General features: G+C 39.2%; 3 long non-coding RNA genes across 3 annotated transcripts; all 3 read right to left on the minus strand.

The window, feature by feature from the left end:
• Positions 1-7,915: 7,915 nt before the first annotated feature.
• LOC139828229 (uncharacterized) lies at positions 7,916-32,400 on the minus strand. Its single transcript, XR_011739604.1, has 7 exons — positions 32,236-32,400; positions 27,398-27,548; positions 26,275-26,594; positions 25,799-25,948; positions 16,289-16,538; positions 8,912-9,182; positions 7,916-8,017 (listed from the first exon to the last, which is right to left on the minus strand). It is a non-coding gene; the product is annotated as an uncharacterized lncRNA (long non-coding RNA).
• A 1,821-nt stretch (positions 32,401-34,221) lies between these two features.
• On the minus strand, positions 34,222-44,316 carry LOC139828230 (uncharacterized). The gene is made up of 4 exons (XR_011739605.1): positions 44,083-44,316; positions 43,078-43,177; positions 42,470-42,569; positions 34,222-34,705 (listed from the first exon to the last, which is right to left on the minus strand). It is a non-coding gene; the product is annotated as an uncharacterized lncRNA (long non-coding RNA).
• An 839-nt stretch (positions 44,317-45,155) lies between these two features.
• LOC139828231 (uncharacterized) lies at positions 45,156-52,244 on the minus strand. The gene is made up of 3 exons (XR_011739606.1): positions 52,148-52,244; positions 45,718-45,917; positions 45,156-45,260 (listed from the first exon to the last, which is right to left on the minus strand). It is a non-coding gene; the product is annotated as an uncharacterized lncRNA (long non-coding RNA).
• Between the last annotated feature and the right edge of the window lie 19,845 nt (positions 52,245-72,089).

The raw sequence follows: 72,089 nt of genomic DNA on the forward strand, positions 1-72,089 counted from the left end.
TTCCTGTAATCTGCAGAATTATCTTAAATTGCCCATTGGAAAGGTTAATGTTTCAAATTTAAAATAACTATTAAATTCAAAAATCCACAAAAAAATCCTTCATCTTTCAGTGGATAATAATTTTAATAAGCAATTAAACCGCCATAATGCCACCAGTTATTCCATAAGACTTCTCTTGTATTATTCAGCCTACACTCATCTCTCAGTCCTTCTGTGTTGGTTAACTGTAATAAAGTCTATCATTCCCCTCCTTTTTTTTTTTTTTTTCCTTTGACATCTATCTTAACTTTCAAAATAAAGCACTATAAGAAAGAGCTATTTAGTCTACTAACACAAGCACAACCTTTTTTCCTTTGAAAATTGCACCATTTATATCTACAGTACCTTGCAGGAAACCTGAAGTATAACGTTCGGGAAAGCAGGTTTCCCAAGGTCACAACATACCATTGGTTAAAAAAAATAATATACACACCTATGAGTACACTAACAGCTGTGTCCACTTGCCAAAGTGTTTAAGGTTATACACAAAAAGAAATGCAACCACGCTCTTTCACTTTACCACAACCTTAAGAGTTTAGCTTTAAATCATTTCTGAGGAAAGGCTTCCCGTAGACTTTTCACTTAAGTAGTTGTAACTACAACTGCAAAACACTGTTGACTGGTGGACTCCAGAGACTTGTTCATTACCTGTCATTAAATGTTTTAAAGTTTGCATAATTGATCCAGCCAATAAGTCATCATTGATTTATAGGGGTCTGTGCTGAGGAGTTGCTCATTAAAAATTCATAACACTGGTATGTGTCTTTACAATCCATTAGCTGTTTACGTACCCACAGTCCTAAGATTGATCGACCTTGGACTGAGATTCTCATGGACTCTGCTTTTTTAAAAATCTTTTTTTTTTTTTTTTCCACAAGTCCACAGTATAGAAAAGCAATACTTCAGCCTTCTCCCTTGACGGCTATACTTTGATTTTTTTCCTCTCCATCAAAACCGAAACTTTACTTGAAATGATGAATAAATAAAGCATACTCCATAAACAGCTTTCCACTATTATTTAAGCTTGCGAGCTGTGCTCTGTTAGTCTCCTTTCCCCACCATCAGATTCAAGTGTGTAAATGTTCTAAAAGGCTTTGAATGTTTTATGATGATTTCAGGGAATGATGGAGTAATAGCTGAAGAGCGAAGCTATTAGTTTTAATATTTATATTGAGTGCTCTGAAACATTAATGTGACAGGATGTAAGATCAGAGCAGCGGGACATATTTACTTCACAACCATTGCCACGTGGCAAAAATATTTATTTTCTGAAGCTCTGAGGCCAAGTTTTTTTCACAAGATTTAAAGTTCAGATTGACATACATATTAGCTTTTCCTGAACTTTGTATTTATTTTTAGGAACTCAAGATTGGTTACTGTTTTGGATACAACTTATTTCATTTAGGTAGGACCCAAGCGTAACAATGCTGGCAGTGCATCATGGTCTCTTTACAGAAGTTTTCCAAAGCTGATAATAATTTGCCAATTCATCACTCCCTGTGTGCTGTGTCTGCTTCCCAAAGAGCACCTTAGTGAAAAGAAAAAGTCATTTGTTAATAAAAAAAATGGGATGGGCTCCAGAGCAGAGTCTTCACTAAAAGGTTTCATATTGTCTTCCAATATTTCATGCATGAAGTAAATCAACCCTGTAAACGTCCTAAGACATTGTGCTTGGTTCTTCTGTTCAAACTAGCAAACATATTAAGGTAAGTGATCTTAATTACCAAGGGTCAAACAGTGCTCACCCCACTTGTGTGGTTCTCAGGGTCTTCAGTGAACAACTAAAGGAAGCAAGATGAGGTCCCTAGGGAGAAATCTTCCTATCAGATTTGCAGAGTGGATCTGATATAAGTGGAACAAACGATGACTTATTGCTGCTACATTATGAAAATGTGATTCTCCAGATGCTTCCATGCTCTGTGTTAGGACTCCACCGGCTGACACCACCACTAGGAAGCCGTTCACAGATCTCCAACAGGAGAAACAGCTGGGTCTATTGGGTACATTTTAGCCAATGTAACAAACGTTATATTGAACTATGCCAAGCAGGCTTACAAGAACAATAGTGCTGGGCAGAAAATGGAGCAGACTCCTCAGTGAGGCAGAAATAGGTAGGTTTAATTGAAAAAGTGAGTTTACCAGTATATTATTATGTTATTTGCCAGACTCCTTTTTATACACCCTTCTATATGGTCACGGTACACAAGGGGCTTACAAGGGCTGGGGAAAAAAAATGTCTCATAGAAACATTCAATTGCAAAGCTGACTAGAATGGTTTCTCATGTGCCTTCCCAAGCTTACCTTTTCAGGCAGAGAAAGAAAGCTATCCAAAGGTCTTAGTTATCTCTCAAACATTTATTAGCCTAAATAACTTCTGACTTCATCCTTGGTCACCTCCCCAGCCACCTTCCCAACCATCCCCACAGCAGAAACAGCCAATAGAAATGTTCATCAGAACATTCTTTAGTCAGAACCAACAGGGCAGAACATGCAGCATTTTATTCTGGAAGTATATTTTACTGGCATGCACGTGTAATAACACATAAATATTGGTTTATCCTCCACTGTTATTTTGAATATTCCACTAATTGAATCAATCCTCTACATTTTACAGACATCTATAGCTACAAGTCATCATTCTTTGCCTTTCCCACATCTGCTTCCATCCTTAACTTGCTTATGTCGTTTAAGAGGCATTTCTAAATACGATTCTTCTCATTATTAGGTGAGTCATACAGTGCACAAATTAACAGACTAGATTTTTTAAACATACTTAAGGGGAAACACAAAGGACACTACCTGCACCTGCATGTACAGCTACTTTACAACTCCTTGGCCCTCCCTGTATCCATCAGAGAAAATAATTTCCAAGTGTTTGCTTCCACTTCTCTGCACAGGAACAATCTTCCAAGAGTGTTAGAGAAGATTTTCTATAAGGAAAGAAGAAATAGGTATAGCAAGCATAAGAAGAACAATTTACATCACTGAATACAAGGGAGTCACATTCTGACCCATGTCTGCTACAGCTTTTTTGAAAGGTGGAAGGCAAATGATGAAGTCAAGGTGTTTGCTGACTATCAGAACCTCCCCACTTGCAGAACTTCATTAAAACACATTGTCCACCAAGGCAATCCTTCACCTTGTAACAGAGCAGATATCACCGCCACAGTGTACAAAAGGATAAAAAAAAAGAGCAGGAGCTGCTATTCTATCTCTGAGACTAAAGCAGAGGCCAAGAGAACAGGCTGTGATGAAAATAGCACCCTGTCTTCTGCTAAGCATTGCTTTTTAGGACCAGAGTATGGCACTGCACGGTCTGTAGCAACAGCACCCGAAGACTCAGCCTTCTCCCAAAAGAAGATACTTCCAGCAGAAAAGGATCTGACTTTCAGTCTCCTTTGGCAGGGGGTTTTCACATGAGTGCTGGAATCACTAATGATACTGTTTTCTCAGCAGGACATTCACTGACAACTACTGACTCAAAAATGCCAATTTTAATTTACAAACTTTACATTGAGCAACATTTCACATTTGGGACATGGTGAAAAGTGCTCATCACCATATGAAGTCTCTGCCTGGGGTGTTGAGGGAAATGAGTGCAATTTTAGTTAAAACGGGTCAAATTCAGCCTTGCCATTACTCCACTGATATAGTTGGAGTTACACCAGGGATAAATTTTGTCCAGTGTGGTTAATGGGGTCATTATAAAATAATTTGCCTAAAAGAACTTGCTTATTTCACTCAAATCAGAAGTAATCTTTTGTTATTTACTATACAACTAGCTAGCGGTGATGTGCACAACGGAGTACGAGCATATCCCTAATTACCATGAATGTGACTTGGTATAGTCTGTATGATATACAAATTGTGACAAGTTTGCTTTCAGAGTGTAAACTTTTAAAAACCACCATAAAGACCGCCATAAAAATATGACTTTGACTAGAAAAAGATGTAAGCTGCATAATGGCTACATGGGTATTTTTCCTTAGAGATCTGGAGAAATGTGACAAGTATGACTGCTATTATAGTTATATAGCATATTCCATTTAGCAGCGATATAGCAGAACTGTGAAAGCATATCCTAAGGTATTTTCACTTCATGCATTTGACATTGATATTAGTTATTGCATTTAAGATACATTGGGCTGTTTATTGCTGGCTGTTTCTCCTCACTGAGGATGTTAACCACAGCAGAGGAATATTTGATGTTACAAATTATTTAGCTTGCTACTCTTCATTTTCCTTTTAGTATGCAATTATTTGTTTGGTTTCACTGAGCAAATGAAATTTCAAGGGTATTTCAAGGAAAATAAATAAAGTACAACCCAAAAGGGGTTTTTTTTTTGTTTGTATTCAGGAACAGCACTGAATCATGCATATGTATGAATCAACAAAATCAGGTTAGCTAAGAAATTGGAAATTGCACTCCACACTAGAGCATTTTTCTTGCTCTAGAGATCTTTGCTGTGAATTTGAAGGACTAATAAAAAATCAGCAGCATGACTGGAACAGATGTTTTTTATGGACTCTGCTTGTTAATAGTCTTTTTAGCTTCTCCTAAGGACTTAAACCAAGTTCCTCACTTGTCCTGAATATCTGAGATGATGTTAACATTGTCCAAAATGTACACTAACAAGCAGCAGTGAAAAGCTAAGGTCTTACACATGGTTATGAATAAAAATTCAAAACATTGTTGTGAATGTGATGAAACTCTGAAGTGGGCAAATGTTACAGAACAAAAGAGCAAACTTATTGATGACTTTATCAAACCCACATAGTGTTATTCTCTTAAAGGGAAGAAAGGTAGGTAAAATACTTCCATGTGCTATACTACACATACTGTAAAAACAAGGGCTCATTACAACTGGAGAAATTCCCTTTATATTTAAATCATGGTTCACTTCTGTATACAACGTGAACTGGAACAAAATGAGCCAGAACCTCAACCAGTGTAAAGCAGCAAGGTTTTATTGGCTCCAGTGGCACTGTGTCGATTTATATTTGTCATACAAGCTTTGTGTTCTCATTCTAGTTAGTGAATTCCTGCAGGTAGACAAGAGAAATGAGAATAACTGGGAATAACAGAAATCAGAGTCCATGTCACAGATTTTCCACTAGTCAAGTAATACGTTGTTGACTATTGCTGTTTTATTCACTCATTTTTCTGCAATTTCCTATGTTCCTCCACAAATTCCTATCTGACAGATACTATAGGAGTTGTTCATTATGCCAGGCTGAGAGGTAAGGAATCACCCTAGGACTTGCCATTTTATCACACCTTTTAGCTAAGACTCCAGAACAATGGTGCTAAACAATAATACACAGGCATAGGATTGGTCCCTCCAAATCCCAGTTGCTGGTTTAAGGAACTGGAGAGGTATATTTTATAACTCTGGCTTAGAGAAGGAGGAGAAATGGAGGCTTTGTATCACTTAGGGAGCACTTGGTTAAATCGTACTTGAAAGATTTCACAGGTTGCTGCTGCTCTTTTATTGTTGTTGTTGTTTATTTGTAATGCAGATGTACCAAACCATTACTAGCATTGAACACTGAGTACCCTAATGCCATTGCTCTTTCAGGCAAAGAGGTACACTCCAGCCAAGACATGCTTAAGTTCAAATATACAGGACTTCTTTCAGTAACGATGGATTGCTTTTTCTCTATGTGTAAAGCATTCTCTGAGAAACTTAAGAAAGTGAGAAAAATGGCTTTTTCCCTTGCAAGCGACTTAAACTCAGATGTGAAATAAGGACAAAAATGTCCAGTCTCTTCCCAAGTTTTACTGCGAATGCTGTTCATATTCTCTTGGCAGCGTTCTTGACACTCCTGGGAGTATTCCCACAGGAAGAACTGGAGATTGGCCTGGTTCTTTTCTCGTTGCATTATCCCAAAACCTGTGGTGGACAGGTGCCCTGGGGGCCTCTGGTGAGGCCTGGTTTTTAACCCATTTATATTTGTAGTTGAGGTGACTGGAAACTTTACTATTATGCATATCTATCTTCATATACCTTTGCTTGTTGCCACTGTCATTCATATGTTTTGAACATCCAGCTTTGGTTTGAAAATAGCTTGAATTTGGAATACTTGATGAAACACTTTCAACAATGGCTACATAAAAATCTGGAAGAATACCAATGACTGCCAAAATGTTCTAATCTGATTCACTAAACTCAAAGCAACCTCATGGACTATACTGAAATTCTCTCATGTTTATGCAATCTGACAAAAGAATTTGAGCTCACTCGTTGCAGGCTATGGACTGTTCCCATACAAAAAGCATTAAAAAAGGAGAAAATGCCCTCATTCAAATTCCACACATGAATTGCCTACTTTCAGGCTCTTTGATACAAGTTTTAAACACCATAACCTGCTGCCTCTTATCTCCTGACTTGTAACTGCTTAGATTCAACAACTTGAACGCTCTAGTATATAACTCATTTAAAAACAAACAAAAAAGCCAGGCAAGACAAAAAGCAATGGAGAAACATGTATGACAAATGCACATACATTTCCTCAGTCCCTCCACAAACTCAGATTCCTCAGGTCAGTGAAAACATTCGCAAGAAACAGTCAGAGCTGAGTTTTTCACAGGTGTCCCAGACAATGGTCAAACACTCACTGACGGGAACTACCAGCAAAAGGCAGAAGTTCTCAGAGAAGCTATCCTGTAACTCATCCCACAATCTAACTCTGTGCTGCCTTTGGACTCCTGACCCTTGGCTTTTGGGGAAGAAGTGAACATCCAAGTTCGGATTGTTTGTTAAAAAGAAACTATCCTACATAACAGAATCCCTCTTTGGATTCACATTTTAGTAACATTAAACTCAATGAAAACAAAATGTTTTCTAGTTAGCAGATCATAACACGGTTTTCTTAGCAGCATGTTCTGTATCCCACCACCACCCTGATCCTGCTTCACTTCTCAGATCACAGTTGCAAACAACAATTTTCGGCTTGTTTCTGCTCTACCCTGGTTATCTTCCTGACACTATAATAAATCTAGACAGCTGTTGCAGCTCCTTTCCGTTAATGTGGAACTTGAAAAAATAGCCTTGACCCCAGCTTGAATAACCCCTTTATAAAATTTTATACCAGACAAGACTGGTATTTTGCCTCATTTAAATAATGATATAAACCTTCATTTTCTTACAGCTGACCAGCAGAGACCCCAGCACATACTCTTCTTCTATAACATTGAAAGTAAGTGTTAGTGAGACCTGCTGATTATCTGATAAGAACACAATTAATTTGTGCCTAGACTCATTAATCTTTCTTAATGCATGTCAGCCCATTACATTTGATCCATGACCTCTGTCCCCAGTCTTGCATGAAAATCTCTCAGGATCAGAATCACATCATGATTTGGCATAGAGCCACCAGATCCGGCAGTTGACTGCAAAATGCTTCAAAGCCATCAGCAATGGCAGCTGCTGCATTTATGTGCACATGCCCGAATGATAAGTTCACAGCTCCTCTAAGGCAGACTGAAAGAAGTTGGCCGTTCGAAAGCCTGAATCCATTAGAAATACAGCTGTGTCCCTATTTAGATCAAATGATTACTCATCTTTACTCTCACTTCTGTTCCCACAGACACAAGTGTCATTTGGAGTGCTGGGACAGTCTATGCAAATACTTCCCCCGTGGCTTTTGTAAATAATATGTGATTTAACATGAATAAATGCGCAGCAGTGCTTTGGAACCAATTGCTCTTTCACATATGGACATTCATGGATGGAGGAACAGAGGATCTACTTAAAAATCACTCATTGCAATATACCTGGGTCCTTCCTGAGTTAGCAATTACCTCAAGACAAGGAGGTATCATTTTTTGTGGAATTTCAGCCAATGAGATTGATGAAATCACCTGGCTTGGCCATAGATATGGACACAGGCTTTTCAGTGCTTTTTGGCAGTCTTCTAGTTACTTTTGCATCCATAAATAGCAAGGAAAGTCCAAAGACTCACATTATTAGAACTCCTAGAAAATAATATGTGTGTAAGAACAAGCAGCAAATTTATGGTGGCACCTCCTCATCATACATGCAACATTTTTTAACTGAAGCAAGCATTTCTAAGCTGAACACTTTACAAATTTGCAGCCCAGACCCTTACTTGTCATCAGCCAGTGTTCACTGGTAGGAGATAGGTAAGCATCGAATCCGAGAATGACAGAGGCCAAACAATCACAAAAATAACTCTATGCAATTTTTTAAAACGCCATTTTGACGCTAAATGTCAAAGTTCTAGTTAACGAAAACTTAATTAAAGCATTATTTCCCAGCTACATCTAACTGATCTTTGTCACCAATACAGTCCATGAAAAAGATGTAATCATTTGCTATGTGATGGTAGTCTTAATTGCATCACTCAAAAGGAACAGTATACATTTTCCTGGTTAGTTGATGACGTTTCATTTGGTTCTTAACACGTGAGACAAAGCTGCCACAGCAGTAACATAGACAGCCAGTGCCTTTAGTGAGAGTTCCTCTGAGAGGCTTTCTGTGAATCTTAGCTCTGTGCATGGCTTTTTACCTTCTTGTCTTTCTTCAACTCATACAAAGAGATAGAAATTCTTGCAATTTAACTGCCAAAGACAGATAAAAGACAAAGTATGTAGTATTTCAAATATAAGTAACATTTTCTGAAGTTTCTAAAGAGTAACTTATATTATGTATTGATTTATATGCAACCACACTATTTCCTGATCATATCCTAGCAAGCAAATGTCTGTTTTATTCTTATTAAAATGTCAAACAGGATCTTAATCTCATCAAAGTGATTATACTGGAGCTTCGAATTACTTTGCAAAAAAGCCATTTGTTCATTAATTACTCATGCAATGAAGAAGAAGGTGAGATTGTCAGATACTTACCATGCCTGATGGGCTAATTGTGGAGGGACACAGCTCAGCTGCTTGCCAGCTGCCCAGACTGGTAACTCTCAAGGGGAAGGGAAGAAAAGTTTTCATCTCTGTTGTCCCCCAACAGCCACCTTTTCACATCTTCTGAAGCAATGTACTCTCTGAAGATGCAAACTAAGCTGATGCTTTCCCACCTCTCTAGCACGAGGATGATCAGAGCTATGTTTCCCCCTTTCTGTCCACAGACATCAGATTGTGGTCCATCATCTTTTGATGCTTGTTTCTAAGGAAAGAATAAACCATGAGGGAATTCATGTGGTTCTCTTGCCAAGCTTCACTGCAGGCACTGCCCACTCCTCTGCTGGGAGCTTTCTCCAGTTTTAAACAGACCCCCCCCACCATAGAGACCGCCAGGCTAGGAGCATGTGGAAATCTGTTTATTAAAAGAGCAGAACTCACACAGGGATTGTCACAAATGCCACAGAATAAGCAAATTTGGACTCAACTGTCAACCTTATTGCCAGATTGTCAGAAGATCTGAATGAAGAGAATAACATGACCTAACAGTAAAGAGAAGAGCTGGCCAAAATAAAGGCCTGTTTTTTCAGGTGGTTGTGGCGCTTTTCGTTGTAAATTCAAATAAATTGGAATGTGTAGGTTTTTTCTCAGGCAAAAGCTCAATGGTACTATGGCAGAGCTCTCCAAAGGGGCTTAGGTTCTTGTCCAGATATACTTGCCTTGACAGATATTTGCTCTTGTGAGTATTAATAAATTATCTTTTGGGAAGTGCTCTGAAATCCTTGGGAAGGCGAAGGTCAAAACGCCAACTATTGCTATTTTTAAATTAAATGTTTTACATGGAACTACAGATACATCATAATGCTGTTGGTATTAGTGTGGACTACAGCACCATTTTTTGATAAAGCTTGCACTGGAAACGTGGAGAATAAAAGACGAACATATATTCATAATGATAAGCCTTTCTCAATGGTTATCATTGTGTTGATATTCACAACGTCAGGGAGGATTTTGCCTGAATAAGGACTGCGGAATAATGCCCATTTTGAGAAAATTGTATGAACTGAAAAGAAAAAAAAAAAAACAGGTTAGGAGCTGTCATTCTGAAACTCATTTTCCCCACCATGAAGATGAACTCTTATTACCTGTGAATATGGAATTCAAATACTATTTTCAAGTTTTAAATGTAGGTAACACTTTACATTATGTGTCAGTGTGGTACCAATTACAGCATAACTCTGATATTGTAAATCTATTGAGAGAGAGGACTGAGCCAAGAAGTTTTGTAACAGCCCAAACTTCAGGCAAAGTTCAAAAATATTTCAATTTTCTCTTCTTATACAAGCCCATATTTAGCATCCTGGGACACTTAGTGCCTTGGAAATAAGCACATTATATTTCTAATGTAACAAACTTTAAAACCTTGCACTTCTTTTTGTCTTCCTCATCCACTTTATGGGTGAAAATGAGATACTCATCTACCCACTTTCACACCTCAGTAGCTATTGCATAATCTTCTCTACCCTTAATAAAGAAAGTCCACAGCCCCTGTTGAAATGTTCTGCAAAGAGTAAAGTCTGGGCAAAGGGAAGTCAAATGTTCTCCTGGTTCCACAACTGAACTGTCTTTTGCCGCTGTGTTTGAAGCCAGCTCTTTCTCTGTTAAGATATATTGCTAATTTAGAAGATTCTGGCATTAAGAGCCATACTTTTCATGAAAACAGGTGGATTTTTATAGTCTTCAGAGTAGCAATTAGGACATAAAGCCATTTTCAGTGCTCAGTGAGGGCAATGGAGAGATTCTGATGCTGGTCCATTGAGGGGCTGAACCTTCTCACTTACTGAAAGCCCAGGTATGAATGCCAGACCTTGCCTGTAGAGCAATAGGGAGCCATGTCTGACCTGCTGCTTTGCTGTGAAAATGTAACAACTAGGTCTAAGCTCTTGAACCACAAGCTATGCTGTTCTTAAATAAAGTAAATGAACAATCTACATTTAAACAATAAAGGCAATTTTCCCATGGAATATTTCAGGTAGATATACAATCTTGGACTCTTTGCTGGATTGTGCTTTTAAACAGAATACTAAACCCCAGCATACAGGAAATATTATCTATGCAAGTGACACAGTATTAGTTAATTAGGTGTGCTAGACTATTTTCTTCCCAGTGAATGGAGCTTGTATACTGATATCTGCCATTAACACTAAATGGGGCTTACACATGTAAAATCCCTCCAGCACTGAGGGGGGAAAAAAAGCCTTTCAGCTTCATAAATAATGGATCTGTAGCAAAATTAGCATTTCATGAAAAAATTTGAAAAACTAGAATGAAAATATAATACAATTTCTATTTTATGTGTCCCAGTTTGCCAGCGTATGATCCAATACACAGGTCATCTCCTGTACATCTACTACATAATCACATCAAAAATTCTCAGTTATCTGCTGACTCAACTCTTCACCTATGACCAAGGTTCTCTACAGCATTATCATAGTAAAAGTGCCCTTCTTCTACCAGTACACTGTGGCACTGGGTTATTTTTCTGATGGATGAATATTTCTGTGCTATTTTTTAATTGAATTGTAATAAATGGTGTGACTTTTCTACTGTGAAGTGTTTCTTTTTCTGTGTATGTTATGTAACATGCTTACACACAAATAAATAATGGTTTCTCTGCAGGTACAAATATAAGCAACTCTTGCCTATTCTATTCCAACAAGCATTCATATGGGAAAAGCTATAGGCCTAGGTTATTACGCATGCATGCTATGGACTGTGTACAGTATGCTAAGTAAATATACACCTACCCACAACATCAAACATTTTTACCTCCTGATCAGCTCATTTCATTCCAAATACTTTCCAGGGTGACCAAGATATGCAGCAATCTCCACCCAATTTACCTGTACTCCACACTAAACCTGGCTGCATTTGAACCACACAGAGTTCTGCCACGAACCTTGGTGGAACAAGGATTGCCATTGGTTTCCACTGTAACAAGATGCTGAGGATCTCATCTAAGCCAAGATTCTCTACGAATTTGCCCATTACGATTAGGAACGAAGCAAGGAGTAGCCCTGCTAACTCCCGTGAAAATCTCCAGACAAGGCCCGTGCACGGTAGTGTGATCAAAAAGGGCAAGAAATCATTCACATGCGAAGACAAGTGGGAAAATTATTTTAGCAGGCCCACCCACAAATGGTAAGACATTGCCTTTCCCTTCTTTTCAGGATTTTGTATCTCAATCCCATGGCTTTAAAATGTGAAGCGAAACCTATTAACATTGGCTTTGTGTTTCCAATGGAATAGAAGTTGGAATGCCAGCAGGAAATGAAATTCTCAGAGTCATGGGTTTGAGGTTGTTCCATATTATAAGTCTAAATTTTGCAATGGTTTTGAGTTTTGGTTTTTTTTTTTTCTTTCCCCCTCAGTGAGTAAATACACATTTAGAGCAGCTAGATGCAGACTGATTCTGCAGCCAGACATACTTATGAATCAGTATTTTCAGTCAGGAAGAAAACAATGACTTACTTAAAACTCATTGAACATACTGAGACAGGAGAAAGTTACAAGCACATTAGCGCATGCTCTTATTCTGTAACTCCTACCATTAAGAATTCTGCTCAAGAATTTAATTCTACCTTCTAAATTGTACTTTTTCCTATGTTTTTGGCATTTTGCTGCTATAAACCTAAATAACAAACAGGGGTCATGATTATATTTTTTTGATTCTTGATGTCATTATGTGGCTTATCTTTAAAATGAAAAAATGATTTCTGTTTTCCCAGTGGATCAAACAAACAACCTGGGAAGTCAAAGGAGAAAAATAACATCCTCCCTTAGGTTGAGCAATGTGGTTCATATTTCCTCCTTCCAGCTTTCTGCCTATGGGAGCATCTGTCAAGGCTGTGTCAGCACCTTCCCAGGAAAAACTCATAAACATGTTATAAGACATTTCATTTTGTCATCTACCTAGACACATTGGATTAGTATGCAAATAAGACAGCACAAGAACAGACCACAGCAGCAGTGCTAATGCTCTAAGTGATCTTTCAGTGTAATTAGAATTTGTTTCATCACACTAATTTGACATGGCAAATTAGTGAAGCTAAGATAAGGGGGTTTAGTAGAGCCAGGGCTCTGGTATATACACAGAAACTTGCTAGTAAGTCCATTTGCACATGGGAGTTGTGTAACATTGCAGAGAAGTGACAATTAGTAAAAGCTCTAGAAAATATTGGTTTGTTTTATTTTTAATCTGGTAACTTGATAGGTTATATTTTCTTCTGCTGCTACTTTATAATAGTGGTTTAGAGATCTTAGTCTCTCCACTGTTGAGAAATCTTTCAAGACTTAGAATAAGCTACATGGTACTACAATTATACAAGTTTAGTCAAGTCTGGCCCGGTGGTACATAGCAACACGCTGTGTTATCACATGGGAATTCAAGGGGCAACTTCATGATTTCTATTTCACAGAATGAGCCAGCTGAAAGCCATTCCGTGGTGACAGCAAAACTGAGGACAGTGCTTCTTTCCTGCACCCTCCTGCCCCAAATCACACAAGCTCAGGAGGGGTCCTGAACCACAAATGAAAACTGGTCCCTATGCTGCAAAGTAGTCCTGAATCTCAGAAGTTTTTAAGGATGGCTGGAGCAGGCAGAGGTCTGAGGGAAGGGCTGGTTAAGAAAGAGGACTTGTCCAACTTACAGGAAAAGAAAATCTTTAACTGTCTGATTAAAATGAAGATTTACGACTGTTCTTAGTTTTCTTAAGTAAATTATCCCTAATATTAGGGGAAAAATAAGTTATCTGGCATTTTATGCAACATACTGTTTGTTTGGATATGCTGAGATCATCAGCCAATTGAGAGTACCTGGCTAGAGATGAGATGACACATCTCTCAGCTGAATCAAACCCACACATCATATGCCAGAGATGCAGCTTCCTTTTGCATCTCATGCTCCCCAAGAGAAAAGGGCTGCATAAGCCAAAGAAGAGCTGCCCTGAAACGGGGTCTACAGATCTTATTCTGTGCTCTTTTGTGTTTTAATTGATTCAGAATAATGGCTATGGATATAATAATGTCAGTTGTTTACAAAATTTGCATCATATAATGAGATGCTAAGAGGGGCTTAAGAGTATTTGGAACATTTAAGAGTGATGGAGTAGAGAAAGATGTATCTAGATAGGCATATTTAATCTGATGATTCACTCACTGATAGGATAATGACTTCTTCTTTCAGTTATATATTTTGGACTGCTTCTATAATTTGACACAGTTCTGAGGATCAATCAGGTTTTCTTTAGGAAATGCTGAAGGAGCCAGCCTATTCGACAGTCAAAAGAAAAAAAAATATGGTGCTCAAAAATAAAGCAAGTTCCCAGGCAGTGTGGAAATCCTCACTATGGAGCCTGAACAGAATTCAGCAAGGAAGAAGCAGAATAGCCAGAAATGCAAGCTGCCCTTCAAACAAGGACACGTACTTTGGTATCTTTGAGTTTTGCACATCTCAAAGTGGTAACATCCAAAGCAACAAAACAGAACAGATGTTTGCCAAAGTCAACCAGGGCAACCCCAGAGACTCTCGATATGGACTTTTTTTTCCTCTTTCAGATCAGGATGTGGTATCCCTGGGAGGAACATCTAACAAAAACACCAAACCCTTCCAGACCCAGAAGCTGCTGAAAGAAGGCAAAGGAATTCACCTACAGAGAAAAAACTCACTTCTCCTCTCAGAATCACCTTTTGGAACTTTTTTTTCCCTGAGAATTGCATCTCATGCCCCATAAATCTGAAAATCATAGGACGTGGAATTCCCTAGGACCAGCACAGTAGAATGACAACCCTGAACTATAGCCAAGCAGCACTGAGAAAGAAAGGTGCTTTTGTGTTCATCCATACTCAGAGAACCTTCTTGATTTTAAATGTGAGCTACCTATTATAAGGATTTTCAAGGCCTGTTTTTAATTTATTTTGGTCTCTTCTCATTATAGGGATCACTTGCTAAGGGAAAAAGGATTAGCGTCTTGATTCTTTATTCCCAGAGAAGCTTGGCCAAACAGGTACTCACACACAGAGGCAGTCAGAATCTCTGTTATGTATGATAAAAATAAGGTAACATCATCTGCTTCTAAAGGTAATCAGATATTGTTCATATTTCAAAGCTGAAAATGTTAAGAGTAATGCCTGTTCTCAAGACATTTAAAAGAAATCTAATAACAATATACCTAGAAGTTGTGGAGAGATGATGGGAGAAAATATTATTCATCATAATATATGCCATAAAAATGTCTTTTTTAAAGAAGAGGAAGAGGCTATACTGCAGGGAATATTTCATGGCTAGTGGGAGGGTTAAATAAACAAATGATAACAACACCAATCAGACCTCTTTGCTTAAAGCCTGCAGAGTCAATCTGCTTCTGACTGTGGAGCTACCAACCAGCAAAGGCAAACTAATTAGACACAGTCAAACACTTAGGCAATCACACCTTGTGAATGTAAGCGTCTTCCTGTCATTTGGCAAGTCTCTCAGCTGCCTCTGAGCGTGAGACAACAAATCCCCTGCAAACAAGTTCCTCACTCTCCCTGTTAGTGAGATCTAACAGCGCACAATGGCTGGAGGTGAAAGGTGGCAGTCTAGTCAGGTAATGACATCGTCTTGAACAGCCCACATTAAAATAGTGGCACTTGTTTAGACTAGCCTATTTGCACCTACCTGCAGAGGGCCTTTTTAATGTAATTATTAGCCTCTGCAGCCCTGCTTAGGATTTGAAAATATCATTCATTTTCATCTTGCTTCAACTACCGCTGCTATCTCCTATTCAATCCCAGTCACCTCATCTCCCCACAAGTAAGTGTAGAAACAGAGGCAGATGAGAAGAGTTGAATTAACAAGAAACAAGTTGGCAGGTGAGCTGTGTGACACAACAATAAAAAAAAAAAAGCTAAAAGATTTGACAATATATTCTAATTACTACCTGACTGTAGCAGAGCTGCAGGCATTGAAATAGCTTTCTAGGGAAAAGAAAAGACAGCAGGAGAATGGCCTAAAACCTCTTGTGCAAAACCCAAGGGCAGAAACCAATCCTTATGAGCCTTAGAACAAATATGTAATTACTGTCTTTCAAAACTGTCTTATTTTCTCAGGATTTAACTGTTCACTATTGACAAAATATGACAAGAAGTGCAGTCATAAGGAATGAGATAAGTAACCACCACCCAATTCTAGCCTGAGAGACCCAGACACACAGACAACTGAAGAAGACACAAGCCCATACAAAGGAAACGTGCAGCCACAGACGAAAGCTTCCATCCAGTTCCCTAATGAGAATCCATGCTGCACAGGAGAGACGAAGTGAGTTATCTCACCCCCCTGTATCCTCATTCACAAAAGGTCCTGCGGAAGCTGTCTCAGGGTATATTGGAGCGTAAGCACAGCATTTGCCAAACGAGTGGGGCAGGATACATTTGAAGAGCACTCCAGCAGTATGTGGCCAGTGACTGTCAAAAGAGGTGGGAAGGAGAGGGGCTGGTCCAAGCGGAGAAGCTGTAACATCCATTTCCTCTTGCCAGTGCAGCACAGACCTGTTCAGCATTAGTCCACTGCTCTGGGGAAGTTCTACAAAAAACAAAAATTGGATGAAAGATATATGGAGGAAGAAAAATATTTTTTATTTCTTTTGTTGAGAGAGTAATTTCAAACTATCTTAGGGTGACGTTAACAAGGAACAAATGACTTAGTTCTTGCCTTGTCTAGCACCACGCTCCTCACAGAAAGGACATCTTGTTTATAAGATCAGCATTAATTCTTGATAAAGAGAAGGCTCTCAGCCTGTATGGAAGGTTTGCTCAGTGTGATGTTTTGCCTTTCAGTACAGTTACTTTGGGTTCTGTTATTAATCTTGCAAATATACAGCAAATTGTATCAGTGAAGATTATTTCTCTTTGTGCTGACAAGGTATTCAGATTAATTTCTCCAGCACACCGCATTTTCACAGATGACTGTTGTAGTGTAGGTTACTGCCTTAATCAGTGCCATTGCGCAGCTGCCTGTGTTGAAGGAGCACCAGAGAGTTGCAGTATGTCCCAAGCATTGCTGATACTTTGTTTGTTTGTTTGTAGTTTTTTTTCCTCCATCTGTCTATGATGGATGAGGGTCCTTTAACTACACTTGTTCTGTAAACTGATATTATGCATCTGACCTAAAATGACAGCTGGAATCAGGGCCACACTTAGAGATGATCATGCCCAACACAAAAATATAAGCGAGTTCTGGAGGGTGCCAGCCCTGGGTCAGTCTCAGCTTATTTGTCAATCTGCCAGTTCACTGCTCCTCAGTGCTCTCCCTCCCCGACTAGCAGAAGGCACTGCTTTCAGGGGCAGTAAATGCAGCATGTTGAGAGACAAGCAGTTGGCAGGAGTCCTTATGACAGGGGTGGCAAAAGCAAGACAGGTAGCCAGATGGATCTGGTGCGGCCCAAGGCAAGCACTGAAGCAAAGGGGTGAATCAAAATCAAAGGGTTACTATACCCTGATGGGAATCACTGATTATAGTGGCACTGCACAGGCAAACTACGTATACTGCAACCATTTAACTGTGCTCTGGTGCTACTGCAGTGTTTTGGGCAAATCTTGCTGTGCAGTGACATTCTGAGTCATTTTATATTGCTGTGGTTCTCATGTCAGTTTGTCTCTGGTCAGTCCATCCTGCATTTTGACTTGGCCTCTGAGACTCGGGGGGTTTATTAGTATTCACCAATCTTCCATGCTCTGTATTAGTTTGTTCTTAAACATTTGTACCACTTCCATCCGAAATTAAGACCTACACAAACCCAATTTACTAGAAAAGAAGCATATTTCGCAGGCAGAAGTTTGATCTTTCATTAGCTAACCTAAGTGGGGGAAATGGGCAAGGTCTTCAGCCATTTTATCCTTGAGCTGTCTATGATACCCTGACACACCAGAGCTACTACTACTGCAATATGCCTATTAAAAAAGGATATTGTAAATGAACTCGAGAAATTCAGTTTGAATTTTTCAAGACTAAGACGCTGAAAATAATTTATTTGGTCTGGATAAATTATTCAGTGCTATTGCACCACTAATACTTGTTTATTTATACTTATTTATACCCACACATACACAAACACACCCACTCCAACACACTGTTACTTAGCTAAATATTTTAATTGTATAAAACATTAAGTGATGAATACATATTATCTTGCATATAATATGACCTTATTTTTCAAGCAAAGGTGACAGGGTATTGAAGCATCAGTCTGTGTGTGTGAATCTCTAATGACATGCCACACCATGAGAAGCAGCTGCCTCACGATACTGAAACAGCCTTTGCTCACACAAGGCTGTCAAAATTAGGATGTGACTGATCCCTACACCTGTAACTATTTTCCTATTGATATTGCATCTCATTTTATAGTACATGTTATACTTGTACCCCGAGGGTCTTCACATACAGGTTTAACTAGGATTTAGAGGACAGGCTAAAGGACACCTGCCTTTTTGGCAGGCCAGTAACAAAAGCATTAAAAGCACAATTATCTGCAAAATGGAAGAGACATCATCCATCCCTTTGCCCATAGGGCTGAAGTAGGGCTACTGGAGAAAATGAAGGAACCAGGATTTTGCCACAGTTGTTCTCTCAGACTCTTCCTATGTTTCCCTTTATCCATCAGACCTGAATACAGCCAGAAGGGACATTCCTGGATAAAACTAACTTCCTCAGAAGACATATCTCCTGGACCTGGCACCAGCTGTCAGGATGCCCAAACAACGACATTTGTTCCCTTTCATTTGCTTGCAAATAGTGTTTTAAAGAAAATCACGTTCAAAGAGGGAACCATTTCCACAATAAGGAGCAACCAAGGAGATGGCTCAAAAGAGACCTGAGGCAAATTAAAGCCCAATTTAACTTTTGCTCAATAACTTCACTTTATTTGGATGAATCATTTATGTGGTGAAAAACTTCAGCTTAGTACACTAGAAAACTCAATTAATAGCCAAAGTGCTTAGAGAATAGGGAAGGCAAAGCATGGAGGTAAAACTGCAGTTACTGAGTTAAGAAGCAGAAGTAAAAGCCTTTTGACACACAGCATTAGAAATATTGAAGAGCAAGTGGGAAGGGTTTGCCCCCCATTCTGCAGCAGGAAGAATGGTTGCACAGCGGGGCTGGTAAATGATAAGGGACAATAAATCTAGGTGCAGGACTTGGGAATGACTTATGCGACATTGTGCTATTGCAGGTGGGCCCCACACAACCAAAGGCCACACATGAAGCCTGAAGCGGAGCAGGTACAAGGCCAGTGTCCCAGCTGCCCCACTGGCACAGCCTCTCTGCCTCCCTAGGCAGATCACAAGAGGGTTTGCCTGCCTGCACCTTGGGGTATGGAGAGCACACTTGAGTTGGGCTTGCAGACACCTTCCCCACTGCTCTGTCTCTGCTCTCAGGCAGAAGTACCAACAGTATTCAGAAGCATAGTGTAAGAAATCACAGCCTTGCCTTTATCATCAACAAATAAGAAAAAACCTCCAGTACTTTCTACATCACCCGTTGCTTTTTGGGAGGTGGTCTGTGGATAACTACACTAATACCTCTTAAATACACAGCAAAATAAAAGTCACAGGATCAGATATCACTTTTCCTCAGTCATGAAGAATGCAGTCCACCAATGAGTGAGAAGCAAGCTATGGTGCCCGAGCAGTTTATGAATTTTCTAAAAGGGAACAGAGGGAGTGAGCACTTTTGTTTTCCAGCAAACTTAAACTTAGCAGCAGAAACCAAGTCCATAACTAAATTTTTCTGCTGGCTCCCTTGTTTGCTTCTTAAATACAGAGGAAGGAATATTAGGTTCAAGTAGTAGCCACAGGAATGGGGAAAGTGAGTAGCTGAGACTGAATGATCGGTTGATTGCTGCGGTCCCTCAGGTTTTATCACATTAGAATAGGTTTAACCCTTCAAAATCTGGTTACTTCTCATCTGTGGTAGGAAAACTGCTTTGTTAGAAAGAGAATGAGGAAAATGCCCTGATGCATATGGTACACCATTAATAAGTCTCACACCCCATAATAGGAACATTTGTACACAAATGTGGTTTTTTGGGATCTAGCCAAAAAGCAGAGCACCCTAGTGAATCATAATGCACAGATAATGAGTTATTTTTGGTAAATTGGGCACTCAGAGTTAATAGAACCAATTTGCCCCAAGAAACCCTAAATCACTTATCACTTCTTTGGACGTGCTAAGTGGATCTAGAACTTCAGGATGCTGTCAATAAAAATGAAAGAAATTCATCAAAGCTGCCTAGTAATCTGTGCTCCTCTCTACTTGTGTTAAGAACAAAGGTGAGATGTACAAGATGCTGTGACAGGCTGGCAATAGTTCATTACAGGAAGCAATAGTGCAATTTAACTGTGCTCCAGGGCTGATACTTGTTGTCTGAGGCGAGCGACTACTATTTTTGGGAAACAATGAATTCCATTAAGACAACCAGACCCAAAGTGCAAAGCTCTGAAAAGATGTTGAATTGCCCATGTCTTCAGCATTTGGAGATGCGGAGTTTTGGTTCAGCCTGTTGCAGACTGCTTATAAATTCAGATCTGGAATTAAATTTCACATCCTTCTGAAACAGAAAAGTATTCAATTCAAACTGAAATTGAAGGGGACACTGGGACATTAATCTGAGGTTTTGGTTTGGGAATGTCTCTGGTGGCAGAAAAAAAATCAAGTTATTTTCTATTTAGACAGTATTTCTCCAAATAAGAAAGTCATTGCAACAGACACCAGCTGTATTTCCTGTGGGAAATTCCCCTTAACTCCTCCCTTTCAGGTGTAAGTTGTCATTAATGCCCTTCCTATGTTGAGCAAAGGAGCTGCATATGGATGTGCAAAAGATATCCACTGAAGTTTCCACTTTAATGTCCAATGAAAAATGTATTTGGGTAGGGAACTCTAGTTTTGAGTGTATAGCAATTGTCTGCATTAAGCAACCAGTCTAAGTGGAGTGCACTGAATAGGAAATGAGAGTAAAGCAAAAGTTAGAGCTATGCCAAACTACCTGAGTGTAATGTGGATAGCAGTGAACTGTGACTCATGTCATGTTGTGTTATGTAGCATCAAATCACTGTACAGTGTGACACAACGTAAGCAACATGAGTGGCGTGAATGTGACACAGCACAGCCTTTTTTCCTCTCTCTTTTTCTTTTCTATTTTTTTTAAAGAGCATTTTAGTTTTAATCAGATAGCTGCTGTCAATTCAGATAACAGCTGCCTGACCCAAATTTTCAGCTGACTGAAGTGGACGAATACTGAAGTATGGACTTTCTATTACGAAAAGTTAACACTCCAGACTAGCATCTCTGCGCTAAAAATACTCCTGTCTCATTCTCTTCCCCCCACCCGCTTCTTCCTCCCCTAACACTAGTTATCTTTTCTCACCGATACTGAATCAATAATTTCATTTCTATATTACAAATCTTAAAACAATACTGGCAAAAAAGTATACTGGAATTTTACTTACTGATGTTTAATTATTGATGTGGGCTTCTTTAAACATATTTGGCTCTCTGAAACAGCTCTTTAGAACTGTGTTCCATTTCTTATTGCTTACCTATTCTGTTTGTTCTCTGCCTCCCTGATCCTTTTCGATTTTCTGCAGGTTAGCAAGTGCTGCATTGTCTGCTTTTGAAATGTGTCTTTAGGCATGCTTTTGTTTGACAAGGAATGCCAAGGCTGAGCTGACAAAGTCTGTTTGAAAATCTTTTTCCAGGTATACAAGATCAGTAAGTCTGTTCAATGTATTCTGTGATTAGTATTTTTCTTCAGATATTTATATCAACATTTCAGGTTTAGTGAAAGATGTTTTCTGAGCATACCTGTCAGTGGGAAACCTACTAAAGGTAAGTAACAGTATCATTTATATATTCAAATGTATAAATATATTTATGGTAAATAGTTGACATCTCTCTCCATATAACTTAAAAGAAAATATACCTTTAACAAGCACTCAGCCACTGTTCTTTTCACAGGTTGAAATAAATATCAACTTACAAAAGCTGTCTATTAGGTATTTTGGCTCTAGCTCTTTACAACCAGGATCACTTTAAACATAATATTTAGATTTCTGCACCCTTTCCCCTGCAGGGGCGGGGGCACTGGGGATAATGTTTGTCCTATAAGGCAAACTCTCAGGTGAAGAAAGCATTTATATATTCAGACACCACACATTCATGAATTCCAAATAAGATTTTTTTTTTTTGACTAAAGACACATCTTTTGCCTTTTACCTTCCTGATTGCAACACAGAGAGCATGTCCTTGACAAAAAAAAAATGGTGAAAGCTCTACCCAAAGCCTGCCTAAAAGATGCAAACTGGACAAAGGTGGCACAATTAAAACATGCAGATCCCTGTTTCACCAACTCATCTCCTTTTTACATGGGACACAATGACCTCAAAAGGTAGCCTGCCCCACTACTGACCACAGAGAATTTTCTGAACCCTTGGAAAAAGAAATGTAACAGCTCTTAAACCTCCACCTTTTATTCCTACCCTCCACAGAGCTGCCACCACAAAATTCTGTTGTCACTGACTGTCTCCCTGTTAGGGCTGGAGCCTGACATACTATTTGTCTTTGCATGGGGACACCTGAGCACAACTCCCACATACCAGGTGGTGCTCAGATCCCAGGCAGTTCCCTCTGATCTGGAAATGGAAGTCTGTACAGAAGATTTGACACTAAATGTCGATGAGTTAGCGTGGGTATGCACCGGTGGCAGAACACAGACCTAGCTGAAGGATAGAAATTCTAATGTAGAACTGAATTTTCCTTCTGATGACCACAACAAACGCTTGTTGGAAAGGGGAAGGTAAATAAGGGATTTGTGAATCTCTCCTATGGCAAGATGACGTCTGCTCTCCTACAGTGATATTAGGTCTGTTCTCATCTAAAAGGCTGAAGAAACTCTTCAACAGGAAATAAATCACATTTTCTTGTGACTAGAAGTCTGGCTAATACAAGCGTCAAACTCTTACTTATGAAATAAGACACTTTTTGGTGGTTTTGGTTTTGTTTTTTAGGGTGGGTCTTTTGTTTTGCTTTGTGTCTTTGTTTTTCATAGAGGACTAAACCGAACATCTACATTTGAACATGACAGAATCAAAATCCACCACAAGCTAAAACTGCTTTACTGCAATTACATCTTATGATTCTCTTCTCCATTAATAAAGTTCACACTTAAATGTCCTGTCTCTCCATTAAGCATTATCTTTTATTAAGCAACATGGAGCCACCTCCAGTCAGCAATAAGCAAAGAGATTCCTGCATCTATTAGGTAAAATTCCTCTGTCCTCTCTCTTTTCTTCCATATACCACTAAATTTTGAAGTAACATCAAGATAATAATAGGCAGCCCAATGCTACGAAGGCATGACCTTGTCAAACCATGATCAGAAGAGATGAGCATGCACACTCCATGTTTTTTTCCCCAAAGGGCAAGGCATGGAGCTGAGAAAGACCATCAGAGCCACAAACAGAAACTTTTAAAATATGTGTCACTTTAAAAATATATTTAACTTTGACTTAATTTTAATTATATTAACACTAATAGCAAAAAAAAAAAAAAAAACAAAAACAAAACAACAACAACAAACCAAACAACTATGGATGTATGAATACATTGCACATTTCTTGCCCAAAGAAATAATAGGAAATGTCTGTTTTTATGTAAAAATAAAACCCATAAATATTCTAGCAGTTTTCTGCTACAGCAGAAGTACTAATCTCGTGCATTTGAAACTGGAAAAGGATAACAATTGATCTTAACTTTGAAACATGCAAAAGTATTTTCTTTATGATCTTTTGCCATAGAAAATGAAACCAGTCAATTCAAATGTACAGAAGTTGATCTTGTTTAAAAGGTGGTTGGCTCTCTAATTACATGAGAAGTACCTATCTTTAATAATTTATTAGAAATACGGGGCAAGATAAAGACAAAGACTAAAAATACCCACCATGTAAACTACTGTTGAACTGCTCTCTTAAAATTAAAAGCTGAAATTCTTTGACTGTCTCATTTTCTAGCAGAACACAAGAAAGGAATATTTTAGTTGGTTCTCACCCTCCAGGCAAAGTAGTATAAAACCTCTGGCCTGATTCCAACCCCATTATCAAAGGACCACTCACCTAATCTAAAAAAGCAGCTCTTCATCAATTTATCATTAACAAGAGCATTACAATATAATGTAGGGAAACGGCTTTCCACCAGGGATTCAGTTAATGGGAGTCTAGAGCCACGTAACAAGCATGGCAGAAGATATGCCACAGTAGGTGAAGACAATATACATATATTCTACGCAAAGAATACTGCAAATAATGTCTCTGCTGTTGGAGAGCTCTCTGCAACAGTTTTGGGGTTTTTTAAATATTAAAGTTGAGGTCTTGTATTCTACAGCAACATACCTGAATGCAAAATAATTAGTTACTGACTCCCTATGAAAATGTTTTAGACAATTTATTTGGCATCAGTGACAGTGTGACACTGGTAGGTTTCTGTGTGACTTCGCCAGTTAGTGTTGATTCCCGTTCACTGTCTATCCCACTACCTCCAGTCTCAGGAATTCAAAAAATCACAAGCCAGGCATCCAAACTTCAGGATGTGGTTAAAATATCACAAGATACCATGCAAGGGAGCTTTGACTTTTTATCCTCCTTCTGAGGATTAGGAATATTTCTTCTCAATCTAAGCCCATGGCTCTGTGGGTAAACACACTACTTTATGATTTTTAAGCACAAGCTGAATTTGGACATACTCTTATCAATGCCGTGGCTGAAGCTTTAAGGAAAACTGATAATGTAAGGCAAGCCACAAAATCACAACAGGTGAGTCTCTTAAGAGTACCTAGGCTGTGGTTCCATCCATGGTCATCAATATCACAACATTGCTCTACTATACACGCCAGCGGAAAAAATTCAAGCCAGACTGAGGCAGGTACATAACTTTTCATGCAGCTTTCAAAGCCTGCAATACAGAGTTGGTGACACATTTTTGAGCTAACATCAGCTGCACAAGAAAAGATAGTATCTGTTCTAGCCTAAAACTTCCCAATGTAAAGGAAACCTGTCAGTGATGCTTGAACTAAGCAGAACCAGCAGAATGAGCTTGTATCAGATCAGTACTTTGCATCATGAGGCTGCAGGTTTCTGGTGACCTTTGGTAGGAGTCATGGAGCTAACTAGATCACTGAAACACGATTTCAACTCAACTCAAAACAACAAAGAATACTTTATGGATTGAGAGCATCAACTGGAGCTCCGCAACAAAACCAGGGGAAAAAAAGTCTCACACCATTCATATTTCTAAAATCATTTCATTTTAAGAGAAACAACCATTGGTATACTCCTAATATTACACCTCCCTAGCACATAGATTTAATGGACTATATTACTCTAAGATGATTAAAAAGATAATTTTGGACTTATTCTATATAAATAAACTATTTTGCACCAGCTGTAGGAAATTTATCTATTATAGGCCATATAAAGATTTCTTGTACTTAAGTGAAGGTAAAAGAAATCAGGAAAAAAAGCAACAAAATACCTTCGGTAAATGAACGGGTCTGATGAAATCGTAAACTGTGTGGCATTTACATCACTTAGGTGCAGATCTAGGAGTGAAGTTATATATACTGAAAAAAATACCGAGTGTTGCTATACCTAACAGTTCATCTGACCAGCAAGGCAGGTCACAGCAAACACTTCACCCCAGCGGTCTGGCTTCCCGTGTGGGCTCCCCGCAGAGCAGAGACGAGTTCAAGGTCACCATCCTGAAATTCAAAGTGCACTGCAGGACTTGGACCCACCTACCTGTGAGATCTCCTTCCTCTTCTCTGATCACGACCTCCCGTGACAGCCGTGTTCCTCCAAACAGTGAATCTGCCAGCAAACAGGCAAAATGCTCCTGAGAGAAGGAGATGACTTTTGCAGTAGCTGGATGTGGACTACAAACCTTCTTCCCTGAAGAGACAAAAATAAACTCACAAACTTCAGTGCAAACCTCATCTTCCCAGCTGAACATCCCTCAATAATTTCTTCAAACATAGCAAAATTCTATAAAATAATCAAACTCTTTTCCCAACAGGTTGAGAAGAGACAGAGGGGAATACTTCATACACAAAGATGCATTCACAGAGACATTGCTCTTAGTAACATTAAGTGTTTTGCTATTACACTGCATGAGAGTACACAAGAACATACTGAGACCAAACAACACAGTTACAGTGGTATTTCAGGAAGAGGATTAGATGTACTATACCAAATCAAATGTGTAATGAAGTACTCACAGAGATATTTGATGTTATTGCCATTGGCCTCTACGCATTGCCAAAAGGAACTGATATCCTGATGTACGGCTCAAACACAAAAGCAGCCTTTTTTCTTAAAATATCTGGGGACATTTACTTCTTTCCAAAGCTGGTGCTCTCTGCTAACAGGCTGTGTTTGACAATAGCCTCATATAACATGGTAAATCCTTTGCTTTTGAGTATTTCCTTTCAAATGAGGAAGAACAACACCAGGGTGGCGGTAATTGCCAAAAACCATGTCCTGTCAATATTTTCAAGATTTCTCCCAATGTCCACTCTGATCTGAGACAGAGGCAAAACTGGAAAAAAAAAAAAAAGGGAAAAAAAGACACAAAAGTCATGCACACCAAAAAAACCAAATCATGTCAGTAGAAACTCCCCACTTCGATAATTTCAAAAGATTTCATTTTTATCTCAGTTTTTAAAAGACATGTTTTGTAATTCTATTCATCAGATATTTCAAACTTGACAAGTGATTTCTGTCTCACTTCGGACCTGTCAAATCAGAATGCTTAAACCCCAGGAAGCATCTTTCAAGAAGTTATTGGCGTTTATTCATTCCTATTAACTGCTTTAATTTTGAGGAACTGACACCTTCAAGGGAAAAACCCATTTTGCCAGAAAATTCCCAGTCAAATCCAACAAATAGCACCCCTCTTGAAGGTCTCAAAAAAAGCTCTGAGTGGTTTTCCCTGAGAGATTGTTCTGTTAATGTTGGACATTAATTTCCATGTGTGACAATGTCAGGTCAAAACTGTCGAGAAAATACGCAGAGGGCTTCCCTCTGCACGCCACCACAGAGCAGAGCCCGCAGATGTAGGGAAATGCACGGATTGCGGTACCTTCACAGGAAGAGCCCGATTTCAGAAAACACAGTGTCTGTACCAGTTAGATAAGCTACCTGACCATGGAAACCACAAGAGCAGCAGTGAAGGAGGAGAACCAGGCTGAGAAGCTGCAGGAGCAGCAGTAAGAGATGAGGATAAAGGTTACTGAAGGTCAAGTACAGCCGGCGCATCGCTGCTGGCACAAAATTGCTGCTGCATTCCAGGAAATCATTCCCTCTCATCTTCCTGAGCCTGTCACATCCTATTTCGCTTACTGGTTCTTCTTCAAGGTGTTCGTCTTATTTGTCTCCTTGGGTTTGCTGTTTATCTCCATTTATTCTCAGCGTAATTTGAGGCTCGTGAATTTGAATCCTGCGACTGGAGGGTAGGCGGGGGAGGGCTAACCTGTGTAATGATCTGGAGAATCTATGTGGGAAGAAGAGAGAGCAAGATTAGTAGAACTGATTACAGCGGGAGTTGTGATGGGAATATCATTTCACCAGAGTGAGCTGTGGGGGACCGGCTGGTCTGCATCTCGTCATTTTTGCAGAGAAAACTGAAGGAGCTGCGTTACTCTGTGTGAGCCGTGTCCAGGAGCTATAAAATTACCTACTGATGAATAAGCTAGAAAGTTGTCTGAAATGAAGTTCAGGAAGCACTAACATCCCTCATGCAATCCCAGCTTTATGGTAATACATGTTAGATAATTAGCACCAATGGGTAAGAGGCATGAATGCTCATACATTGAAAGTAAAGCATTAGCATATATTTAACAGATTACAGTTAAATTTATCATGAGCTACCTGCCTCTGCTGAAACAGTTCTTACAGCAGGAAACTCAGTCCTCCTTTGGAAAAGAAAAAGCTAGTAGGACTTTATATTTGGCTTGCTGGGGGCTCTTTCGAAGAAACCAAAGCTTGCTATTCACAAATGAACTGTGAAAAGACCCGCTCCCCAGCCTGGGCCCACATGCTGGTGGCCCTGCTGTCCAACCAACCCACTGCAGCCATGTCCAATCCCCACAGCCACATGTGGGGCACCCCCAGAAAACTGGAGTTAAAGACAGTGCAGAAAATGCCAGATGGAGAGAAGGGAATGGCAAGAGAAACACCAGAGGGAACGCCAAGGAGAGGAGATGCTCCATGGCAGAGCAGATGCCAGTGCAGCCCATGGAGGAACCCATGCTGGAGCAAACGGACACTCCTGACGGGACTGCAGCCCCTGGAGAGCCCACTCCGGAGCAAAGGAAAGGTGCAAAGAAGAAGGAACAGCAGAGAAGAACTGGACTGGACTGATCACAACCTCCATCCCTGCTGCACCATTCAATGTGGGTGTAGAAGAACCTGGAGTGAAATGGAGCCTGGGAAAAGCGGGAGGAAAGATGGTATTTTAATATTTGCCTGTTTCCTACTGCCTAAGTTAATTATTAAATATTTATTTTAAATGGCAATAAATAAGGATACTTTTTCCCCAAGTCAAATATTTGAGTGATATTGGCTCCTAGATCCTGCTGAGTTTAGGACTCAAGGTCTACATCTTCACTGTAGGACAAGTGTAGATTGATTTGATGCAACCTGCCTTCTCCAGAGGCAAGACACAAAGTTAGTTCATCAGTGGTGCCTTGCACCTGCAACAGGAGCTAAACTTTCTTTGAATTACACTCAGTTATATCTTGCATTCATGAGACAGCTCCTGCCCCCTCCTGACATCCTGCCCTGGATGAAGAACTATCTCTGGCCTTAGTCATGATTATATCATCTTTTAATTTTAGCATTGTAATAGGTCAATATTTGCACTGTGCAGGTCTTTGATCCTGATGCTAACAATTTACCAGTTAACTGAATCAAAGATACTCTGTGCCAGCAATCTCCTGGGTAAATGACCTAATTATATTAAACTTGTTTCATGGATATCTCAGCCATTGTTATGTTCGTACAACAATTCACACTAAGAGTGCCCTTGACCAAGCATGAGATTCATAATTTGTTCATGGGCTTGTTCTGGTGAGTTTAAGAAAATACTTTTAAGTTACTATTTAACTGAGGAAATAATCCCTCTACTCGTTCAAAAGAGAAAAGCCCAGAACCTCAAAACACACAGTCCTAGAAACAATGCTGAGTGTTTATCATGTCATGTATATTGCAAAACCTAAGTAAAAACCACTTGCATCTATTGAGAACAAAACAGAGAAGGAATAAGATGAATAAGAAATGCTACCAGGAAGAGACAGAAAAAGAAGTGTAAATGGAAGTAAGCTACAGCTAAAGTGGCTGTAATATTACTCATGGATGGGATACTCACACATATTATGATGTATAAAGTCTGCAATTAAATTTTAAAATAAATTCTTAAAACAAAGAAATTTGTCATTAGAGGAGAAAGATGTTGAGATTTGAGAATATGATAACTCATTGTTATCTTGGAATTCTCTTTTGCTCCATGAGTCACTGCAATTTCTGTCTGATAAAGGCAAAGCTGTTTCATATACTCACTAACATTACTCATGTTGTTACAAGGTACTTGTGGATGATATTTTAAAACGGGATATAAGAAAAGCATTTTTGAGGAACAAATCTTGTTTCTTTTCACATACCCCAACTCACATGAAGCAGTTGTCTTATTCAGAGCGCAGAACTGGAAACCTAAATTTAAATCACAAAGTCAATGCTTCTTTGTGACATGGTTAGGATACACCACCAGGAGTTAGAAAATTTAGGAGGTCGTGTATCTGACACCAGTCAGCATATCTGCACCTGCTTAAAATTTCTATACTGGTCCATAGTGGGATCTGGCAGAAATAAAATAAGCAGTATCAGAGGCAAGAAGGGAGTTTTTGGGTAAATCCAGGCAGAAAGGCCATCCAAGAATACCCTCTTGCCAAGTTGTGCAGGAAGCACAAGAATTAAGTTGAGACTCCTGCTTTCATACAGGATTTAACTTCATAAAGACAAGTGACCCAGTGAGAAAGATTGGCAGAGAGATCCACTCCAGAATAACCAATAGACTGAAGATTAAAAAAATAACATGAGACAAGGAAGAGGCCCTGGTCAAGCAACACAGACTCTTTCCTTCTCTTCATTTCTTAAGGTTTTGGGACATCTGAAGGCAGAAGGGGAAATGCATTTGCCATCTAGCTATTCACACCACCAGGATCAATCTGTGAGAGTGAGAGCTGTAGAAACACCTACTGGAGGTGCCTTGGAGAAAAGGCTGCAGACAGGAAGCATGGTAGGAGACAAAGAACAGGATCCTTGTATTCATTCTACAATTTTCAAACCCCTAGAAAGAGGGAAAGACAAGCCAGAGAGCATAAAGAATAACGATGTATTTTCTGTGTTGTTTAAAACACCATAAATACAGGAATTGAAGTGTTCTTTTCTTCCTTTGATTCATGCAGTTGCACCTCTTTTAGATAGAGAGGAAACAGAAAACAAATGAGTATTCATTCTTATTCACATGATTACTAGTGTGAGTGGAAAAAACACTGCTCTTCTGAGCTGAATTCTGCCCCTTGTTTTTCCTGATCACGGTGCATTACAATCCTGTTCCGCTTAGAATTACTGAGAGTAGAACATTTGCTTCTTCAGAGGACAGACAGGCTTGCTTGAGGTTTGTGTGTATTGACTTTGTCAACACTAGAGCAATATACATACCTTCAGTGTTTACATGTAACATTTGTCCTATTTTATTTGCTCTTTTTCTTACATTTTTTTATCACAATAGAAAAATAAAATAGATTCACAGAATGGTTTTTCAAACACCTTCTGTATGTACAAGAACTGAATTTTTCTTACTTAGAAACAAGAGCAGTAGGTATTCTTCGACAGCTACAATAAGCACATACAATTACAAGTAACTGTACACACAGGAGGCCCTGGGGAAAATGGTTTGGCAAGGTTTGAGTACGAGATCTGACACCAAACCAGAACTGGGATTCAAACAAAGGCCTGGTACCAGCGAAATCTAAGTGAGCACTGGATAACTTTGTAAAAGAACAGGAGCTTGACTGCTTCTGAATAAATGATCATTACATGAAGCTGCTGGAGAACAAAGCCATGGAAAAGCTAAACCCTGTTTACTTCAGATTTAAACAAACGTTATAAGTTTCATTCCCAATATCTGTTTGGTCACGTTCCAGGTTTGGCTGCAAAAGTTTTGCAGAACATTAGAAAAAAAAAAATACAGCCCACTCTCCAATCTACATTTTGTAATAGAACAGAGTCTTTACAAATTCAATAAATTATTCATGGAGAAGGCAATATTACTATTAGACCCTGGGGTCTTGGGCTCCCCACATGTAAAAGATCTAACTCTACACAATCAATCCAGCAGGATAACTCTGTTATACTCTACTTAACCCAGATTGCCTAATAGGGTTTGAAAATGGATTAGTGGATGATGAGCTTGTTTTAAAGCAATACTATTTCCCAGAAAAGCAGAGGATAATTCCTACTAGCTGGCTTAAGAAATAAAATGATCCTAGGTTGGAAAGGAACTTTTCACCAGGTAGACACTGACACATGCAATGACTAGAGACATGGAAGAAGCTAAGCATCCAAACAGGCATCAAGCAAAAACATTCCCACTAAGCAATGCTGTTCGCAGACTCTTAGAGAGTAGCAAGAATCTAGACTAACAAGAGGGTATCAAAACTGGCTTATTCTTGCAAATTTTCTGAAAGTTATCTATGAGAGGGAAAGCAAGATTTCTGGAATGGCTACAACTCCTCATCATTACAGCAACTCCCATGACTAATACTGGTACATTGAGGATATCCTAACAGACTTTTATTTACAGAGAGAGGAATAAAGCTGAAAGCATTTCTAGATACCAAATTTTCATTGCTCAGTAGTTTTGGTGGCCACAGGCCATCTAAAAAACCCAGTAGCTTTTACTATCTATAATGATGGGTTCCATTTTTATTTATCACAGAAATCTCTGCTCACTATCAAAGCACTGTCATATGGTCATTTTTTATTTTGTGTACGTCAAGATAGCTCTGTTCTTCTCGCATGCATGCATTTTCATTATATTCCCTTGAAAAACTGAAAATGGCTGGAAATAGCTCCAGGTTGGATTGGACAGAGAAAAGGAAAAGCATAGGAAGCCTTACCTCTACATGGAGACATCACGGGAGTCCATCAAGCAGATCAGAGATGCACTCTTTTGGGAGGTTTATGGGGAAAAACTTTGTTCTTTTTCATGTGCTACCAGCCATCCAGCCTCAACAGTTCCAAGGTTGGAGTCAGGAGTATTCTGCAGAAGATAACTTACAAATATTCACTCAAACAGGAAAAAAAAAATTTGCATGCTTCCTGCTTACTGTTGAAAAATATTCTAAATCTGTACTAGGACAGCTTCTCACCAAAGGACAGTGTTAAAAGAATACAACAGAATCTCCATTGAACAGGAGTTTTGATTTTACGAGTGAGAGAGTGCGTATCAAAATCCATTGCCAAGACTTACAATATTCCAGACAGAGAAGAGAGACATATTCTGAACTTCCTATGCATCTACTGAAAACAGCTCATATTCTGAATATCAAATCTTTACAGCAAACTGTTCATAGGCAAGCCCTAGGCTGAAAGATGTTCGCATAAAACATTAGTTGAATAAATTCAAACTAACATATTTCTGGATCCAGTAGAGCAATTTGTAAGAACAGTATCTACCACTGGCGTACATGGTCACTCCGGGGTTCTGTGAAAACAGACATGACTCCAGAACTCACAACATTTTACGCTGGTGTAATATATCTCTCTTGTTAACAAAATGGCAGCATGACAAACACAACACAGGAGTACTGCTTGGCCCCCTTTGTTTAGCACATTTTCTCTCCTTTTATTCTTCAGTACATTTTTTCTCCCAACATGTTTTTTGTTTTCTGTGCTGCTACCTGGCTCTTCCCTTTCAGACAGCCTCTTCCTGACAGTTATCAGGGTTTAACATACTGTACTAGGAGGCTCGTGAATATTGCTCTTTGATTTTTAGTGCTTTATGATGAATGGCTAGAAATCGTTGCTGTGGAGGAAAAAAAAAAAAAAAAAGGAAAAAAAAGTTTCTGAAAACCTTTGTGCTATTCAGTTCTGCCTGCAAACTCTCCAGCATTGAATCGCTTTGCTACAGGACTGTCACTCTGCATGCTAGATGTAACAAACCTCCCCCCACCCCGCCCATCAAAAGAGCAAGGTCTAATGTGGGAAAAATAAGAGCATGAACCTTAAGTCTGATTTTTTTCTTCTTGATTTTTTACTCTCCTATTTTTTAAAAAAAGGCTTCCCAGATGTGCTTAAATTTGAGGTACTTTGTGTCTTGAATCTTTTGTCACTTCACAACAGACCCCCACCTCTTTTCTCATTACCTAAATAAAAACAGAGAAGCAAGAATTAAAATGTTGGACCCTGGATTAAAAAGAGTATCCAGCTCAACTGAGAACTACTTTCATCTACGTTTAGCAACCTAGATGAAAGATGGAGCAGGAAAGCCAGTGGGAGAGAAGAGGAACAGCTCTAGAACAGAAAGGGGAAAATCTGTTCAACTGCACATTTCTGGGAGGGATGTGACGCAAGTAGTCCTACCTCTGGGTTTCTTTAGGTGTATTGTTGCTGTTGTTGACCCAGAAGCTTTCTGCCAGTGAAATTCAAGGAATAAACTCATCCGGGGCTTCAAGAGCATACAGGTGAAATACATCCTCTAGTCCATCACACCCAGGCAGAGCATATGCAGCAGGTTCCCCACCTTATAGAAGCCTTGGCAACATATTTGTACCTGGGAAATTCCAGGCAGGAGCAGGGTCACACTGTTCCTGCATGCTGCCATCACATCCACACAGCTGGAAACCAGCCTGAAGTCACCACTGCTGAGCCTTCTGTAACACCCTGCAGAGCTGCAAGGATCCTGGCAGGTGAGACTGGCTCTTGATGCCACTTCTGCAGGTGATAGGAGGGCAGCGCAGCCCCCAGCAAGCTGGTCCCCTTCCCCAACGGGGCAATCCCACAGCTCTCGGCGATGGCTGCGGGTATGGAGCAAGTTCAAAGGAGCAGAGCACCAACCGGTCCACGGGGGATAAGCAAACAAGGTTGTTTTTTTTTCTTCCCAGAAAAAGTAGCTTCCTATCCTTATTGTTTAGTGAGAAAATAGTCCAGAGTTCTGAACACAAATGTAACACAGCAAAGTTTATGTTCTGTATTTTTTCTTCTTTTTAAGGCAGCAACTCAAAGTAACCAGGACATACTGCTAGTTCAAATGTGAAAGAGATTTCCTAAGAACATTTACATCTGAGGCCTTAACCACTGGAACCTTAGAGAAGTCTACTGAGCCCTGCTAATGTCAGGGAAAGAATTAAACCAATTTCTATCAACTGAAGACAATGTTCTTCGCATTGAATCTCAGTTCTCTCTACTGATGAGTCCACACTCCTCAAATGCTACTGTCCCACAGCAACAAATAGACACTTTCAGTTTGGTTTCCAATGCATCAAACTTCCCAGCAAAAAGCTTCTTTGCATTTCACCTGTACCTTTCAACGTCACGCAGATAGCCAGATTCTGTCCTCCCCATCTGCTGCCTCACAAGTGGAGAACTCTGTCAAAAACCAAACAGGAAAACAGCATTCTGTGTTGCATGACCACACACTGGGCACCCCGAGCACACGTCAGTACAGTACCCATTACACTCCTCTGGTGCTGTGCACGTATCGCTGCTCTCACCAGCGCGCACTGACGAAGGGCTGGAGGTAGCGGGCAAATGCATCAGTTCTCTCCAGTCCGCGCTGACCGGTGTGTTAAAAGGCTCCACACAGAGATGTGTCATTTCACTAAGAAGCCACTTTGCCCTGTGAAATTGGAGTGCTAGGGTCACAGATGACTATGTGGCTCTTGGCTGTAAGGTCACAATTCCTTTCTTGCTAAGTCCAGCTTCTTTTCTCTGTTCTATCAGATCAGCCTGACGGATTTAATGAGATTCACGGGATTTTCATTTTTCCTAAGAGCCTACTATATTTATAGGCAAGAAATACTGTCTTGCCCCCCCCTTTCCTTCCCCCAACTGTTCTGTAAAATAGCTCCACCTTTTAGGGGTCCACTGTAAATTTTTTAATACTACAGAGAATCCTTGATTTGCAAAGGAACACTTAGAGTAGAAGAAGTTTCCTTTGCAATAACCCCCACCCTTCAACTTTTGTATAGTTCTCTTCACAAAGTTCCAAAACACTCCGGTTTAGAGGCAAAGCACTCGGAAAGCTTAACATTAAATTAAGCTTTTTTTTTTTTTCCTTTGTTCTGCAGTGTGCATTTTGGGGCAGGGTTGTTAAGCAAGGAAAGTAACAAAAGATCCTCCACAGAAAAGGTCATTTTCTGGTAGGAGTTTCAGTTCACATGGAGTTTGTTACATTGTTTGCTCGTTTTAAAACTAGAAACAACATTCAGTTCCATATTCAGAATTTGTATGTCACATCTCAGCCTAGAGCATATTTTTATGGTTAAGTTATAAACCCCTAAATTAAGAATTTATCATTAAAAAATACATTACAATTCCTTAGCAATGACATTGCAAACAACAACACTATGATGACAAAAATGATGAAAGGCTATCATACTGTTCAAGACATTGCCAACAGATTTTGTGTTAACTGCCTGCAATTAAATATCTGTCTTTGTTAATCACAACGTATTAATACGAATTCTGATGGTATTTTTGTAGCTTCCAAAATATTATTAAAATAAACAAGTTCAAGAGGAGAAAGAGCAACACAAACAGGGAAACAGACTTTCACAATTATAAAAGCCCTCAGTAACAGACAATTCAGTTTGAATAGAAATCTGAATTTCTTAATACAGTTTACCCAGAGCAGGAGACAAGTTCTCTAGTAACCTGATTTAACATGTCTGCCTGGGAGTACTGAGCATTCTGAACATTATACTCTGTAACCTTCAGGGGCATCCTAATGAACTAAGGAAAATTAAACTAAACTAAATAAATATATATATATATGTATATTTTAAAGCATGACAGAGGGGCAGCAAGATTTGTACTGACAGCAGGTTGCATTTTTTTTTCCAGTTTCTTCATTACTCATTGCAAATAAGTTAGCTAATTGCTAAATAACAGACAAAAGACACTAATTAGAGTAGTGGCTTTGACATCTGTGTGTATCTAAAGTTAAAACTTAATTAGAAGTTAAAACGATGTTGTTTTATTGATGCGTACTTAGCATTTTTAGTCCTTTAAACATTAAATGGAGGTTCACTTAGGAAGGGACATTACAATGAAACATTTAAATACACTGCTAATTCTCTCTGCTAGTTAGTGATACTTGCCTTTCTCCTGACAGTCACTAGCGAAAAAAAAAAAAAGAGCAAAAAAACCTGCCAAACATGAGCAAATATTTCCACCTACTTTCTAGAGTAAATTATTGTCTCTGAATTGCCACACTTCTTATTCCAGTTGTATTCTTTTCATTTGTCGGCAAGGGAATTCATGTTTCAGCCCTTCTCCTCCCTCCCCAACAATGATACTCTGCTAATAAAGTCTTACTGCCTTTTTCTGTCTATCAAAACCACAGCATAAATCGCCGCCTTGGAATCCTCACCATTCAGACACACACACTGCTGACCCCTTGGGAACACTGAGTAGAACCCTGTGCCAATCAGCAATTATAAGATAATGGTACTAAAAAGCCTGAACCTGGGAGTTATTCAGTTGCTCTGCCAACCCTTGCAGTACTCTTTTATGTGCCTGGGAATTAATTAATTAACAGACTAATTTATTGTTCAGTATAAAGGATTTCCATCTTTCTAGTCAGGTTTCACATCATCAAAATTCACCACCTGATCAGGAGATGCCAATTGTTTGTCCTCATTTCCAAAAGACAAAGAAATCCATGAAAACATTGCTTCATAGCTCAAGTTTGCTTTGAAAAAAAAAACCCACGTTGCTGTCACAATTTGAGTATTGCCCTCCAATGCAAACAGACAAGCCTTATCTCCTAGAGTGCCTTTACATAAAGGGAGACCTAAATTCACAAGACCTGGAAAGGCCAATGCTATAATGAAAGTAGTCTGTGGACACATTGCTGCTCCTCACTCTGCAAAGCCAAGGACAAATCCAGTTTGAACCTGACGACTGATTTCATTGACCATCATGTAGACTGCATGACATAACCTAGAACATTTTGCCTACAGAAGCTAGACCATCGCTACGAAGAAAGGGTGAGCTTGAACTCCTGATGGCAACAGACATTGCTGGTTTAGCTTACAGTCCAAGCCGTAGCCAAGAGATTAGTGTTCAAACACAGCATTACAACCTGTGTTTTCCAGCTGATACACAGTATTAAGGACTCATCTGCACTACAAATACGCGTGTTTAAACACAAGCAGAAGAGGTTACGTTAGTGGAAATGATGACTGCAGTGTTCCAGGAGTCATCGTGGTCAAGAGGAAGTTGTGTTCAACCCCATGGATTAAACTCTAGTGGAGAAGAACTTTCTACTCCCGTGCTCTAGGTATTTTCTTCAAGCACAGGGAAGTCTGTCAGTTGGTCTTTGCACAATCTGAAGGAAGAAATCAACCAGACTTGCAAGGGAGAAAAAAAAAAAAATCCAACTAAGTTTAGGGAGTGAAGAGTGTGCATTAGATACGTTTTTTTTTTTTTTTTTTAACATCACTGTAGATTTTTTAAGAACAAATAGGATAAGCACCTGTTGGGAACAAGCCAGGTTTCCCATTCCTACCTCAGTTCAGGGTTACTGATCAGCTGGTCCCTCGAGACTGCTCCAACTCGGATACTTTCAGGATTTGAATATTTATGATGTTGTTCCTGCATCCCTCCTGGTTCAGTCACATAACTCAAATCAGTCTCATCAGCCAAAGTATAAAATATGGTGAAATGATCCCATGACTTTGGGTTGTTACCAACCAGGAGAAAAAGGCAAAAGAAAACCGTTGGGACTGAGAGGGCTGATCAGCCTGTGGGGTGGCAAGAAGGGGTATTTTTTCTGAAAAAGAAGCAATTGAAAGCCACTGAGGACTGAGCCACGCTTTCCAGGCTTTGCCAGAGAACTTCCTTTATGCTTCTTGGTGGAGGAGGTGAAAAGGAGCGTAAAGAATGGGGAGTTTGTTAAATCTAAAACTAAAAAGTTATTAAAAGAAAAATGAAAATGCAGAACATCGTATCACTAATAAAAACCTGGCTGAAAAGTTGTACTGAAGGATAGCACAAAGGAAAATCATGATATCAATTCATAATACATCATGCAAGTATTTTTAATGAACTTTCTTTTAGTCCGTAGCTCAAACCCTGACATTTATTATTTCAATGATTTCAGATGCTCTTTCCAGGATTTCTGTGAAAAAAAGGAAGCCATTTTCAAACCTTGAAACAAATTGGCTCCCACATGTAAGTTTAAATTATCCATCACCCTGCAGGAGGATTCAAGCAAAATCGAAGGCCATCTTGATGAATAATCAAGGTAAATTTGTCACATTTTTTACCGTGCTGCATACTTTCAGAGTTTCATAAAAAGATCCACATAATTAGTTTAGCTTACCAGGAAAAAAAATAGTTGAATGACAAGGTCAGGCTCTTGCCCTTTCAGTAAATTAGAGAAGATTGCCATAAATTGCATAATATAATGAAACACCAATTTGCATATTTGCTGCTATATTAAAAGGGATCAGTTTTAGCTCGCAAAGCAGAACAAATAAAAACATGCATTTTAATAACTCAAATTACTCCCAGGAAGTGACCCTCAGCAGAAAGCCTGATTATCACTCCTTAATTAGAAGCCTTGGAAATCTAAATCCTCCTTTAAATCCTATTCTGTGTACAGTGAAAGATGAAGCCGTGAGTTTTGTCTTAGATTCAATATTTACTCTTTACTAATATGTTTGCAGGGGAGACTTTCCAAGCATTATGAAGACATGCAAAAAAAATTAATATTCAAAGAAAGAGTGCATAAAACCTGTGTTGGCTTGCAGGTGCAAAGCAATTAACAAGCTGGCATTTGCAGTGCTTTTAATTAATTAATTAAAAATTCAAAGCTGACTTTCATTTCTTTAAATGTTTGAACATTTTATCCATCAATAATGAACCACTACTTACTGCTGTGCTACAACAGCTGGTAAATGAAAAACTTAGTCCAACACTGTAAAAAAGTGCATAGGAACTTCACATTTGGCTTTCTCCTTGCAATTTAAAAATGCAATACAGTTTGAAACTCTGTATGATGGGGAAGTGAATCTTGTGTGCCTGCTTAGCTGTAAAAATAAACTGCATTCTATATTACAGTTCACCCTAGAACAGGAATTAAAATCAAAAGTGTCAGTATAAAATGTATTTGGGTTTAATTTTTAATTTAACTTAAAAATTAAATTCTGTTTGCTTTGGGAAGTCGAGGGAGCTTTCTTAAGAATAAAATGTTCTGCCCTGATCTTTAAAGGTTAAAACTATGTTATAAAATTAGACTGAGTCATTTCTAAACGGCCACAAATAATAAATAGTCAGAGAAAGGTGCTGTGATTAAATTTACAAGTTGATATCACTGAATGATAAATGTATTGTTTTCAGCGGATTTTGGTCACTATGCATTTAAAAGACATGACTATTAATATACTTTAATTAAAACATAAATACTACATTGCTACCTCACTAGGCATTCACTCAGCTGGAACTAACTGTATTTGCTTAATCTACAATTTTAGATGTATTAGCAAAAATAAATGTTGGTGAATGTAAGAGCCTGATTACATATCTTGAGTAAATTGGTGATAATGAGTCAAGAGACTTTGTGTTCATTCACATATATTAGAATAAGAATCATTATGAAATTAAAGCTAAGATTAATCCTGCTAATGACACCATGGAGCATCTGGGAATAAGATAACCCAGATGTCAAATTCACTGTGATACTGTGCTGCTATTTGATAGAGTAACCCCTTGAAGTGTTCTTCTAAGGCAGCTAGCTGGTACCCCACAGTCCCAGCACTTGAAATGCAAATGAGTGACAAGATAGACTAATAATGAGAGCAGATTCTAGCAGTAAGGAAAATGAATAAATTAAAAAAAAAAAAATCTGAGCCACTGATAAGAACAAGCAGCAGGCAACCCAATGTCCTCAATTAGGGTGGATGACATCTGCAGTGTATTTCTCTCTAATAAAGCCCTCACTCTGTATTCCAAAGCACACGATTCTAACACTGTTAACATTTTAATGTCTTGGGCGTGCATAGTAACATTAATTACAAGATGATTTGGATGACTTCTGAATCTCTTTTATGTCTTCCACTGAGTAAAAATCTGAGTTGCAGCTTTGATATCATAAATAAAATGTAGAGACCTGCCAAGCATTAAAGCTCTCCTGAAGTAACTCAGATCTGCTAAGTTACATTAAACCTTTATAGCTAAGTAAAGAGCATTCCCTATGAATTTAAAGAGGGTCAGTGTCTATACATTTTAATGGCAAAGATTTACAGATCTCCAGCATTTTTCTTTAGACTGCAGCTGTTGTTGTTTTTAATTACTAATGAGTTTAATCTAATGTTTTGTTGAGCTCAATTTACCTTCTCCATAGCATTTGTTCAGCAACTTACAACAGGATTAAGTGACTTGCTGCCTTGTTTCCCCAACCCTGAGTCTCCTCTTCCTGCTGGAAAGAGCAATTATGAGCAAAAACACTCCCAAAACAATACCAAGACTATTGTCAACTGAAAAACCACCACACTTTAATTGTAGCACAAGTCTCAATGAGCAAACCAAGGGCAATACAGGGTCCCCATGGGCTCTTCTGATTCACACTGAAAGGCAGTGGCACCTCATCTTCATTGCAGTTGTTTGGCACGCCAACCACCCACTGCACCACCATCATCCCAGCAGCAACCGGGCACACACATCTGATGTGGTGGGGAAAAGAATGAACAAGGGCCAGCTTTAGTGGAGGGAAGACACACAGCATCCCTGGTTCTGTTTAAATATGGATAAAATGTGGCTTTTTAATAGCCAGAAAAGCTTGTAATGTAACCACAGGGACAAACCACAGAGGCCCAGAGGGGAAAAATCATGAAAGAGTTAATAAAAATACCCCCTTAAAAAGATAACTGTGTCATCTACACAGTATCACTTTCATCAGACAGTTTTAGTAAATCTCAAGCCAGCAGGTTCCAAGAGCAACTACACTGGGAATTTCCGAGACAAAAGTTTAAGTCACAGTTACACGGGTCTTGTCTTCCCTTGTGCTTGGGCAAAATTGCCATTAATATTAATGGCAGACAGGCATGCATGTAAAGGAGAGAAACCCCTAATTAGTGTCGTAGCACATGCAACATTCCTAACCGGGAAACCATTTTGTATGCCCTAATTGCACAAAATTGGCAACAAGTTACCGTATGCATCTGTATCAAAGGCTACAGAAGCTCATGAATTCTCCAGTGGTAGGAAAACGTGCCCATACTGCAGAGTCTGGGTGACACAGGCAGTCTGTGTGTGTGTTAGCCCTACACCCTCTGCTGCCCAGCAAAGGTGCCCTCCAGAGGTTCCCCAGCCACTGTTCCTGCTGCATCCCTCTCCCTCAGTGGGGAAACACAAGCACCTGCATTTTCCATCAAGACAGAGATTATTTTTTAAAGCATTTTTTACTTAAACAGATCTGACTGATCAGTCTCTGCTGATATGAAGATATTACAAAACTGCACTAAAAACATACTATAGCCTTATAATACCAGAATTGCACTACTCATGTTAGAGAGTAGGGTCTTCTCTCTCATTTACAGGAGGTTTCCTCATATACTGCATTGCTCCAAATCACAAGGAAGTCCGTTTGGCTGTAGAAAGATGTTTGAGGTCCAAGTCTTGACTGCTACAACTTCTACTTGGATACAAAGCCTTAAAATTTGTGCAAAAATATTTCAGAACTCTTCTCACTTTTAAGTTAATATTTTTTTCTTAACTAAAACAATAAACCAGTTTTCCTGCAAATAAAGGTTAAGTGGAATTATATGAGCAGTAATTGTGATAGTATGTTTTTACAGAGAAAACGTCAACATTCTTATAACAACTACCTTTTTAGATTTTTAAATCTTTAAATATACATTACTTAAGCATCTATGTTTTCCCCTCTTAAAAACATCAGAGCAAGTAATTCTTCAAGTAACTCAGTTGACTTCTTACTGATGCAACAGACCTTGTTATTGCTCCAGAGATTCGAAGACAGAAAAATATCCTCTTCGACATTTTTTAATTTTTAAACTGGAGAAAGGAAATACTGTGTGAAACATTTTCAACTAAATACTTAATTGGAAGTCAACATAAATAGAAGATTGGCACCAACCCACTTAACAAGAAACATGACTGACTCACTTGATATTTTCTTCACTAAACATGGATGTTTCTTCCAAAAGGTAAATTCGTTCCTAGAATTTTTTTTTAGCAGTGGTTTTCATTCTTTTAGAACCAAAATCTGAAAGTGACAAAAGCAATGTCTGAGAATGTGAAAGTTTAATCACTCAGGTAGCAACAGAGTATCCACTTCACCAATTACAATAAGACAAATCTGCTCATGTTGTATTTGTGGATAGACTGTTTGGCCCCTAATACTCAACTTGGACAAGTTTAATGTTTCCCTGGCTGCTCTACTGTCATGCCCATCTGTCAGAATGGCACAGTGCCCATTCACAAGGTAGAATGCCAGTTTCAACCAGAGTATGGATATCAACCAAAGACCAGTTTAGGAGGAAAGCCTATTGGATGTAGCTAACGACACCTTATTTACAGAGATCCTCCTGGTGTCAAGCAGTGCCAAATTAAGAACACATGCTACATTACAAGGATCACATCTGTTAACAAATATTGGCACTTTGTCACTGGCATCTGCCTCTTTTGTTAACCCACTTCAGTAGTGAAAAGGCTGCCTGAGAAGAAGAGAGGTTCAGGCCTCATCCTACCAGCATAATCACAGATTTACTCACCAAGAATTTCCCAATAATAGGCTGTTAATGTTAACATAAGTCTGTCAACATTACTTCTGCGTACAACTCTGCCCAGTGGTCAGTGATGTCCTATAAAAACCTGTGAAATTATAGAATTATAATACCTATTCAAATTAGCTTTTTCATGTGTTTGAAGGTTTTTTAAGCCTATTGTCATCCTGTCAGCAACAAGAGGAACAGGATTGCAGAAAGACTGACAAGTAACAAAACGGGGAGAAACTACTGTTATATATTCTTGGTACGGCTGAGTTTGCAATCTAAGTAAAAGGCTGAATTAAATAACTCAACCCAAAGGAAAAAAAACAAACAAACAAAAAAGCAGAACCTCCCCACATCAGAGAATACCACACATGATGTTCTTTGGAACTCCTTTGCTCTCATATGTTGGGTTTTGTTTTTTAAGCTGAACAGTATAGATGTATTAAGGCATGGACAGCATGGTCCAGTACAGAAAGGCCTCTGTGCTGAAGACAAGTGATTACAATTTTCATTTTAAGATTATTTCCAGTTTCCACCATAAATACAACAAACTGGAACATGTTTGCCAGTCCTTACCAAGCAGTTTGCCATGAGTGGCATGGACAGCAAGTCCAGAAGCTGCCAGTCCCTGCCAACACTCAGCAGGGCTCTGCCTGGTTGAGAGAGGAGGGAGGTTAAGACTCCCCAGCCGAGCAGGTGGGGACATGAGCACTAGGAGCTCCTCCCTTCTGGGAGATGCCACCACACCTCCTGTTGTGCTGCTTCAAAGGCAAGGGGATCTGCACTCCCAGCAAGCCTCTCATTTACCGGTAGTCCAAGAGAATGAAAGGAAGACATAAGGAATGCAGCACGAAGGTGAGACTGAGGGGATGCAACTGCTTCCTGCCTTCCAGGATATACAGGCAACCAGCTACAGGGATCACCAGCACTCAAGGCTGGTGTAAAGGTAATCATGGTAGATATAGCAGAGGCAGGACACTTAAATTAACCTTTCAGGTATCTCACCTTGGTGAAGAGACCAGGACTCTATTCTCTTTGCTTTGTTGATGAAATATGATTGCCTGGCTCACCACACTGCAGCACGGAACATCACTGTGAGTAATTTCAACAGGATGGGAAGCTCTTGGACTGCGTTATCTGGTAACAAGCAGCTTTCTCTGGAGACAGCTTAAAGGACTAGCTGAATTTTCTTGAACAGACACCAAGAACATCAATCCTGATGAATCTCTTCTGTGTTGGCTCTAGGAAAGAGAAATGACATTTACACCCTTCTAGGACACCAAAGGCCTGCGAAAAGGATGATGCTATTGGCAATAAAATTAAGTGTTTTCACTCCTTGGTCAGATACAGCTATTGTTCAATAAATCTCTGCTAAGAAGTACCACTAAGTATTGCTATGTAGTTCACACGATCTTCAGTGCCGAGAGATCTGGCTTTACCTCTTTTCTCTGGAAAGAATTTCCTTTGGCCACCCTGGCTTTCAGTTACACCAACCAACCATGTGAGCATCTGTACTGTGAGCTGGTTGTATGTTAGTCCAGTTCACTTTGGTAGCATTCACAGAGAGGGGACAGTGGTCCTCAGGAAGCATTGAAGACGGCATAAAACTGCAGTCTTTCTGTGCTATTAGAACAGATCTGCCCCATACCTCATCAGAAAGCACTGAGCTTTGCAGAGGTTGAACTTCAGGCTTCAGAGTGAGCTAGATGAATCATTTCAAATTAAATGAAGGCACAGGCCTATGTGTCTGTGCCTTCAGTGTCCATGTAGAAACTGTCTCCTAGCACCATGAAACAGACATTTTTGTAGGCTCTGACCAAGATTAAAATACAAAGCAAATGGTTTGTTTTCTTTCTACTATTGGATGAAGACCATACAAGCATTGAGTTGACTATGCTCTTCAGTGGCACCACAATGTTTCACTTGTCAGCCACCAACAGTTCAAAATGTCTGGATATATGAAAAGGGACTGAAGATCTTGTTGAATGATCCCAGGAAGTTACAGTTACCAGAGCTGTCAGAGACGGTTCCTTCCTCTTCCTTTAGAGCAGCATGCCGTGAGCAGAGACATCAGTTTACTGGATATTAACATGCATTTAAGATAGAAGAAGCAAATACCTAACACTGTGCATCAACCAGGACAGTTGCCCAAATGTCTCCAAACCTGCTGTAAGCCCACACACCTGCAAAGTTTCAAGACAAACAGACACAAATTAAGAGAAGTATTTAACAATTGGCAGAGGGGGTGTGAAAAGAGACATCATGATTCATTTGTCTTGAAGGCCTGAACAAAGTCTAGCTTGTGACAATCTATTCCAGCAAAATATAACATCTATAGGATGATACAAACATCACTCTCCAGCTTGACTGGTGGATTTATTTTGCTTAAATAGTCTTGAAGCACCAAATGACATTTGTGATAATGTCATAGGGGGAAAATGTTTAACTGCCTCCTGGATTTACCTGGCATGTGAAAGATGTAATTCTAAAGATAACAATAACGATGTCACATTTACACATCTCCTGTCATCCAGATTAATCCTTCTGTTTTGCTAACTACACAGGAATATCCTTAACCATAGAGCCACTGTCAGTACTGGAGACTAACAGCTTAAAATAGGAAATAAGAATTTCACTCACTTGGCAGCCAGCATCTGAACTGTGAGAGGCGTAACGTGATTAACCACAGCTCAGCATCTGAGCTGAATGTGTCCTTGGCATGTTTGTTGCAGGCTGAGCACATGTATCCTCAGAATCCAGCCTTCACCTCGCCCACGCAGCAAGTAGTCCCAGCAGAGATGGCATTTACAAAGAGTTCACCTAAGTCAACACTGCTTAACCTGGTACGAAAGTGAAGTCTGTTAAACCACCAGAGCATTTCCCAGCATATGTAATGGTTCCAGTACAAACCCTGGTCATGGCTGCTTCTTGTTCACCAGGGAAATGCACTGGAATCACTCTTAAAAGTGACATATGTGGCTGTGGAGTCCAGGCTATGCCACTTAATTTTAGACACATGTGAATTAGATGTCTCATCACTCAAATGCTTTCTGTAGAGGATGTGCAACTCCAGAAGGCATTTCAAGTCTTAGGTCACTTCAACTGCCCTTTTTAACAATCTCTCCCTCCCCCACAACTAGAAAGACAGCCAAGGGTGACGTAGTCTCCTCAGATAGATCCTTAATGCTTGGTGGCAGGAGTCACTTTTCATTTGATGCACCTAGTCCAGAGAAGCAACACGGCGTTTCTTGGCTAGTACTGATGAATCAGAAAATACCTGTTCATCTAGCCCTAAATGCCAGATCACACCTCTTCAAGGGTTCCTGTCTGGTCAGTCAGCCCAGCTGGACTGTCTCCTGGCCATCTGCATCCCTGGCCCTCAGCAGGCTGTGTGGAGCTGTCAGTCTGTTCAACATGGGTGGAAGCTCTAGAAATGCCTTGCAAACCAGCTCCTGTCAAGGAACCACACCAGCAAAACAGAAGGTTTTGCCTCTAGCACCAAGCCAGGACTCCACAGGTGCCCAGTCATACAGGTCTTATACGGCGACTGCAACAACGGGGATTTTTGCTGCATAAAGTAATGATGCCAACAGCACTTCTTGAAAAGCAGTAGTAAGAGGACAAACAAACAAACAACAAAAAAAACAAAAAACACAAACAAACAAAAAAAACCTAATAAACAGGTGACCCTATACATGTCTTATTATTTTACAATAATAAAAAAAATTAAAATTTTATTTTATGTACGTTTAAAAGGCTAAGGGTACAAGACAGAGGCTGCAGAGTTGCAGAGTGTGATTTCTACAAACCTGAAATAACATATCCATCTGAAACAAATTCATATTTAATAGTGGAATAAATCCTTAAAATTCTTTCCAAAAGTCTTGTCAAGCCAAACAATGTTCCAGGTTCCAACCCAACAAACAGAACTGGAAACTTATGTCAGAGAACACCATTGAAAGCATTACTGAAGTGATCTGCAAGTATTTTCTTTACTTCTGTGGGAAAAGGCTGCTTTCAAACATTTTATCAAATGCTGCCCTCTAGTGAGCAGATGGCTTCCAGATGAACATGCACAGACTAGAAGAGTTGTATGGTCTCAACAAAAAAAAACTTAGCTAAAATAACTGAAGTACATACCAATCGAGACAAAGGAGTCAAATGAGATGTCTGGATCATTAGTTGCAATTCTTACACATTGTTATGTTATTGCTGGTGATATTTTTTCCCCCTACTATTTTCTAGGCATCCGAATTCAGTGCATTTAGTCATTACAATGTATCCTGTATCCTCTGTGTCTCCAGCATCTTTCCCATATTGTAAACCTCTATCAGACAGATGTGTATTTTGTAAACTCAAGTTTTAATGATATGTTTCACCATTCTTGAGACTCTCCATAATCACACAGGTAGCCTGTTCAGAATTAAATCTCAAATGTTAAATTAGCCTGAAACATAACAAGGTTCAATGGCATTGTATAGACACCTGAAAGTGTGTAAGGGAAGAAAAGAACAGCGAAAAATATCTGCCGCCAAGCTGGATTCACACAATTCTTTCTTGTTTCCCACAAAACGGATATGTCCCATGCTTCACTTGGTTACATAAAATGTAAGCTTCAGCTTCTTACCCATCAGTGAAAATAACTCCTCTGACAAACAGACTCAAAATAAAGGATGGAAATTCTCATAAACCACAAGTATAATTTAAAAAGAAAAAAAAAAAAAACAACACAACCCACAAACCATCAAAACAACAACAAACCAAAACAAAGCCTTTCCAGCTCTCACAATAACATGCATTTAATAGATTCCAACATGTTAACTGGCTCAATATTTTAATAGTATTTGTTTTATTTCTCCATCAAGCAGCAATTTCAACCATTAAGGTAGAATTAGTTGCCTTATAGTTTATGAGTAGCATTTAAGTAGAGGTGTCTGTTTTTCATGGGATAATTTTCTTCTAAGTGCACACTGGTAATATACTCTAATGCTCAGCTTTCCTCCTTTTGCATATTGCATATGCTAAACAAGTTCTTTCAGCAATAGAAGAATAACCCACCACTTAGCACTGCAGTCCAAAAGACTGTGTGTAACAGGGTCATAAGGAAACACTTCTTTAAGGCTGTGGCCCCCCCGTTTTCTTGAAAAATAGAATGCTTGTATTTGATTAAAGGTATATGAAATGAACCACATAGCACTAAAAACTATTTTTTACAGTCACAGCTACTAAATAGATATTCTGCCCACTACAGCGGGTAGGCAGTCAGACAAATTAGTTTGAAGCCTCATCCTTCAATCCATGTTAGTAACATATCGATTCATAAGATGGGAGGTATCAGCATTCTGTGCATGGGAAATAGCCAGATCTTGACAGCTGCTGGAATTTTTTTTTCTTCCACACTACCAACACGTCTGAAGATTTTCACTGCAAAGGAATATAATGCCCAAAGAATGGCAAGACTTCAGAAGAGCTGGCACCACTTCTCAGTGGCTACACTCATACAGCTTTAAGAGACCTCACTTTTGGAAGATGCTTAGGATTCACCTCTTTAAAAATAGTCTCCTTTCAAGTTTCTGAAATGACAAACTACACACAGAGATGCATGGTGCCAAGGCACATTTTTCAAACTGCTGCTCTGACTCCATTGGTTTTATCCTCATAACTACATCTAAAAAAGCCTGAAGTGGTGGGGGAAAAAAAAAAAAAAAGCTGGGAGAAAACAAGAAAAGATCATATTTAAGCAAATGCAAAATTTAAGTCTTGGTTCTGATTATTTTATGCAGAATATAAATCCTTAACACATAAAATTATCTTACAGGTTTTTTCAAAATCAGGGTTTTATACCATGCAAGTAGATGTTAAAGGTGCTGTGCAGAAATGCTGCACTGAGAGCAGCTGCTCATTCATAACCTGCATGGGCCACTCAGTCCTTAGACATTTGACGTGACTTGGTTGAGGGGGTTTTTCACGGGAGCGTGCAGGAACACAGCTGCATGACTGGAATTGAAGCCAGTAGCATAGAAAGATAAAAGATAGACCAAAATACTACCCAAATACAGAACATTCCAATTATCCATTTTATGTTTCTATAAGAGTGCAAAGCAAGCGCAGTAATCACTTTCAATTTTGACAAAAGATTGCATTTGCCTTCCTCTCATCCTACATTCTAGGGAACACGACAGTTTTCAGTAGCACTCCATCCCCAAAATGACAGTTTGCTCACTCTCCTGTGAACGTGTATATGACCAGGATTCAGGGGACAAAGCTGGCTAGATCATTAGCTCTGCTTGGTAAAGCCCAGTCTGGCAGAGAGAGCAAGGAAAACACTGATCCATTGCTCCCCAAACACCCACTAACAGGAATCTATACACCACACTGTAGACTTAACCAGACTTAATTATGGCATATGAAGATTAATGAACTCCATAATTTGTGTAATGTGGAAAGTACTAGCATCCTGCACAATGAAGCAAATCTGCATAAAGAGGGCTTTGCTCTTGCAGAAAGACCCTCAGTGCTATGGGATGGGATGGAACTAGCCCTGGCCGCATCTTACCCAACTCAGCAGCTAAGTCCAACTTGAGCAACACAATATGCAAAGCAACTAATCCCTAGTGCCAGTTCGTGTGATTTTATTCCATATTACATTAGTTTTAGATAATTTCTAGCCTGTGGTTCTCTGTCAAAACGTAGGGGTCTTATGGAGACTGTATCAGTGCTGAAACAAGGGCTGTGCTGGAAATGATTCTGCCCAGCTTGTGAGGTAGCTCATTGAAACCTGCCTCCAGCAACCTACAGCCCCACAGTGCTCACGCTGCTGCCTGGGCTGCGTCACTCAGGTCTGTTGTGCCCCCTGCCCGGCCATGCATGGATCTGCCACTGCTCGTGGAACCTGGTGTCACCAGTCTGACAGCGGGGCCCTGGGCAGCACCGCACACCCAGCTCTGACAGCCACCCTCCTCCTGGAGCTTGCAGAGCTGCAGAGCGAGCTGGGGAGGAGCAAGGGCTCCTCAGTCCTCCGTTCTCCCTGCACAGTTCCTATCTGACTAGCACAGAAGTTAAAAACCCAGTTTGTTCTGGGCTTCTGTGCTAGGTAGACACCTGAGGATTACATTGTCTCCTTGTCCACATAGACTTCACTGGAGTTGGGAGAGATTTTTCCTTCCTAAGTACACCAGTTAGAAGTTATGCCACTGCTCACAGAACACTAATTAGAGTTCACAGAGGAAGTTCCTACCACACAACCAAGCGTTCAGCTGCTTTGCATGTTTGGAAGGAGCACATCACAACAGCGCTGGATGTACTTTAACCCAGCTTAAGTTCTCATCAGCAGCCACAAAGTAGATTAATTTTTTTAAACACTTTGTTGAGAAGAGTGTCAAATGAAACATTTCTCCACCTGCACAAAGACAACCCCCATCCTGACAGCTCCACAGCACAACTCAGATGGGGCTAAGAACTGTCTTCTTCCAAGACCTACTGTGCATCTGAACTGCACATCCCAGGTCTTTCAAGTCTCATGTCTACACAAGACTCCTTAACTAATCTGTTTATCCCTGTAAACACTGGAGATAAAACTTCCTAATCCAAGTGAATCTGACAAACAAGAGGTCAAATCAGGGGTTAAACTATCTCCCAAATATTTGGGTCAGAGATCAAATATATCAAAAATTACTTTCTGCATACCATTGCCAAAGTTTGTTTTGTTTGTAAGAAAAAAAAATCCATTATGCCATTAGCCAGTCAAAAGTCTTGATCACACCTCTTCACATGTGGTGGATTTTCAGTAATGTTACATGTAGGCATGTGCTTTGTACAATTCATCACTGACATTACGCTTCCACATCTGCTCAGCTGCTGTTGCCTACTCTTCACAATGGAAACCCACGACACACTTTACAACTGGCAGCATTCTGGCAGGCACTGCCCACACTCGGCACCATTTGGAGCAGAGCTCCTCTCATCCATCAGGGTCACACACTTTTCTTCACCTTAATTTACACATGCATATGGACCAACTCCATTCAGACCTGACTTTAGGTTGCACAGCTGACATGTATTGGTAAATATGTACGCATGTGCATGTTTGCAATACACATCTATTTAAGTAATATAAAAAATCCTGTATAAAGTCTTTATCTCCTGCAAAAGGACATCTAAATAATACCCACGCAAATATCTATTTAAGTAAATATTGAGATACCAAAATCATCATGATAAAATAGCTACACCAAACAAAGTACCCAATCCTATTTGCCCTCCAAATCGTGAGAAAAGTCCCCTTGATTTCAGTAGAAGCAGCTCTGACATCTAAACAGCCACTGTCCCTCATTGTCCTGTTAATATTTTGCAATTAAAAAAAAGTAAAATATTATGAAAAGGCCAATCCTATTACAGGCTCTTCTCAGCTTTGCTTACTGCTCCCCATTGTTTCCCAAGACTGTCATGAAAATAGAAGCTTTTAAAGCCAGTAGCCATATGTCAATTGTTGTCCTACTTTTACCACAGGCAAATACAGATTTCTTTGAAAATTTACTTAAAAAATGCTCCCAGGTTAAGACCTTGCATACCAAGTTTCAGCCCAGGGAGAATTTTTATGGCCGAGTTCTAAACCCTTGAAAATAGGAAACTAATACTGCAAGGATTTAAAATAATAGAAAATGTTTCACATAATATAAATCTATAAGCAGAGTATTATATTTAAGTCTTAATATCTACATAGTTGGATTATCTTATATCTTGACAATCACACTAAGTAATCTTGCCTCCTTTCCCCTTCCTTTGATTCAGTGTTTCATTCTTATGCATTAACAATGCTCTGGGCCATAAAATACTGTATTAATATTAGTTTGTCACAGTAGACTAAATTTAGAACAACTCATTAATATGGGAGAGTAAAAGGCATTCTGCCAGGAGTGCGAGTGACTCTATAAGCTCTTAAGGCTATAAGTTATGCAGATATGCCACTTGAACTAGAGAGCTAGCAATTCTTTTCGTTAGTAATAAGAGATTATTTTAGTTGAAGCCGATTCTATTTCTAATTAAGAAATGTGGGAAAAGACAATTTTACCATTGGATGCATCTCTGATGTGTAGCCGGAATAAGCCATACACCATCTTTCTCTGCTTTCTGGTTGGACAGGATTAGCGGCACATGCACAGAATGGATTTTCCCCTGCAGTATAAAGGAAAAAACAACTTCGCCGTAGTATTTCATTTGGTACAATCATAATCTGTGTATCCAGAAGAAAGCCCAGCAATCAAAGCTATTTCAAAATAAATCTCAATGTTTAGAATTGCCCCAGTGAAGAAAGTTTTCATTTTTCACAAATACAGTGTTTCATTCATATAGTTTCATGCCAGTAATGCCTTCTCAAAGGTTGTCAAATATTAATTTTTTTAAATTTAGTCCCTTGCTATGCTACAAATATTCATGTTTAACACCAAGTAGCAGTTCAGGGGCTGACAACAGTATGTACCTTTTGAATGATGCATAGAAAGCAGCAGTTAGCACAAAGACAAAGCCACCAGATTGGTCTCAGGGAAACCCAGTGTCTGAATTTTTCATGATTCCTCTAGCACTTAAAGAATAAGAAACTGGCTACTACTGTTGGGAGATCAGCATTCTGAAGGTCAGAGCCCAAAAACATGCAAGTGAATCAGGTTTTGCCTGGGGAAAGTGAAAAGGGATTTAAGCTGCTTAAGAGAATTACAAAGATTTTTTTAATGTATTTTACAAACACTGTAGTCACTAAACAATAGCTATAAAAATGAGGAGAGAATCATATCCACCTGCTATTCATTGCTTATAAGTCTCAAAAGACAGAGAAAAGACCCTTTCTTTATGTCTGAAGGCTTAAACTTCCAGGGATCATTCTTTTTCTTATAGACTTCCCATTACCCTTCTTTTGCCTTTTAAGAACTGCAACTACTTCAAAAGAAAATTGATAAATGCGAAGTGTAAAATAAGTCAAATAATTTCTCTATGCTTACAAAAAATGCAACTGCAGAAAAGTGATGTCTTAATTACTCCACAGTCCAGTGGCTTATGTACGTGTTTACTTTCCATAGCAGAGAAACTTTAATTGAGGTCATAATTATTTCTAGAAAGTATAAATTCATTCCAGGGGGAAAAAAAAAAAATAACAGAAACTGCTTAGAAAAACATTACACTGTTTAAGGAACTGATGGCTTCACCTGTCATCATCTAGTTAAGCTCTTAATGAGTTATTTTCTATTCTTGGTCACATCTGATTTTTTTTTAATATAAGTCCCTTTGAACAGCTGGGAGTTACAGCATCCTTTGATCATGGTATTCTGAATTTTCAGTCAAAACGAGGACATTTTTGTCCTTACTTGGGCTATTTTTACAAGTGTATTTCTTCAAGTATGTTTTTGGGCATTACTTTGCAGGCATACAAGGAAGCTGAACAATTAATGTATACATTTTTACATAAATGTTTATAAATTTAGTAAAGGGAGAAAGCTTTGCCACAAGAAACCTCAGCTCTTTTGAAGGCAGTTTTCTAATGATGACCCTTGGCATGCTAGCCCACATGGGATTCCTCTGAGAAGAGTCTGATGAAAATTAGTCTATTCTCATTTCAAACAGAATTTTGCTGAAGTCCTGATCAGAGCATCAGCATGGAGTCCAGGGAGACAACACACGCTACTTGATTCACTCCGCAGCCTCCCTCTCCTGGTAATTGTTGCAGGAACGCACAGTGACAAGACTATAGGATGTGAGGGGTCTGGATGTACTCAGGCTGTTACTCTCTGTTTAAAGATTTAAACCATCAGGGTATGATAAGGCTTTTTGATGTTCATTGAACATGGAGCTTGGGTACAGAAGAAGGGGAAAGGGCTTCACCGGAAGGCAATCATCTTTCAGAGCCACAGTAAGACAGAGAGAGGTGGGAAAATCTCAGTCTCAGCATAGACATGGAACAAAGGGAGATGAAAGGGCTCGGGTGAAGACGGGGCCAGATCTGGCTGTGAGGCAGAACTTGCACTAAAAGATAGTTCGATGCCTTAAAAAGCAGAAAAAACATTTAGTGTTCCTGCTCCATTAACATACACTTTTGGCTAAAATCTAACTATTCTGCACATTTTTTTACAGTTTATGTTGACACTAGGTTTAAACAATGCCTCTGGCTTGTTTTGAAATTAATTAATGAATGTACTTTGTCAGATGAACATCATTTCCTAATTATACAGAAAAGTATTAAATGATGATCTGTTTTAAAGAGTGGATACAATCTTTTCTTTCCTAAGGGACAAACCAGCTGGTGCCATACATTGCCATATTGTGTGTGATGTTGGGGGAAGAAAGCGGGGACACAGAAATTTTCCTTGTCTCGACAAAGCAAGACCTATAGCTAGGTGCCTCAAACATGGAGAGATGTTACCGTCACCAGGTAAGGCCGATACGCCACCATTTCGTCACCCAGAAGCGAACGACTATTTCCAAGGATAATAAAGGGCATAATCCTGCACCATGTGATGAGCACTTTTGACTCTCATTAGCTTTAAAAGCAGATGAGAGGAATCAGTGGGTCACAGGATCAGGGTCTAAAATGAAAGAGAGATTTGAAGGAGTCGTCCACACAATTTCATACACCAGGAGGAGGAGAAAAACAGTTTGATCTGAGTATCACTCCTACGCTCTGGGAGTTTCACAGCACCTCCACCGTACAGCACTGTAATTTTGTAGGTCCAATAGGCATTTGCCAGCATTAGCTGCTCTGAAATAAGAGAGAAGGTAAAGGATTCACACAGAAAGCTGAGTGTTAAGCTGATCAAAGTTAGAGTTACAGGGATTTATATGCACCTTTCTAGCTAAGAAACACTGTCTGCTTTTTTATACTAATCTCAGTGGGCCAAATTTATCCTGATGCAACTCAAAGCCTATCAGAAGAATTACTGCAGAGAAACTGGACCCAGTCTCCCTGTGATGTTATTTATAATCTGTATGTTTTGCTCTATAATAGCACATATAGTTAGAAGGTTGCCTGACTGCACTTGCTTACAAGGGTGCAGAAGTCTACTGACATCAGCAAAGTTAATTCTGAGTTTAATGAAGGAGATTTCACATCAAAGTAGTAACAAGGGCTATTCCTAAAAATCATTCCTATATATCCACTGATGTTCTCAACTTGGCATTAAAAGCTGTATTACTACTCACATTAGGCTGTGCATTGTCCCTCAAATCTGAAGTTTGACACGCTTTTTCGAAGAGATAAAAGCCTTATAAGCATCTGTTGTGAAACAACTCAGTCCTGCAGTCTGTGTTGTGAAAGTGCTCAGCATGTACATTTGGTACCCAAGGTTGTCTTTCAAATCCAAGGATGACATTTGTCGAGGGTTAAGATTGTGAGGTGACAATCAAACCCTGGCAGATGTATTGTTAACCTCCTCTCCCACCCACTTCCCCCTTTTGCCTCTCCCTCTCCCCTCTTCCCACTCAGGACAGGCAATCGGGATGAAAAGAAGGACAGAGAGAAGAGAGTTGGAAAAATTAAAGATGTTTTACTAATGATACTAATAAGAATAGAGAAAATAATACAAAATATACAAAACCAATCTTGTAAGTCTCAGCAACTGCAGAGTCAGGACCCAAAGTCCTGGATTAGACTCTGCAGCCAACCGGAGCTGGATTCAGTCTCTCACTAGGCCTCAGTTCAGAGGGACGACCAGCAAGGTCCTCTCCTAATGTCGGCCATAAGCAGAAGGGAAAAAGAGAAAAGGGACAAGATCCTCATGATCTCCCACTTTTATATGAAGTATTCACGTGAATGGAATGTTATACACAGTTGGTCAGTTTCTTGGCCACCGGTTTCTAATTGCCCCTGTCGAGAGATGTCCATCCGTGCTTATCAATAAGTTTGCATTCCATTGCTATGTTCACCAAAACATGTGTCTGGTTCTCCAGGAAAATGCAGCTAATATGAAGGCTTTAGCTGACAGGCAAAATTCACTAAAAGAGAAACTTGGTTTTTAACAAACCCAGGACAACATTTTGAGAAGCATTCAGGAAACTTAAGTGTGTAAGTCCTACTGGAAGTCAACGAGACAAGTCTTCTATATCAGTTAGGTTTTCTGAACACTGGATCCTATTGCATTTCAGCAAGAGTTGGCTGCCCCCCAGCTAAGGCTTTGAAAAAAAATCTAGCCAACAAAATAACACTACCACAAATTGACACAAACAACAGACACAAGCTGTGTAAATGGAGTCTTTCTGTGATCACCCTACTTAAAAAATGGGAAGATTTCTAAAAAGTGATTCCTCTCTGTCCAGGATCCTCTCCAGACTTCATATGAGGAAAGGGACACTGCAGTTAATGCAGACATGCCCCATGTCACAGCCCAGAAAAGGCCCACTTTACTGGCCACTGTCTTGGCCAACATCCACTCAGAAAGGAATGGGACTTTTTTTGGTGCCATTATCCAGAGAGGCATATGTCCTAACTTGTCCATCATCTTCTATGATTATTTGTTACGAAAATTTTGCTTCATTCGGAGAAAGAAAGGAAGTAGATTCATCACCTGTCATTATTCTGAACAGCGCAACTTGAACAGTAAAACTAAGTACCTTCCAGGAAGCTACAGAGAAGACCAGAAGATGCTGCCACGCCATCCAAGTCTCCGTGGGCATATTTGATGTGGTGTTTAGTTGCAGGAAACAGAAGCTGAAGAACAGTTTGTTTGTTTGTTTGTTTGTTTTTAAAAAACGTATTCCCTTTCTTTCATTTCCTTTAGTTGCTGCCATACAACATATTCATCTGCAGCCATCAAAGAAATCGTGCATGGAACAGTAGCTCACCCAACCTCCTGTGACTTCAGTCAACACTTCAGAAGCTGGGATCCAAAATACAGTCCCAGATCATGGATGTTCTAGTTTTTCCATACAGTGCCCATTCCTCAGACAAGGTAAAAATGCAAGTTTGTAAGAACTGACAACCAACAGCTCTGAAAAGGGCCAAAGATTGCATGATGCATTGCAGTAACCACAGGTACAAAATTTATAGAACAAAAAAAGCCACAGTGGGGATGAGAACTTCAGCCCGTGGCTGCAGGAAGCAAGTTCTGGAAACACAAATTTAACCTGATTTCTTCTGACACAGTCAATTGTGGAATAAGTGCTATAATAGACAGACACTGTAACAAGAACAAAAATTGCACCAGTTGCTTTCATGTTATTATACTTCCGGGTGCTCTCACAAAAACTTTCCCCAGAAAATCAATAAAGCAGATTGTGCCCTGCAGTCACCCATTACAGAATTAAATCCATATGCCAACACAAAACAATGAAGAAAACAAAACTAACAAGGGATCCATTTGGCTTTGTTTGACTTTGCCTGCCAGAGAATGAGAATGCAAGGCTGGGTGTAATTTAATGCAAACCTTGGCCTATCCTGGTCATGCATATGACTGACCCTCAGGGCAAGACCATCAATTTTCTATTAAAGATCAGAGAGTTGACATATCAAAGTCAACATCGAGCTGAATAACTGCAGTAACTTGATAATAATTCTTTTGTGGATTTCAGAGTGGCTTTTCGGTAAAGTATCAGAAAGGTAGCAGTTTTCAATCCTGACCCAACAAGATCTGAATATGAAATAAAGGATTTGAGCTTGATCTCCCCATGATGTGAGGATGAATGTTCTGGTAAATGTTAACTTAGTGCTCTGAATAGCTCAGTAATAGATGGGTTTAGGCGGTAATAGGTTTAAAATGTCAACTTATTGAATAATAATTTCATGTTGTACAAATAGTACGTGTACAAAGGGATTCGTTTTGCAAATTTTGAAATAAATGAATGGATTTGTGATGTCCTTCACTGTTCTGGTCAGAATGTTATACAAGAACAGAAATTAGTTTTGCTTCAATAATATCCCTCATTGTTTCCCTGCATTATTCTGAGTATGTGTCGTAACTCACGAGTCTTGTTTACTTCTTACCCTTAAGTAGGGTGATGTAAGTTTTGGCCCCCATGACAAGAATGGTAATTATTCATTGTGTAAATAAATAATAAGATAGAAAAAAATAGACCTTAACAGATTTTTCTTACAAGTCTGCCACGCAAACTAAGAAGGACAATGTTAAAGCATCATTCCATCACTTACATCCAAACAATTCCTACCAAACTCTTACTGAAGCAATATCCAACATGGCCATCAGGTTCTGTAGCAATGACAATCCAAAGCATCCAAGCTGCTCCCTTTTTCACCTCATGATATTTCAGCCATTGCCTCCTGTGGAGTACTGCAAGCATACTCGGGAAGATGATGCCAAGCAAATGACCATATGGCATTTTGGAATACAAAAGCATTCCGGGAGCCTTTTTATTTTTTAATTATATTTTTATTTACTTATTCACAGCGTGCTTCCACCCAAATCTTGCACTGAACTGCTATCTACGTACACTTTCACACTTACTTAAGCTAAAATGAGAATCACTTATGTAAGTTTTAATCCACTACGCTTAAACTGCTATTGAACTACCTGCAACTGAATCCTACAAGTTTCATTTTTCTAACTGACCCTGAAACCATTAGTTCATCTTTAACTTATTAATCAAGAACCAAATATATAAACTGAGACAAAACAGTTCAGAAAGTCATTCTTTATGAACCAGGAAGAGATGTGATAATGAGGAGGATTAGCTAAGCTTAGTTATTCCTTTTACTTCCTCTTGAGGAGTGCCAATAGCTGCATGGCTCATTCCCCAGCAAAAACTCACACCTCACACAGCTCGAAGCCTGGTCTTCCAGACTGGCTGGAGGACTGGTGGTTGCACCTGCTGTACTCAATTAGTCCATGGTCTATTTTGCACAAATAGCTTCATGTATTCAGATTAATTTAAATCTCCCAAAAAAGCATGGGACTTCATGTCATTGGGCAAATAACCCTGTATGAATTTCAGATCGTGACTTCAGACAGTCAAGCAATTAGGGCACACTTCAGTTAGGCATGATGCTGTTCTTTGCTTCTTGACCCCAAGCTGTTGAGTTTTATGTTTCAGCCCAGAAAAAGCTGCTGTCATGGGCAAAGTGATTCTACCTAAATTGTCCTATGCTGAGAGAAAGAACCAAGAGCCTAAATTCCTGAGGAGATGTGTCTCAACCACTCCCCTGTGGAAACGGCAGCTTGAAAGGCAGATCCTGCTCAGAGACAAGGGTCGGGAGCATCCAGCCATTTCTATGGGAACCAGCTGCAATATCATAAAACAGAGAGTGATGATTTCTGTACAAGATCAGGTACAAAGAGGAGGGGAGAGGCTGTGCTGTGGAAAGGCATTCTTCACTCTCATACAAATATCTTAGAGAACAATATAGGGATTACAGGAAATCACAAGCCAAGTAAACTGCTTTTTGGATAAGTATTTTCCGCTTACAAGGCTGCCCCAAGGCAAAAGTTGCTCTTTAAACAGAATTTTATTTTAAGGGCAAATTTACAATTATAATTAGCTGCAATGAGCCGCCAAACCCAGAGGGAGGGCTGCGTTCAGGTCCTAAGCACAGTTCCTGGTGGCCTGGCAGCATGTTGCAGAGCCCCCGCCTTGTACCCTGCCCCCAGGAACACCCTCCAGACAGCTGTGGGTCGTACTGACAGGGGAACGCCCGTGCTCCTGAAAGGAACAGGGAGGGGAGCTGGGGACACTGGTCAGAAACAAGTACATAAATAAAGCATTTTGAGGCTGATGACAGGGCTGACTAAGATTTCAAAGAAACCAACAGCACAGAGTAACCTGAAAAGTTACCAGGATGAACCCCCAACTCTTGCTTCAGCTTTGCCTGAAGTCTTCCAAATTCAATTCATACGTATAGCACTTCAAACTGGCAGAAAAGAAGGGGAGGGAAAAAAAAAAAAAAAACACACAAACAAAACACAACCGAAAACCCAAACAACAAAATAAAATAGAGCAACCCTGATAGTCTCGCGGAGGGGTCACTTCTGAGAAGACAATATAATTTTAGCCTAAGGTGTATCAAGCTATACCTTAAGTTATGAGTTTGCAGAGAACAACAAGATGACATGGGAGACCAATAAGTACCTTCAGCATGAACTAAAGAGTGGAAAGAAGCTTGAATTAGTGCCACTGGCACTAGGAACTTCAGCACCAGAAGAACTCAAGGGAGATATCATCATTCCTGCGAGTGGGATGTTTGCTTTATTATTACTTTGGTATCACCCTTTCCTAAAATGTTGTAGCTTGTTTCTGTTTCCTGCTTACATTAAATGCTAAAATCTGAGACAGTAAAACCAGAGCCTCCTTCCTGTAAGCTACAAATTGGAGACTTATTCAGGGCTATAGCAAGACCACACAGTAACCTGAACAGTTTGACCCCCTCCTGTAAGTGGGCTGACAGTGTGAAGAGTTCAAATGTCAAGCACATGGCGATGTTCCACCCCCACAGCAGTTTACATCACACAAACAGTATGTTAGATTTATGTTGGGAGACATTATATCTGAATCCAGTCACCATAAGAGCCAAAAAAACTCATGGTGTACAGTGCTGAGGACCCTGCTCATCCCTGGCTGCCCACTGACTTCATTATCTGTTATGAGCACAAGTGCGCTTAGATTTTATTCAAGTGATTGAATATACACTAGAAGTTCAAAAGTAGACCAGGAAAAAAAAAAAGAAAAGGAAAATTCAGCTTTCTTGGGGAATACAGGACCAAAAGAACTTTCTCAAAATCTATGTCTCCATAATCTGATCAGAAACTGTGATGGTTACATCTTTCATTGGAGCTTCCAGTTGGAAATATGGAAGCATTTATAATATCTCTCCTAAGAGCACTATAGCACTACCAGTGAAACCTTTCTCTCCAGACTCTCTGCCTGCTCTACAAGAGCAGTTTGGCCAGGTAACATAAATGGGCTTCCCAAAGCCATCAGCATCCTCCACATAAAAATACAACTTGCAAGAGCACAGGGCTCCCCTCAGGTCACTGGCCTGCAGGAAACGCAGCTACTGCCTGCACATTCAGACAAATGATTCCTGCCTCACTCCACAAAAGAAAATCGAAAGGTTCAGATCCTCCACAAAATGAGGGCTAAGCTGGTAGTATTGGTGGAAATAAAGTAAAAGTTTCTCCTTCTCTCCTAAAATATATCGAAGTCAAGCTTCTAGACAGATACCATCACTGAAGAGTGGGGCTACTTGGAAATGCCACAAGAAGCTGAAGAGCTTTTTGCACCAGAGCAGCCTGCCACTTGAAGGGTAGTTATTATACCCAAATGCCTCCCCGTATTGTTCGTATTACATATGCAGGTCTCATCCTTTGGTAGAATCTAATCTTTATTTTTTCCAACCTTGGAAATAAAGCTTACGTTACAGGGGCAAAGCCTGCGGTGGCATCTTCCTCCTCCCCGCCTGCCATATACACAGCCTGGGGCCACGTGAGCCAAGTCGAGGATGTGCCCTCACAAGGAGAAGCACCGTGGCAGCTGTAAGGCTGCCCCAGGGACATGCGTGCACGGTCACGAGCACAAGTTTGGACACATCTGCCCGGGCCCTGGGTCAGTGAAGCTACAAGGCTAGCATTTAGCTTGTTTCTTTAAACAATCCAAGGACATTAAACAGCATCCTTGACGGTATATGAAAAGCAGGTGTTTTCCATATCAAGTAGTACAGAATTTATAGAGGGACGTTACACAGATACCAAACGAACATTCAAGATACAGAACATAAATTGCACAGCTGAAATCACCAAGCTATATTTTTAGCTGCAAACTTGTTAAACCCACATTCATTTGCCTCCACCAAAATATTTCATTCTCTTTGATTAACAAATCTTTCTTAAATGAGGTTTAGTCCTCCACAAATGTAAAATGGATGTGTGTTTTTTAAAGCACTGAAACTGATTTGCATTTCAGCACGTCGATCTATCTACAGGACAACTTTAATAAAAAGGCTCAGCTCTTTCAGATTATTTGGTCTCTGTGTTGGTTTTGCTGGTGCATATAAAGTTATCTTAAAAAACTAAGGCAAACCATGGATCCATAGGTAATCTAAAAAGCACAACATTCATTCTTGTTTATATCAGTATTTTCAGCTAGTACATATCCATGATTTATTTGCAAACAAATTAATTAATGTTTCAGCAGCTGTTTGCAGCCAGTCTGTGATCTAGTTTAAACAGAGGTGACACTTTTTTTTTTATTCCACAGGGGTAATTTCAAGTACTCATAGATTATATTCTTACTATCAGTCCAAATGATAAAAGAGTAGTGAATCCTGAAACAGCATGGCTGACTTTATAAGATCAGTGTGCTTCCACACATCCACTTATTCCCTAATGCCATCTTTCCTGTGTTATCTTTTAATTAAGGCTGCATAATGCCAGTTTATAAACAAATCTCTAAGTAAGATCAAAAACTGACATATTTTAAATGTTTTTCATTCTCTAGTTTGTGGTCTCCTGGGAGTGTTATTCTAAAATGTACATCTCTGTATGAAATGAGTTTTTTATTGTATTATGTATAATGAAAAGAAATGTTCGAATATTGTTCTGTAACCTGACAACGAACAAACAAATGAAAGAACAAATGCTGGGTAGTGTAAAAGATAACCATAGTATACAGTAGGTAGATCACTGCAGAAAACATTACTACACTTTGTGATTTTATTTCTCTGGTTAAAAAAAAAAAAAAAAAACCACACAAAAAAAAAACAACAAACCAAAACACACTACAAGACAAAAATCCCCAAAGCCTCACTAGGCTAAATTTCCTCCTACTTCTTTGAAGAGACTACACAGATTTTGTTGACTAATTGAGATCAATCCCAGCTGTAAATCGCCTTGCTATCCTACAGCTTTAATTAAGCTACCAGAGGGAGTTGTTTATCAATTAACACTTGTTACAAATTATTAGTAATTATATGGACTTTGCATATATACTTTAGCCAGTAAACACTACACCACACTTGCCTGTGACAAATTAATTCAGATATCGCATATAATATCTTTCTTACCAAAAACCCAATCAACACAAAAAATTAAGGAAATTAGATTGGTCTAGGAAGACCTACAATAAGCCATGGTATTACTTTTAACTAAATGCAACAAATTTTAACATCTCTCCTGCATAAATGCAGATAATTAAACCAAGTGAATGAAGTTAGTCAAACTCTTTTTAAACAATGGTAACATTATTTAATGGGTTGCATGCATTTCCTTTTTAAGTAACAAACATCTTAAATAAGGAACATTAGGTAAAAGTTGATAATGTATTCAAACATTAAAGCTACCTATTGCTCTGTGCACTACATTCTCTGATAATTTTAATTGGCTTAATTGAGATGCACAAGTCTGATTAATGTTTAATTCCTTTATATTAAAAAAGAGAGAGTCAAGTAGTTCGACATTTCTTCAATTATGTTAGATCTTTCTAGACTTCAAAGGAATGTTACAGTAGACAGCCAGATACTGGATGAACTGATTAAAGAATAAAGACTGCTCATTATAATCTAAGAGTACAAAATCGGTTTGTGTAGCCTTTGAAAGTTGAAATTAAGAGCTGTTGAGCTAAAACTCAAGCTACAGTAATTAACCCAATTTATAGCCATCTTCACTTACCTGGTTGAGTAAGATTAGTCATTTGAAATGATCCAGTAGATTCACCAGCTCATTTATAATGCATTCTAGGACCAATGAGGTGCAATTTCACCCTACTGAAACCTTCATTTATCAGACAAAGATTTAGTGCCTCTACTTAATTTGTTTTTAATTACTTAGGATAGAACCTTTCTTATTCACAGCTATGAGTAGAGACCTGTTCAAAATCTGCCTTTTTTTTTTTTTCTTCCTTCTCTTTTTGACTAAGTAGTAAGAAGTAAAAGATTACAAAATATTTTGGAATAGCACCAGTGTTGCATTATAAAAATAAGCACCTTACAGTAAATTTTACATGAGTACCACAGTTGCTCTTCGCTAATATCATTTACTGTCAAGCAGAACAGGACAGTGTTCCTGTAGAGTGTGTATGGATAAAGCAAAACTACCAGGCATGAAAGGGATAACTGAACTTCTACTGTAATACTAGAGAAGGGGGCAGAGAAGTTTCTTTCTTTAAAATTAGCCTGTAATGGCAGAAGTTTTGAAGTTTGTCTCTATTGGCAATAAACACTGAATCGACCGATTTGAAAAGATCCTTGTCTTTTGACCAGAATAACAACTTGAAAAGCAAAGGCACTGCACTTGACTGAAGACAGACTCACCTAGGTCTCAACTATTTACTATCTGCAATGCTTCATAATGAGAAAGAAGAAAATCTACCAAATTTTATAATAATGAATGAGCTTAAGAATAAAACTACACTGCTAAATTATTCACAGAAAGTAGAACACAAGCACTAAGAGGAGTCAGAAAAGCAAACAGCCTGTTTTGCCAAATGATATCAACTGTGTTACAGAGTATATTTGATAGTCATGGCAATGACTTGATCCAGACCACTATACACTTGGGCCTACATGGGAGCCCTATGGGCCAGCAACAGGCATATGAACTATATGAAAACACTCCCCTAACTAACCAACCTAAAGGTCTGCAAAATCAAAAATGACAGTAGAGGAAAAGATTTTCAGGTGGAAGCAGTACAGTGGGCTAAAGGCATGTCAGAATGCAGTCAAACCTTTGAATACAATATTTTTGACAATAGCTGCTCAATGTAACTGAACATGAAAAGATGTCAACACTTGATAGTTTCTCATCTGATGAAAACTCTCAGAGTTCTACTGACATCAGATGGGACAATGATAATTTTCATATTCCAAGAAGATTCGCCCAGCTGTTTGTAGCACCTTACTAGTACTTTGTTACATTAGAGGTTTAATTATAGAGAGATGCTGCCTTGTAATTACCTGTTCGCCACAGGCAAAAGGGATTTTGCTTCTCCTCCTTTTCCATATTAAAACAGAAGCCACTGCTCAGATAGCAAGCGGCCTCTTTCTGTAATAGTGTAAGGTCCCTTTCTGTGGACTATCAGATTTATAGTTGATTAATAAAAATTAAATGCAAACAATTACAGCATCAGACTTGCAACCATCTATCATGCCATTACAAATACTTAATCAAATTTGTATAGGAATGCAAATGCCAGCTGATATAACCCTTAAAAAGAAGGTTACCTTCATTTCTGCAGGAAAATGCATCAGTACTGAGGCAGACTGACAGCTCCAAATCTCAACTATAGCAATGAAAATGCTACGGGACATGATTACTTAAATGAGATGATCTCTACACCAGAGCTAGAAGGAAATATTTTTGACAGATAAATTACTTCAGATAAGTTTTCTGTAATCTCTGGGAAGGAAAAAAAAAAGAAGATGGAAATTTACTAAAACCTTATATCTTGTCTGCATCCAGCTACAGCAGCACTGAACAAGGAAATCAGCACATTCAGGAACCAGCTGTTCCTGCTGGAACACCGTCCATCCTACCACCACACTGCTTGAGGCTTTGTCTGGAATGTCTGACATACCCATTCCAGCGTAGTTCTGCAAAGGAAAGCCAGGAAGGCTCTGAAAACCTTTTCCCATAATGCTCTGTCTACACATGCAAGGAAAAGATTTTTGTATACATTTTATTGTCGTCTTCCTATGGCATAGATAGTACCTTATTACATTACACAACAAGAGCAGGGTTTATATTTTTGCATAATACTCTTAGTTCTTTGGATGCACTGTGAGAGTTACTGAAACACAGGAATACCCATTCTTGCCCTGTCAGTGTCCTTTGCTGGCCTAATCTCTCCTTCCCTTTAGGTAAGGATCACAATCAGGCCTTCACCCTGACACTCTGCTTCTTACAAATCAGGCAGAGCAAGGGGAGCAACGTTCATATGAGAGACCTCTGTGTCCCAGGGAATAGTGAAAGAAGTATTGGTTAATTCAGAGAAGGCCATCACCTTCCTGCAACAAAGCTGCAACTTGCCTTTTAAGAATTTTCTCACAATGTCTTTTGGACATGAAGCAGAACATAAAGACTGTTTCCCAACTGTGATTAAATTAAATGTTTTCATATTACTATTCCTGACTGTCAGTGCATCCTCTTACAGAGATACCATCTTTCATCCTAGAGGCAGCTACATTTTATGGATGGGTGATACCCAGTACAACATTTTTTAAAGCACTAGGTATCCTTTGGTGGTAAGATACTATTTAAACAAGCTCATCAGCATCTACCCTTGTTTTGTCACTGCCCGATATGCCAAATTGCATGTTGCAAGAACACAAGGAGCAGACAAAGTACCTTCCCACCTATCCTGTATGTTCAGTAGATGACAGGAAGTGCTTAGAGCCATAGGAACGCTCACATGGATATACAGTACAGAACAAGCAGCTGAGGTTACAAGTTCTGCGCTCACCCACCTGCAGCAGAGCTCTAACAGATTTCACATCTAATTGTGAAGTTTCCTTATCTACTCAAAAATGTTCCTGAACTACACAGTACCTTTGAATTTTCATCGTTGGCTGAATCTGACAAAACTCTTGGTATCATATCTCCCTCTCACTCATCTTGAACAGATCTTGTTAGTGCAGATTAGAACTTGTTAAAGATTAATTCTTAAAGCATCCTCAAGCTTTCTTTTCCAACAAAGGAAACATCAATTATAGGCTCACACATAAACTTTGCCCCTATCTTGAATACTGGCTGCCCTTTATAAATCTTAGATTTCTTCCCCTTGTGTGTGTTCAAAGGAGAGATTTTATTGCCTCCAGGGGTTGTTAAACTGATTGCAATACCACGTATTTAGAGCAGTTCAGTGGGAATTAAGCTGGTTCAATGCTGTCAGACCCAGAATATAGCTGTCAAATAGCATTACAAGTAAAACACCCTTGATAAGAAATAATGACCAAATGTCAATCTGTTTTTTACCAGCAGCACTACAGACTTAGCTCACCAATGAAAAATGCAATATTTTGCACATTATAGTAGCTATGCTTTTGTGATGCTACATAGTAAAGGGTGTTTCAGTCTTTCAATTGAGCTTATTTTTAGACTATACAATTTGATCACAAAAATGTGTCTCAGACCTACCTTGGATTCAAAGCAGTAATGCTGAAAGTCTTGCTTTAACCTCCTCACTCTCTTCTGAAAAGACAAAAAAAAAGAAATGAACACCCCCCCCAGACACACAAAACCTAACCAACAAACAAAAAACCCCAAACCACATGCATTAAAAATTTATTAATCATATTTCCTAAATGTTAGCCATGCAGAAATTAAAAGAGCCAATTTGGCTTAAAGCTGTTCTATGCTGTTACAACATAGAGGGTCAAGTTTTGGATTTCTGTGATTTTACACTACAATACAACCCATTAGGTACAGTTATTTTTCTGATTTATGGATTGTTGGTTTTTAGTGACATTATGTACAAAATCACTACAATTCTTACGATTTCTTTTGCAAATACAAATATTTGTCACTTACATGAAAAATTAACATTCCATAAATAAATATTTTAATACTTAAATACTCACTATTCCTATTCCAATACTTAAATACTTACTACTCCAACACTTAAATCATCAGGGTACAATACAGCGTTTACAAATATATATTCCTTTTTGATAATGCTAAAAACTTACACGAAATTGCTCCCATACATAAACAATGAGACTCTAAAACCTGAAATACAAAATTATCTAGACCTACCTTCACACTCAATCCAGATGTGATGGGGTTCAAAGTAATGCGCCTGAAAACTTGGTTTAGATTAAGCAGGAGATGTTTCAAAATGTCTTCAATAATTTGAGGTCCCAGTTTCAAGATTTTGTCTGGGAGAGATGCATGAGGAATGATATACAAAGGAAGGACAATGAAAATCCAATGTAACAAATGAACAAACAGAGAGAAAACAAAATACAATCCAAACACTAAGGCACAGTAATACTAAGAACAGGGAAGCCAAACTGTGGCACGGCACTCACAAAGGGCACCTGTTGACAGCAGTGAACACCCCTGTACACGAGACAAAATTAATGCAATAGGTTTAAAACGTTATTAGTACTTTGATAGAAACCTACAAAAATACAAAAAAATAGTAAAGCTTATGAGGAATCTTAATATTGTTTCCTAGTCCATCCAAAATACTTTCTACCTCTGAAATAAGCGGTCAGAAGACAGACAGCATCTTTGTGTTTCCTACCTTCAAACTTGCACCTGATTTTTCCATTTAGTAAACCTTTGCCCAATATTATATCAATTTGCTATGAACAAAGAAGCTGAATTAATATGTAGCCGACATGTAACTGAAAGAAACTTGCACAGGACTGAAAGTGTGGGTTTCAAGCATGAATGTAGAGAACAAAGAGGACAATACCAAGGAATTAGCCCTGATCTGACAGCTTCAATCAGGCCGTACAAAATCCCAATATTTCAGAGCTGGTGAGCCACTACAAGTCCTTGCACACCTGCTCAATTCCCAATCTTCAGTGAATCTATGATATGAAAGTTAACTCTGAAAACAGGCCAGAATATTTGAGTAGAGGTTTTTGGGTTTGGTTTGCTGGGTTTTTTTCATTTTGTTTTTGCCTTTTCTTTGGCAGATATGTTTTAGAACAGAATGTCACAGTAAAGCACAACTCTTGCCAGCTTCAGACTCTGATTTGCATTATCAGTCCAGGGCTTTGAGTTCAAACTCTTCCCTAAATTCCATATTCATTGTACATTAATAAGCAATACCAGTACCAAGCAACAGCACTAGCAACATTATAACCATTCTAAACAATAAAACATACGTTCCAACGTATTTAACAAAGTAAATTCTACTTTCTGCATTAATGATCAACATTCATTATTAATGGCTGAAGTACTGCACAGGGTATTCCCTTTTGGATGGATTCATAAGAATTAACTTACACTTGCCTCTTCGCTTTAATGCTTTTTGTGTTCCTTTTGTGAAATGTTTACAGCTCACGCCCTGATGCTGGAGGAGTACCTGATTTCAAACTCAATGTCATCATTTCATAACTACACTTAAGGAATCACAGGGGAATAGAGTGTCACCGCTGAGTGATATGAATAATTTCACATTGTGAGATAAATGACGTGAAAACAGGGCATTTATCCAAAAATCAATCCAGAGCCACAGCAAGACTCCCTTTCATTTTTTCTTCCTTAATTGGAGTGGGAGAGATCTGTGTGTGATTTCATTTTGTTTCCATTTATACAATGCATTATGCAGTCTGTAATTATAGATTTTGGCACAAAACATTACAAGTTTCTCAATATAGATGTTGAAAAGATGTCCTTCAATTGGTTTCATAAATGATTTTTTCTCCTGTATTGCAACTATGTCACAACCAGTTAAACTGTACTGCAGGCAAGGTTTATTTAAACTTATTTGCATTTTAGTAAATATTTTTTCTTAATTGAAAATTTTATATTGATTTTGAATCATTGAGAAAGAGTATCAACCAATGCATCAAACAGACATAATCATTGCATAGCGTGATAAAAAACCAATTCCATAAAAACCCGTTTGATCTTTACTTAAATAAATAGAACTTTGCTGCCCTCTACCTGTCAATTTCCAGACTGTGGGAGAAGACAGAACAATCAGAACCACAGTCCCAGACTTTTCACAGAACACTACAAAGAGCTCAGAATTCAGCTACAATTACATGATCGGTCTTGATCAATCAGAAAATTCAAGTCACAATTATTGTCCCCATTTATTGAGTTTCGATGAGGAAATGCTATAAAACTCTTTGGAAAATTTAAAAAAAAAAAAAAAGCCACCCAGCTCTTCCGCTGATGATTAAACACGGAGTGCACAACCAACATGGCAAGAATGATTTCTAAAGACTTCAAACTACATTCAGCTGGAAGTCACTGCCCCAAAATCACTCATGTTTAATCATCTATCCCTGGGGCTACCGGTATGGCTTCCTTCAGGCCTAAGCCACTTTTGTTTCTTTTCTGTTAAGTATTGTGTCCAGTGCACACAGGACAAGACAGCAGACATGTTCTACCTCTGCTTTCTCTCACAGGAAGAGAACATACTCCATCTTTCCACAGGCTATATTCTTCAAATGCTCTAGGTTTGTTTTGCTCTGTTATAAAAGGCAAGATTCGCAAAATCAGCTAGAAGAAATCATCCTGAGCCACTACTTCAGTTGATTTTATTTCTGTTGCACTAAATGGTGCTGAACATCCATGACTGCAATCACTGAAACAAAGGAAGAAAACCTCTCTTCCTTACTTTCCTTCTTCCATCAGAAATTCAAGTTGCATTTGTGCTAACCACTTGGTGACTACTGGATTGACACAATCATTACAGCACTCAAGTCAAACACTGTTTATATAGCAAGAGTTTTACCCCTCCTTTTTAAACCTGTAGCTTGTTCATTGGTTCATCTTAAAAGCCCACTTAATTAAAACATCAGACGGGGTGGGGTGGGGGGAAACACTCTTTGAGTCCCCACTATCCTACCCATCTTACCCTCTCACTTAACAGAGGAAGTATTCCTTGGAAGCTCTTAGCAATGTCCCCAGTCAGTTTTACAGAAGAGGGAGACTGAAACAATGTTCTTCATCATGATGGTTGAAAACGAGGATAAACCAGATTTAAAATTAAAAGCTAGGGAGACACCTTCCATCCCAACAGCACCTCACCTTTTGGTAACTGAAGCCATCAGCCAAAAGCAGGCACACATGGAACACAGGGAAGGTCTGCTGCACTGAAACAAAGTCCTGAAATAAGACAGATTACTTGGGCTACTCGTACCACACACTATAGCACAGTAGGGCAAACATCCAGAGCAAGCAATTAACTTTAAAACATTACAAAGTGTTTGCATCTAGGGAATATAAACACATATGCAAGATACACTTCATTCATTCTACTCTAACTTTGAAAGTCAGTATGAAGGAAAACAGGGCAAGTTTACGTTTTTAGGTACACCCTTGATTTACCACTCTCTTCTGAGGAAAGCCGTCCTCCACACAGGAGAACCCACCGATGGTTGTTCCAATGTGTTTTATTCCAGTAAGATGAACAGCCCTTCAGATCAAACTGTTACTAAAATCAAGGAACGTGACAGAACACGTTATCTTTCACTACGTCTAGCAGAAAAACTTCTGGGAAGCTTGGAGGGAAGAGAGAGAGCTCCCGCTCTGGACGGCTGACAGGATGCGAGAGCGGGAGGGAGCGAGGAGCCGCGCCTCAGTCCCGCGCTGGGCCTGCTCCCCGGCAAAGCCAAACACCACTGATCATCGCAGGATTACACAGGGATCTGCGCCACCACACAGGATAAAAAGCCTCCAACAAGTTCACTTGGGATCTCATTTTATTAACCACACTGCTGCACAGAAGCTACACCAGTGGGCTCCATTATAAAGCCCTAAGACAGAGAGCCAGACAGACTCAGCAATTCTGACTTTGTTTTTTTGTTTGTTTTTAATCTCGAGCTTTTTTTAAAGAACAAAAAAACCCCCACCATTTTGTGAACTTCTTGGGGCGGGGGGAACCAAACACAAAACAAAAAAAAAACAACATACAAACACAAAACAAACCAACCAAGGCTTACAAGAGGAACTGAAAACCAGATGTGTTTCACATGCCACAAAATAACAATTTTAGAATGGAAATCATGGAAAGCCACTTTGAAAATGCAAGGACTGAAACACCGAATGAGCAGCTCTTCCACCCACAGCAAAGGAGTTAAAGAACAGCATCTTCAACAAAGCAACACAAATACAAAGGTACAAAGTAGACATTTTATTTAAACACAAGTCCTGTGTTAAGTCATAGTAGCAACAAAATATATGATTCTGTGGTATGCTGTCTCTCTTGGAATCTTAAAATACTTGTAGCTGCTTTATGAACTTTCATAATTCCCTTATCCAAATGAGAAGTTTAATCATTACTAAATTAACTTCTGCAAGACATCAGAAGTATTCAGAAGAGCTAAATACAAGTAGAGAACCAGTTACTTCCCTCTCACACTGCCATATATTCAAGGAGGTCTTTCGGGTTTTGGTTGGGGATTTTTT

This window comes from Patagioenas fasciata, chromosome 6, assembly GCF_037038585.1.
Source record: "Patagioenas fasciata isolate bPatFas1 chromosome 6, bPatFas1.hap1, whole genome shotgun sequence".
NCBI classification, from domain to species: Eukaryota; Metazoa; Chordata; class Aves; order Columbiformes; family Columbidae; genus Patagioenas; species Patagioenas fasciata.